General features: G+C 37.4%; 4 protein-coding genes across 9 annotated transcripts; 2 read left to right on the plus strand and 2 right to left on the minus strand.

Moving 5' to 3' along the window:
• The first annotated feature begins 7,691 nt into the window (after positions 1-7,691).
• Positions 7,692-11,053, plus strand: LOC107817516 (uncharacterized). Its single transcript, XM_016643364.2, has 3 exons — positions 7,692-8,310; positions 8,846-8,971; positions 9,250-11,053. Exons 1-3 carry the CDS (start codon positions 7,912-7,914, stop codon positions 10,735-10,737), a joined length of 2,013 nt encoding a protein of 670 aa, XP_016498850.2. The 5' UTR covers positions 7,692-7,911; the 3' UTR covers positions 10,738-11,053.
• Positions 11,054-12,830: 1,777 nt separating this feature from the next.
• On the plus strand, positions 12,831-19,332 carry LOC107828450 (OVARIAN TUMOR DOMAIN-containing deubiquitinating enzyme 2). Of its 2 annotated transcripts, none has more exons than XM_075223144.1 (10): positions 12,831-12,970; positions 13,060-13,138; positions 13,233-13,312; positions 13,424-13,469; positions 13,927-14,035; positions 14,355-14,446; positions 14,538-14,600; positions 15,316-15,434; positions 18,853-18,928; positions 19,029-19,332. In XM_075223144.1, the coding sequence occupies exons 3-10, from the start codon at positions 13,248-13,250 to the stop codon at positions 19,083-19,085; spliced, it is 627 nt and encodes a 208-aa protein (XP_075079245.1). In that variant the 5' UTR covers positions 12,831-12,970; positions 13,060-13,138; positions 13,233-13,247; the 3' UTR covers positions 19,086-19,332. The 2 variants fall into 2 exon arrangements, with proteins under 2 accessions (XP_075079245.1, XP_075079246.1); XM_075223145.1 differs by having other exon boundaries at positions 12,850-12,970; positions 13,078-13,138.
• Positions 19,333-19,733: 401 nt separating this feature from the next.
• Positions 19,734-31,523, minus strand: LOC107828449 (uncharacterized). 2 transcript variants are annotated; one of them, XM_016655757.2, is made up of 7 exons: positions 31,076-31,523; positions 30,890-30,958; positions 30,287-30,316; positions 23,623-23,655; positions 21,599-21,681; positions 20,191-20,275; positions 19,734-20,073 (listed from the first exon to the last, which is right to left on the minus strand). In XM_016655757.2, the coding sequence occupies exons 1-7, from the start codon at positions 31,154-31,156 to the stop codon at positions 19,972-19,974; spliced, it is 483 nt and encodes a 160-aa protein (XP_016511243.1). In that variant the 5' UTR covers positions 31,157-31,523; the 3' UTR covers positions 19,734-19,971. The 2 variants fall into 2 exon arrangements, with proteins under 2 accessions (XP_016511243.1, XP_016511245.1); XM_016655759.2 differs by lacking the exon at positions 30,890-30,958 and having other exon boundaries at positions 31,076-31,437.
• Positions 31,524-35,370: 3,847 nt separating this feature from the next.
• Positions 35,371-40,587, minus strand: LOC107828448 (uncharacterized). Of its 4 annotated transcripts, XM_016655753.2 has the most exons (10): positions 40,162-40,331; positions 40,007-40,057; positions 39,471-39,837; positions 38,301-38,662; positions 37,905-38,154; positions 37,404-37,569; positions 36,975-37,077; positions 36,528-36,656; positions 36,025-36,237; positions 35,371-35,948 (listed from the first exon to the last, which is right to left on the minus strand). In XM_016655753.2, exons 3-10 carry the CDS (start codon positions 39,727-39,729, stop codon positions 35,670-35,672), a joined length of 1,761 nt encoding a protein of 586 aa, XP_016511239.1. In that variant the 5' UTR covers positions 39,730-39,837; positions 40,007-40,057; positions 40,162-40,331; the 3' UTR covers positions 35,371-35,669. The 4 variants fall into 4 exon arrangements, with proteins under 4 accessions (XP_016511239.1, XP_016511242.1, XP_016511240.1 ...); XM_016655756.2 differs by lacking the exons at positions 40,007-40,057; positions 40,162-40,331 and adding an exon at positions 40,516-40,587; XM_016655754.2 differs by lacking the exons at positions 40,007-40,057; positions 40,162-40,331 and adding an exon at positions 40,417-40,505.
• Between the last annotated feature and the right edge of the window lie 31,502 nt (positions 40,588-72,089).

Consider the following 72,089-nt stretch of genomic DNA (forward strand, 5'->3'; position numbering starts at 1 on the left):
CTACTAGCTCAGAATTTGACCAAATTCGCAATTTGTGATTTCTACTAGTATTATATCCCAATTTGTAATTGTAGTGTTTAGACTAACATGTAGGCACCTGACCAATGGATCAGGAATTCGTTACGTTACTCTACCATAAATATTTACTGCCTCTGTCCACTTAGATTTTGATACACGAGATAAAAAATCATCTAGTGACTTCTTTTTTTTTTTGCCTCTATCAGAATTTGAAGTCCGTGATGGACCTATGTATAACATTGAGATTTTGTAGGATTCCTTTAACTTCGAAAGAAATCTTGTGTGTATGTGTGTATATTTTAAATATAAGTATATAAATAACTTGATACCCCAAACATTAAAAACCTTTAGGGGCATCAATTAAGCAGAATAATGATGTCCGTCGCGTGAAAATTTTGGATCAACGTCTGATTCTACCTTCCTTGGATGCTTCGAGCTATAACATCTTAATCATTATTTTCTCTATAACTATATCCCAGTGATTAACGAACAATAACATTTCATCATTAAAACAAGTCAATAATCAAGATAAAAGATATTAAATGCAATGACAAGAGTACATATCTTTTAGCTTGTTAGGTCGAGTTTCTAAAATCAACTTATTTTGAGAAATACTTTTTTTCAAAAGTACTTTTAATGAGAAATAATTTCTGTTTGGTTAATTAATTTGAAAAACACTTCTGAGTAGCAATTAATATTTGGCCAAACTTTTAAAAATATTTGTAAGTGTATTTTTTTTCAAAAGTGCATTTAAAAAAGTACTTTTGGGGAAAAACTACTTTTTCTACTTCTGTATCTCCTCAAAAATATTTTTTTCTTCCAAAAGCTTAAACACTTCAACTTTTGAAAAAAAAAATATTTAAAAAAAAATTAAAATACTTATAGGTTTGGAGAAGCTTGGCCAAATAGGCTATTAGTGACCTCTATAATACTACTCCCTCCGGTCCACAATAAGTGACCAATTTGTTTTTTTATTTTAGTCCAAAATAAGTGTCCATTTATATAACCAAGAAAGAATTCAATTTATTTTTACAAAATTACCTTTATGTACATATTCCTAAAAAGTTTTCTTACTCCTCACATTAAATATTTAATTAAGGATAGTTTGGTCATATTAGGTATTTTTGTATAGAATTTATAATTGACGTATTAAAAGTAAATTGATCACTTATTGTGGATCGGAGGGAGTATCGAACAATTAGATCTTTTTTCCTATACAATTGAAAAGGCAAAAAAAGGGATATATTTAGGAGTGGTAGAGCACCCCAAGAGGGAACATGGAGTGCACGTGCTAATTCCCTCGGATACCTTTTTCCCCTGCAACTAAATAATGCAACCAATCTTTGGAAGTGTACTACGCACCCACATTCGCGGGCCGTCATGCCCTCACCCTCCTGTTAGACTCAAAATCCATTAATTAGTAAGCTCCCTTTTTAGCAGCGCATCACGGCGCGTAATCTGAACCTGCTGCAAGACCTCTATTTAGGGTCCATACACAAATAGTCAATCTCATTTTTTTATTTATGTATTTTAGCCAACTAGTTTTAGTGTATCACGTTAATCAATATAAAATGTATACAAATTATTAAAAAATAGCAATGGAGTTAAAACTAAACGCAATATATATTTAAATGATGAAAAAGATATTACCACATTGATAATATATATAGCTGAATTCAACATTTTTCGAGTGAAGTTAGTGTAATAAATTCTATAGTATTTATAGCTATAAATATTTTTTTATATTAGATACAAATATGCTATGTTGTTATATCTCATCCAACATCTCTTTGTAAACGTTACGTTCATAATGTCGTTATACAAAAAAATAGTTCTTCATTCAAAGTTAATCAAAATTATAGCCAAATGAACCTCTTCTTGTGTAAAAAAAAGTTGCCTGGATTCTTATTGATTTAAGTCTAAATTTACTTCATGCAATAGTAAATACCATCCTAAACTCACTCCGGATGTACTCTGCTAATAATAATTTTGAAATTTCAAGAGTTCACAATGTTGAGGTCAATTTTTCAAAATTATCAAAGGGTGAGGGGATGACAAATTTATAGTTATTTCAAGAGTTCCAAATACATTAATTTAACTTAGGTTTAAAATATTAACTATAGTTGCACATTCACATAGTATGGTGGTAGCTTAATTTATTTCTAAATTAACACCATATTAGTTCAGACTTCTAGAAATTTAAAGTTAAGATTAATCAAAACTCTTAAAAATTTAACAGGAAAAAGCCAATATACATTGCTGATGGATGTTCCATATTTTAGGCAATCAATTATTGGCAATTTGAAGGAAACAAATACTATTATATACCATGGAGGCTAAGAATTAAAAACTTTAATGGTCACGTACTAAACTCCAAAAGAATATTTATAAAAACTAGTCAAATAAGGAAAAATAATAATAAAGTAAATTTTAATTCAATTTGAAGACCTAATATTAAGATCTTCTTAAATAAATTTTTAGTTGATTTTGAAGTCCTAAATATTCGAAAAATAATTAAATGACTATTTTGTCTGATGTGAAATTAAATTTTAAAGGATAAAAAAAGGCGAACGATATTTCGGTAGGGACTTTATAGTATAGATATAGATGAATTTAGGCTTGTATAATTTTTTTTATTCTTAAATATGATATTGAATAATTATTTTGGGTGCTTAATTGAACATGAATTAATTACTTTATATGATTAAATAAGAATACTTAAAATACATATTTAATTATTCTACATTGAAATAATTTTACTTAGAAGTTACTGTATTAAATAATTTTAATTTAATGTATGTTATTTATGTCTCCATTTTTTAATTTTGAATTAGTAATTAATTGAAGTCTCCATCATTCTCATCTTGATTTTATACGTATTGCACAAAGGATGTATTGTCTATTAGTACAATTTACATAAGGTAAAATATTTATTGATTTTAAATTCCTAAATATTAGTACTTCCTACCTATTTTAATATGAAAAGATTTAATATAAAAAATTTAGTTGATTTCAAAATCCTAAACATTAGGAAACTAACCAAAGTTACAAATTTGTCCATTGTAAAAGTTATTTTTTAAGGGTAGAAGATGAACGACATTTACTATTTTATGGCCGTGCAATATAATAGAAATAAATTTTATATATATTTTATCTAAGAGAAATAATTTGGTACATGGTTTTTTTTCTTTTTCCGATTCACACCCTCGTCCTCCCTTTCTTTTAGCCAAACGTATATTACAAAAAACTCATAAGTAAAAGGATTGAATGTAATGGATTACAGTCAAACCTCTCCATAATAGCCTCATTTGTTCCGAAATTTTTTGGCTGCTATAGTGAAGTGCCGTTATAGAGAACATATATTATAACATAATATAATATTCGGTTCCGAGAATAACTCAGCTTTTATAGTGAATGACTATTATATAAGGATGATGTTAGAGAGAAGTCTGACTGTATGACCTAAAATATATATGAATACTTATATATATATATATATATATATATATATATATATATATATATATTCATATATAATATATATGAATACTTAACGAAACTTTTGCCTAAAATATTTATAGAAAATTTAATTGGTTAATGTTTAAAAAAAAAACTCCTATTGCTAAAAGGATTCCAAAGTGCTCATACTTTTCCTAATATAACTTTAGGAATTGAAAGTATTCCATCAAAGGTTTTTACATGCACACGAAGCGTACAAAACATTGTGTTTTTCCGAAGCTATTTTTTTTTTACATATATGTTATATTATATAGCTCAAATAAGGAAGGATTTGGTACACAATCTTTAATTTTTTTTTTTTTACATACATGTTATATTATATAGCTCAAATATGGAAGGATTTGGTACACAATCTTTAATTGATTTTGGAGTCCTAAATATTAGGGAATGAATTAAAACTATTCCTAAATATTAAAAAAATAATTAAATTACTATTTTGTCCAGTGTAAAACTAAATTTTTAAGGGTAAAAAAGGTGAACGATATTTCGCTAAGGGCCTTCGTGCTTTTAATATAGTATAGATATAGATAAATATAAATTATATATTGACGGATATATACATATTTATTTGAATCATTGAATAATTATTGGTGTGAATTCGGACATAATTTATTTACGGGTTTTTAAATAAAAATTGCATAAAAATACTATAAATCACAATTCAAAATATTCAAAAAAACTATTTGCAAAAATATGGTAAAAAGTATTATTTAATTCTTCAGATAGTAATAAGTTTAGGCTTTTTGAAACGAAGAAATATTATATATGATTTATACATATAATATACATTCGTCAGTTTAAAGAATTATCTTCCCGTTTATTTATAAACTAACTTGTAAGAGAGTTCTAATATCACTTTACCAAAAGAGCATAAACATGAAGAAAGCTAACACAACTACTAATATACAGTTCAAAGAAGATACAACTAACACAACTAAAAGCTTTAAATTTCTTTTATGCATATCTAAAATTTGATCGGAGCGATCACAATGATCATTTAATTACTTGAGTAGATCCACCCATGCTTACGAAACTACGCTTATATTACACCAACTGATAAGATTAGCTACTTAACTTTTACTTGAAGTTAATTAAGCTAGGGAGAATTATACGCATTATCACTTGGCCCAATATTCCATCAGAAAATGGTCCACATTTGAAACCCTTATTTGATGTGGCTCACATTGTATATAACCCGAAAATTACATAAAAATAACACCAGATACTCATTCTAAAGGGCCGGTATTTAGGAATTAGCTAGTGCGTTCTGAATTTCAGCTTTTCATGACAAAAGTTCCTGAATTCTCGTGAAGTTGAAAATTTTAGTTTAAAATTCAAGACAAAATCAATACTGACTAATCTCTATATAACATCCCTGAGAATGGCTATCTGTTCACTTCCCCCAAACTTTTCACCCGTTAGCCCACCCCTTTTAATTGTTCTTTTTCTTTCTTCGTTCGTTTTCTCCCCTTGTCATGATTTTGCACCCATAAATTTCTCTACCATTATTATTCTCCTTCCATGTTCAAAGCTGATAGCCACTACTTGGATGAAGAAAAAAAAACAATATGTAAAAGATTTAGTTTTTTTGAGTCATATGAAGATTACTTCCTTCATTGGAATAGAGAGAACTGCGTGTTTATTGTCATGCACTAAAGAAGTTCACTTGATAGTTTGTTGGATCATTAACTTAGAAAGAAGGTGTTGGCATTGTCTTAGTCTTATCCTCGTTTCAAATATAATTAATCCCAATGGTTGATTAAAAACTTGAAAAATAAAAGTCTAGGTTGTTCGAAGCTTCAATTTCAACAATTGAATTTTTCGATTTGTTAGTTGTTTGGATTTGGTATAGTCTCAATTGAGTGAGATCATCAAGAGGAGTTCAAAACTTAAGTTTGAAGTGATTTAGAGTAGAATTACGTTAGATTTGAGTTAAATTTCAGAAGATGCTCAAGGAAGAAGAAGAAACTGTGAAGCTCCATTGATAGGATTCATTTGTATAATAGTATATGTATTACATATATAGTGTATAAACATCTCTTATACACTATTGCATGCAAGGTTGATATATTATGTACATGTATTTTGTGAATTTCTTGTATTTTGTTCTTATGCACCTATATACATAATGTATCACGAATATTTTTACTATTGTGTTTATACATCTTTATACACTTTTATTCAACAATATACATAATGTACCTATTTGTACAAGAGTGTATAACATTATATAAAAGTGTATAAGTATATTTGACGAATTTTTTGTACGATTTTATCACTTGCAATGCTTATTCAAATTAGTCCAAATCTCCATCAAATAACCTTCAAACTTTGTATACAACGTACTTAGATCATTTCTAATAAGTTCAAACAATACTCACTCCAAATTTCTCACAAATCATATTCGAATTTTAATAGAATTAGCATTAAAGAATATGAGATTTTAGGTTTCTCGCATTTGTTTTTGCATTTTGTAGTTGGGATAGTTATGCATAAACTTGAGGAAAAAGGAAAATGGATTCTCCTAAAGATCTAGAGTATCAAAAAAATGATTTTTTTTCCCGAATATGAGCTTATTGATATTTGGCTACATATTTATACATTTGTGACTAAGTAAAATACTGCAAGGTTCATTAAGGCCTCATTTGTTTTTTTAAGATTAAGACGTTTGAATCTGAATACACATCTGAATATCAAGATGTGCATTAAGATTAAGACATCTGAATCTGAATACACATCTAAATATATTAAGATGTGTATTAAGATCTGAATAGAAATAATTAAGACTATTTAATTTTTAACATCTGAATGTATAAAATTTATCTTTATTTGAAAATTAATAAACATAAAATTCAAATGAAATACTAACTAATCTAATATTCTATCAATAAAATATATAGTTTTTTAAAATATGATAGTTGTTGGTGGTGATGGCTAATGGGTGAATGCCGACTAGAGGCGATGGTTAGTGGTAGTTTTGGTTGATGACGGTGGTTCATGCTAGTAGGTAGTAGTGATTGGTAGTGGTGGCGATAATGATTGAGGATGGTGGTGGTGGGTGGTGATAGTTAATAATGGCGGGTGGTGATAGTAGTTGTGACTAAGGAAGGTGGTGGGTGGGTGGTGGTATGTTATAATGATGAGCAGTGCCGACTGTGGTTGTTGATGGTGATGGGGTGGTCAGTTGTGGTAGTTCAGGTGGATGAGCGTTGATTGTGGGTGAAAATGATATATGGTGGTCGGAGTCGTGGGGATAGTGGGTGGTGATTATCGATAATGGTGGCGACTATGATTGAGGATGATGGTGGCACGGTGGTGGTGGTGGTGGTTGAGTATGATGGTGGTGGCATGGTGGTAGTTGATAGGTAGGCGATGTCGGCATCTAATAATGAATATGTGATAGCATCTCAATGAAATTAAGTCTCTATTATAGATTTTAATCATACAGACCTATTCAAATGCATTAAGTGGTTATGAATTAAAAAAGAAACAAACACACTTAATGATTAATATCTGAATAATTAAGATTCAGACTTTAAAAACAAACACACTTAATATCTGAGATTTGGATAATTAAGATGCAGACCTCTATTAAGTGCAAACATAAGCTAAGATTGCTAAACCGTGTGAGAATATCATTAACACTTCAACTTAATAAAATAGGAAAAGAAAATTGCAGCGGCAAAGTCATAACGCGCTCCCGCTGGAGAGGGCCGTGGGACCATGCCTAACGGCAGCCTGGCACTCCAGTCTAACTATACTATTTTTTAACTGCCTCCTTCCAGTTAAGAACCAACGGACGCCGTTTTTGGCCAAAACTACTACATACACCCCTGTAATATAAGTTAACCTTTCACTGTGCGCTTTATGGCAATCCAAGATTTATTAATTACCACTAAATATTATACTGGGATAAATATGAGTTTTCTATCATTAATTAGAGCTCATCAATTTTGGAACTTGAAAATGAAAATGTTCTAGTAAGAAGTACATTTTCTTGAATGGATCTTACCTGCACGAATTTTGGACTAATGGAGACTTTAATGTGAGTATCTAATGCGATTACCAGACATAATGGAAGAAAAAAAGAAAGATTTATTGTTAATGAGAAACGTTGACCGTACAAATAATCTACTTATACGTATAAATCACACACACACACACACTGCACTCTGCTTTTCTCTCTTCCTTCGCCTCAAAACCAAAAGAGATCACAGAACACCCACCCCCTCCTCAAACCTCACCACCCGGGCCCCCCATATTACGAGTCCCCTAGCCCCCTCAACTCTAATACTCAACCCATCTATGTCACTAACTCCCAGAAAAGGCAATAAACCAAAAGAGCTGAGTAATGGCTAAATCTGTGCATCAAAGATGAAGGTCACTGCTAACAAAGATGAGCTTCCAGCAATTACATCATCCAAATTAGTGAACCCTTTACCTGATTCAGATCTTTTACACAAACCCTTTTGCTCTCGTAAACCGCCTCGCCGGAAAACCAAGAACTCCGGCACCGGAGTGAGGTTAAAAAGAGATATTGCTGGTGGGAAAAAGAGCAGACCTGAGACCCCTTTACTACGTTGGAAATATAACGAGGATGTAAATGACAATGCTCCTTGTACCTGGGACGCCGACGAGTCCACGGTGGAGCTTGGTAGGAAATCTGGCCGGAAAGTTAAAACCTTGGTTTCTGCTAGGAAGTTAGCTGCTGGATTATGGAGGCTTCAGTTGCAAGAAGTTCCCAATATCCCACCTCAAAAGTTAGCATTTCAGGTAGTTCATTTTCTTTAGGGTTTTTCTTTTCCTCTCTAGTTTTGGTCATTTGTATGTTAAATGTCAAAGTGAATTTGGAATTGAAATGATTCTAATGCTTTTTGAATAGAGCTGAATTGATATTATATAGAGGATTCATGTAGCTGACCTCAACTAGTTTGAGATCACTTGGTTACTTGCTTTAATTACATTGACTTTGGCATTTCCTTAAAAAGATTTTGGCAAAGCAATTATGAATGCATGATTAGAAACTTTAGGATTGAAGTTTAAGTTTCATCTCTATAATCTATTTTAATCTTCCCAGTTGAGATTGTTTTCTGGTCCCATTGGTATAATTATGAGCAGCTTCACTTCTGCTTGCTTTTACTTCTTCATTTTCTTATGTTGGTAGTTTAATTTTGTCAGGCCCTGTGATTTTAGGATGTTCATACTTTTATGACCTTAGAGCGAAGGGCAACTTCGACTAGTGCTGTATTATTCTAGATCCTAAGTTAAGCAACTTTTTTCAACTTCAATTTTCCTTTCCTTCCTCCAGGCTGGTCATGTTGATGTGCCCTTTTACGGTCATCATCATCACAGTGAACAGAATGATTCTCACATTAATGATACAGTGCAGAGTCCTCGATCTGTCTCCGGTCCAAGAAATGGTTTTTTTCACAAGGTATGTAGGTGCTTTCTCAATGTTTTCTTAACTATCTAAGCTCCTTTATGTAAGTCCTAAAGTTGGTGTAATAGTCCTAAACAATGTAATAGGCGCAGGAAAAGCGACTTCCCTTGTATTAGGGAAATCCTAGAGTTATCGGAAGTTAATGAATGTTTTTCTTTTTGAGTATTAAAGACTCTTATTATTTAGTTTATTCATGGTACTATTTTACCATTGCTGTCTCATTGTTTCCGTACTTGCTCGTCTAACAAAAGGGTTACCTCTATATTCTGTAGCTAGAACCGTCATTTCAATATTCAAACTCAGCTATGGAGGGGGCAACAAAGTGGGATCCAATTGGCTGGCAAATAGCTGAGGAAATAAAGGAGATTTACGGCCATCAGAAGGTTCCTGATAAACAGTCGAAGAATGCTGCAATGATTTCTAAGCTTGAGGGTGAATTAGAGCAGGCTCGCTCCCGAATTTATCAGCTTGAGATGGAGCGGCGGTCATCAAAAAAGAAACTCGAGCAGTTTCTGAGAAAACTTAGCGAAGAGAAGACAGCATGGCGAAGCCGAGAACACGAAAAAATTCGTGCAATTATCGATGATATGAAAGCTGACTTGTCAAGAGAGAGGAAAAACCGACAGAGGCTGGAAATAGTTAACTCCAAGTTAGTTAATGAGTTGGCTGATACCAAGTTATCAGCAAAGCGCTACTTGCAAGATTACGAAAAAGAAAGGAAAGGTAGAGAGTTGATAGAGGAAGTGTGTGAAGAATTAGCCAAGGAAATTGGAGAAGACAAGGCTGAAGTCGAGGTATTGAAGAGAGAATCTCAGACACTAAGAGAGGAAGTAGATGAAGAAAGAAAGATGTTGCAGATGGCTGAGGTTTGGCGTGAGGAACGGGTTCAGATGAAGCTAGTTGATGCTAAGGTGACACTAGAAGAGAAGTATTCCCAGATGAATAGACTAATTGCAGAGCTAGAGTCTTTTCTAAGTTCTAGAGGTATGAACCCCGACGAGGAAGTGATCAAAAGAGCTGAGCAGCTTCAACATGCAGCTGCTTCAGTGGATATTCGTGATATCACGGAATTCACTTATGAACCTCCAAACCCAGATGATGCTATGTTTGAGGATGTTAATTTTATTGAAAATAATGACAGGGAGATTGAGCCGTGTCCTGCATACAGTCCTGATGGTGGTGTATACAATAAAGACAACTTCCACAGACATTCTCACGCATATGTCAATCAAACCGATGATTTAGAGGAAGAGGGAAGTGAATGGGAAACAGCGAGCCATCTCGATGAACAAGGCTCTAGTTATTCCCCTGAAGGAAGCATCTCTTCTACCAACAGGAAGTATAGCAATGTCTCAAGAGGTGATGGTACACCAATTACAGAGATAAGTGAAGTATGTTCAGGGCCAGGTCGGCAGCTTAAGAAGGTGTCATCTATATCTAGGCTTTGGAAATCGAATGGAGACAATTACAAAAAGATATCAGTAGAAGGAATGAATGGGAGACTATCAAATGGGAGGCTATCAAATTGCGCTGTTCTTTCTCCAGATCATGGTTCGAGTAAAAGTGGATTTAGCCCCTCAGACCTTGCTGGACAATGGAGCTCACCCAGCTCAACCAATCCACAAATAACACGAGGGATGAAGGGGTGCATTGAATGGCCGCGGAATTCTCACAAGCACAGTTTAAAATCAAAGCTGTTGGAGGCAAGAATGGAGAGCCAGAAGGTCCAGTTGCGCCATGTCTTGAAGCAGAAGATTTAGAGACTACAAGTTTTGAATGCCCAAATCATCCGTCTCAGCTGGTATATCGATAAAACTAAAACTTAAGTCCACATTCTCCCGAGACTTGTATCTCCTCATTTTATGCTTACTGAAACTTCTTGCATCGTCTTTGTATCAATCAGAAATGTTTTGTTGGAGCTATGGAGTTGTTATCTTGTAATTTGGAAGATGCATTATTGGCTACTGATTATGTCTTTATAATGTATTGTTTGGTGGCCAATTATACATCATCCACAGAAGTTTCAGTAAGAGGAAAGAAGAACTTAATTTGCATAATTGAATTCATTTTCCTTCCTTTGTTTCTGTCTGAAATAATTGTCCTTCTTTCTTTGCCTTCATTTATTAAAGTTGATTGTTGAAAAATGATCAAAAAGTTTAAAGAAGGAAAATAAAGTCATTGATAAAATCATGACCCCCTCCCCCCCACCTCCCCCAAGAGGAAATTGCTTCTAATTGATATTGACCATTCTTGTAATGAATTATATTTATATTTTTAAAAATCATGTACCATATACGTGTATGTATTGTCCACAATATATAAGCGATGTCTCAAAAGTTTGACATATTAGTCACATTCCAGCAAAGAACTAATCCTTTTGAGATCTCATGATACCATAAAGAAATCCATATATGGTCATAGAGAACTTATCATTTTTTTCTCCTTTTATCACGTAATAATTTTGAGAAATAAAAAGCAACTTCTTTTTTCTGGAGCATTACAATGACTTTAGAGAGGTATCACTGTTTGATTTATGGATTAATGAACAGCAATGGTAAATGCAAGAATAATATTTTGGAGGTATCAAACGGTCAGAGGTCAGAAAAGATGGGGAAAGTTTTGCACTTTTCTAAAACACAATGACTCAAATTGACCCATGGGCTTAGTTTTGTCTCTTTCAATCTTAAGAATTAAAAGAAAAGGTCTAATGGTTCCATCTCAATTCATAAAAAGGACCATTGATGACCAAATAAAAGAGACCAGAAGAAAGAGCTTTTATTTTTTATTTTTTTTTACATACAGATTAAGTAGGCGTTTGGACATAAGATTTTGTAAAATTCGAAAAAATGGTGAGAAACTTTTCAAGTGAAAATGGTATTTGAAATTTAGAGTTGTTTTTGGACATAAATTTCAAATTGGGTTATTTTTGAAGTTTGTGAGTGATTTGAGTGAAAATTTTGAAAAAAAAAACTTTTTGTAGTTTTTCAAATTTTAGAAAATTTCCAAAATGCATTTTAAAGTGAAAATTAAAAATTTTATGATCTAATTTTAAAAAAAATGAATTTTTTCTGGAAAAATCTTCCATCAAAAGTTTATGTCCAAACGGGCACTAAGATGTGAGTAAAAAGGGTATTTTCTAATGGGTCGTGTAATAATAGAGAAGATATTTTTCCAAAGCTACATGTCAATATTATATCTGCACAGACAAATAGATTAGAACATCTTTTAATAGTCAGAGATATATTATTATTAAAATAAACAGAGATTTATAGAATCCGATGCATTGGACCAGGCCGCGGCATCTGCCCAATTACCTGTTTTTGACCGTTATTCCTTTCTGGACCACCTTAACGTTACGTACAGCGCGCTACAGGGATCAGGTATTTTTATTTTTTACAAAATATTCCTAATTAATTTTACCTGGGATTACAATAGCAACCAAACACTACTCCTCCCTCTTATGGCACATTAAATTTTTTTAAATTTTATGTCAAATTTATCCAAAAATTTATTTTCTATATAAAAGATCTAAAAATAAAATATACCAAATTTTGCAGGCATTATATTGAACCATTTCCTTCTAAAAATATTTATATTAAAATTAAAAAAATATCTTTTTAAATCTGTATGTGTAAACAATAAATCTCTAAAGTCATATGTAAGGAAAAAAAATAAAACTAAAAATAAGTTTGCAAAGACTCGACATTTGACCCCTAATGACTTGGCACGAAATTTAAAAAAAAAAAAATTAAAGTTAAATATATAACTATAGAAATGTATTTTCTTTTTACATGTTAAAATGAAACAGTCACGGAGGAAATGACTTGGTAATTATTTCTCTTATCCACGATATTAAAACTTAAAAAAATAGAAAGTAGTGGTGTTTTCTTCAGATTCGTAACTTGTCTTCTCATTTTCAGCTGTCGTCAAGTTAAAGCGATTCTCGGTTTACTATAAACCAATTAAAGAAGAAGAGCAATTCCGTATTTATCGGTATATAGATCTGGAACTATCGTCTTCCTTCATTATCTGTGTATCCTTTCCATTTACGAATTTTGAATTTTTTTTTCGTTATCTGACAGATATTTCGTGTAATTTAGCTGATTTTTTTCACCAAAAAATTCGGTTCCATTTCTCAAGACGCTGTTCATCCAGATAAAGGTTTGTCCTTTTTAACCGCTTTTTGCATTTAATTATTGCAGGTAATAGCCTATTGTGTACAAATTCAGCAACTTCATTTTTTTTTTTTTTGTAGGTGCATAGTTTGTAGATGGAAGGTGCTATAGTTCGAAGGGTTATTCCTTCTGATAACAGTTGTCTCTTCAATGCTGTTGGGTAAACTTTATTTCCATTTTACTTTCTGCTGATTTTCACCTTTTTTTTCTTCCATTGAAGTGGAGACGGGATGGATTTGAATCAATGTCTCGTTCTTCTTTGTTTATGCAGTTATGTGATGGACCATGACAAAAATAAAGCCCCCGAGCTTAGACAGGTTCCGATTTTGCCTTCAAAATCACTTACTTTTCAATAAAAAGATGATTTTTTTCTTATGGATCTTTGTTGCTTACCAATGTCGAGAGGTGATCGAAGATTATTTTTAATTTCAATGTCATGCCTAGGGAATTTGAAAGACATTCCTCAGGGTTGGGTACGAAATACCTCTTTAGACATCAATAGTGGACAGGAAATCTGCGTTTATAATAGTTTTGAAATAATTTGTTTGCCACAGGGAAAATTCAATTCAGGAAGATCACTTGATGTCAAAACAGCCAGTTTGTGATTTCCTGTTTATTAGTTCTATTAGTGAAAAATGACTTAAATCAGTATATATATATATAAGAAAGACTTGAATCAATAGGTTGATATGGTTTGATGCCTGGTGTATTGCTTATAAGTAAAGCTAATCAGTCCTCCTCATCCATGACTCTTTGCACATTTTAAATTTGAAGGTTATAGCTGCAACAGTGGCAAGTGACCCGACAAAATATTCTGATGCCTTTCTTGGGAAGTCCAACAAAGAGTACTGTGATTGGATTCTTAACCCAGAGAAATGGGGAGGTATGATATACTTGATGTCTGTTTTAAATTATCATATTCCTGCATTATCTCAACCTCTGAAGTCCTGTTGGGGTAAAACAATAAGTTCACTAGTCAATACTCTCCTTTTCGGTCCCTCCACAGATAGTTTTACAGTAGAACTGGGTGATAAAATCTTGCAATTAGTTGTCTGTCTAGTTACGATTATGTTTAGCTGGATGAACTCTAGTTTCTTGCTGCTTAGGAACAGCCCTTTCATATTTACTCGTTGTAGTTCTTGTTATTTGTATTGTGTTTTCTCATCGACGTTTCTGACCTTTGAAACACTTATTTTCTTAAGGTGCCATAGAGCTTTCAATATTGACTGACTACTATGGACGAGAAATCGCAGCCTATGATATTCAAACCACACGCTGTGATCTGTATGGGCAGGTTAGTATTTAAGTAGTAGGATGTGTTCTACATGAGTAATTTTCAATTCCAAGTCTTCTTAACCACCTTTATATGGCTGAACGTTAAACAGGGAAAGAACTATCAGGAAAGAGTAATGCTGATTTATGATGGGCTCCATTATGATGCTTTGGCTGTATGGTGTTTCTCTCTCCCTCTCCCTCTCTCTCTCTCTCTACACACACACACACACACGCACCTTCTGGATCTTTCCGTTTCTACACTGGAAGAACAAGGAGAGAAAAAATGTGTTTATAGATCCTATAAATCGATGGACTATAGGCAAAGTTAAGGTCCCAAGTTGGACTTTGTCTGGACTCCTATCAAATCAATGAGATAGGATTAGTGATCTGAATCCGATATAACAATTGTTGAAAAAAGCACAGATAAATGATATGCTGGGTTAGTCTGTTGGGTTTAACGTGCTTTGGGTCATTTTGGCTCAAATTTTATTGTTATTTAATTTTTGTTGGGTTATTTTGTCCGGACCGCGCATAGCAGGAGCTTAGTGCACAAGGCTGCCCTTTTTTTTAATTTTGTTTTATAATAGCATATTTGTAACGGGTAGGAGCTCCTTATATCTTTGTTCTTGTGCTCGTTTAATTGGGTTTGTGCCCATCGCTAGTGCCATTCCTAATGAAATTTTGCATTTACCCATCATAAAAAATGTGAAATTACCCATCATAAGAAATGTGAAATTATTAGCTGCCAGTTAGTAGAGTATGAGATCATCAAGCTAACATTTGTATGAAGATTTTGCTATCGTTTGACAAAGCTGCGCGGAGTTTGATTTCCTTTTTTTAAGTTTATACTATCCCACTTACCCCTTGTTTCATGTGTTCAATCAATAGATGTCGCCTGCTGAAGGAGCTCCAGAGGAGTTTGATCAGACAATCTTTACTGTGCAGAGAGATGGGACTGTAGGACCAGCTGAGAGGCTTGCTCTTAATCTGGTTAAGGAGCAACAAAGGTAAGCATCAGAAAATTCCTTTGAAGCTTATGTCTTGACACACATTCCTCAAGAAATAAAGAAATCAGCAAGAGTTAGAGTTGGGGAAGTTTTGTATGGCCAGATGATAATGGGCTCAGATTTGATACATCTACCTGGTTCCTTAAGTTTCTTTGTTAAAATGCTTTTCCGCGCTATTAGTATAGGAACTAGTCTTTTGTGGTTAGTGTGCTGGAGATCTCAACTTTCTTTACTTCAGATTGATTTGTTATTTTTCCTGGGAATAATGCTTTTATTCTCTTCTGGGTGCTGAACGAGTTGGTATCTGATCTAACTTTTGTTACAAAGCGATATTTTGCCTAATTATGTTAATTGGAAGCTAGCAAGGGAGTTAACCAAAAGTTGGAACTATGAATAAACACAAAGAGTCAGTTCTAGAATAAGTAGAAGTGAGACGGATTGTGGTGCCTAAATGCGGACAACTCATATTTTTTGGTTCAATCTTCCAAGAGAATGGCATGATTGGTGAAAATGACGTAGAATTAAGATATGATGTTTGAATTTAAGGAGTACCACAAAAGTGTTATGCGATATGGAGAAACGTAATAAAATGAGATGCAAGTTTTATTGAACAATTGTGAGACTAACATGGAGTGAATGTTGAGTCTGTATGGTCTAACATATCCTATACAATGTATGTAGTAGAAATTCAGATGTTAAGATTCGACAAGGTTAGAAATGATCTCATCAGATATAGCACAAATAGAGGATAAATAAAGAGAAAGCTGCTTGAGATAGTTTACTCAAGTGCTACAAGAACCTCCATATACACCGATTGGTAGGTGCAACACTGTTGTGGTTGAAGGTGATAAAAGGAGACGAGGTAGATGTCACATCACAAAAGAGAAGTTGTCTATGAAGACCGACAATATAGTGGAATCAAATCAGACTCGACTAGGAGTAGAACATAATGGAAGCAAAGAATCCATATCGGCATCGCCGACTAATTGGGATTGAGGTATAGTTGTTGTTAAGACTTACATTAGGTCTGGTATTTGTTTGGAGTAATGATAAGCGTACGATCTAGTGAACTCTAGTTCTAGAAAGCCCATCATTTGCCTTAAAAGATAAATTATTTAGATTGGAATTGGAATGATACTCTGGTTCAAGCGGAATTGATACAAAATATTCATAAACCTAACACTAATTGGTTTGAGATTGAGGCATAGGTGATTGGTTTATATATATTGCTTAATCGATTTGGTGCTTTATACCTATTTCCGGACAGCTCCCAGTGAGAAGTCTTTTCTCTAGTTTTGATCCATCTCTATTTCTCTCTATATTTATGACGTTGAGTTTTTCGTTTCCTTGTATTGTTTCACATGCATCAGCTCTTCTTTTTATCATGATAATTCTGAGTACCTCTTTTTGGTTGCTTCTCCTATTAAACATTATTTACCTGGATTGATTAAAAATTGTCGATTGCTGAATTAATATTTAGGGGCAGATCGTACTCTTCCGCTTGCTTACAGGAAAGTTAAATGATAACACAGTTGACTATACTTACGCAGTTAAATGTATACTAAAAAGCTTAGTATACAATATACTAAGCTTTTTAGTATACAATGGATAATGATGTGCGAAGCCAATACTGGATGAAGCTGTTCAATCAGTGCCATTTAGGACATGGCTGTTGTTGCCTCTGGCTTTATGGATCATGATTTCAAGCCATCAATGGGATTTGGAATCCTAGCTATTTAAATATCCTTGGTTACAATCTTGTGATATTTGATCTCCTTTTTTCGGATACAAGAGCTCAATCAAGGATTTCTTTATTCAATTAGAAAACGACATATCAAGGGTTTAGCATTTTATACCCTCGACACTCCCCAGAAAATGATATCCACGCTCTGGGAGCATCCGTGCATCCTGCAGCTCTTTAGAATCTTGTCAGCTAATCGCAATAACTCCTTCACTAATCCTGGTGTATGTAGGCAATCTGCAGCACCGTATGGTAAATCCCAGTTTTTCTTTTACTTGTCTCTTCCCTCATTTTAAACACTCAGTACTCTTGAATCATCCAACTTAAATAAGTTTTGGCATAAGTAAACTCCAGAATCAATTTTGAACAACCATATCTAAGTTAAAGCTGTCAAATTCATGCAGTGTTGGCAGCTAAAATAATAGCTATATAGCATGGGGAATTTTACTTTGGCTTGTCCAGAAGGCTAAGGTGCCCAAAAGCTCAAGGAGCTATTGGTAAACAGTCTGTTCTGTGTGTGTAAATATTCTGTACTAAAAAGGCTGCTAGTAGCCGTGACTTCTCAACTGGCTGTGCATCATCTGTTCAGCCATAACAACAACAAACCCAGTGTAATCCCACAAAGTGGGGTCTGGGGAAAAAAAGGACGTCTGTCAGCCATCTTATCGTTTATTCGAAGTCCATTCGATACCAGCTAACAGATCTGCAAGGTTGGGAATTGCATTTCAAGCCCACATTGTAGGGGTCGAATACAGTCTAGAAATACAGATTAGGGTTGTGATTTTGCTTCCCTTATGTTGCATGCCTAAAATAAATAATTTAATGATAGTGTTCCCCTTTAATAGCTTAAGGCCATTCAAACAATTCAACTATTTGACAGAAGTCATGAGTTCGAAGCTGTCTCATAAAGGAAAAAAAAGTTTCCACGTGTGGCCTAAGAATAAAAAATCAAGTCCAGGGCCATGCTTGCAGCGTGCGAGGAGGCGCGTGTTTGAATAGAAGACCTCTCTTTCCAATAGTTTAAACTTTTAGGTTATGCTTTTCATACAATTCGATTCCTTTGTAGCGCATTTACTAGTCTAAATATGAAGCTTTGAATAATAGAAGAGATTCATCACTCATACAGTTGGAGAGCATTTGTTTGTTCTGAAGAAGAACATACTACTATGATCATTTTCCTTGTGGGTCAAATCTACCCATAGTTCTCTTTGCTGAGTTTGTGGTGTAGTTGCTCGCATGGACAACAATGATAAGATGTCCTAACATGATAAAACTTAAGGATCTCTTAATAGACATTGGGCAGTTATACTCATGCATTTTGTTAGTTGGTGCGTTCTTGTCACTTAAAGTCCTCGTTCTTATGCTGCTTTGCGTTTATGGTTGGGTAAAATTGGTAAGATCTGAAGTTACAGAATTTTGAGAGGAATGGCATGATAAGAATTAGAGGATTTGCGGATAAGAGTTCTATAGATTATTTGCATTTTGAGGTTATTGGCATGATAAGAATGTGGTTGTGAGGACTTATTTTACTTTATGCCTTGATGTTTTTATTTTTTATGTGTGTGTGTGTGTTCTAATTCTGAGCTGCTGTTCTTTTTTATCTGATCTTATTTTGCTTCTAGGATATGAATAGAAACTACTTAAATCTACTAATCACCATGCTGTTGCACATAGCAGAAAGAGGAGCTACACTGATACAGCCAACTTCACGTTGCGTTGTGGAGTTTGCCAAATCGGGGTCGTGGGCCAAAAGGTTTGACCAGCACAGCTTATATCATGGCTTGCTTCTTGTTATTATTCTGCCTACTTTCTTAAACTTGTGCTTTTTGCTAAAAATTGCATTTGATATACAGGAAGCTGTTGAGCATGCACAAGCAACTGGACATGTGAACTTCCAGGAGTTCAAATGAATGAAACCCAAAGGACAAGAAACCAAGCAAAATATATTGATTTCATTTCTTTATACAAGTGGAAACCAATTCCATGAAGGTGTCTTCTTATGACTAGAAAGTTTTTCAAATTTCATAGGAAGGTGTATGGTCTACTCGATAAATAAAGTTATGATGATGTAGAAGTTAAAGTATGAAAGCACCCTGTTTATTTTGGTGATGCAGTTGTTGTGCAATAGAAAATTGTCTTGCATTTTAGACAGAGAAACATTATTGAGTTCTTATAAAATTTCTAGTCTACATTCAGTAACAGAAGAGTTAAACATTGTAAAAGGAACAGGAAAATGCTAGCATATCACGAGTTCAAATGATCTAAGATTAAAAAATAAATAACTGCGATGGTAATATCACAAATTTCTAGCCCGAGCCCGAACACTACGATTACATGAATGAAATCATTAGCCTTGATAGCTTGAGAATATGGTCCCACTGCAGCTGGACCCTTCTCAGTATTAATTAATAGACTACTTTTTACGAGTACCTAATATCAACCAAATGCATCATAACCTTGGGGTGCCAACAGTAATTTTGGAAAATATGTACATAATATACTATATCAATTTTGGAAAATATGTACATAAAATATCTAATTTACGGAGAGACCATAGGTTCACATGTACCGTAATTACACCTATAAATTCGCCCCTGATCACAAGTAATAGTACAACTTTAGACAAAATAACAATATCAATGAGAAGTTACTCCTATACATTCGTTACTATTGTATATATTTGTAGCAAAAGGAGTACATTTAATTCATCTAGGACAGGTGCATAAACTTTTTCTTTAACTGAAGTAAGTGCAGTGGACGTGCATTCACGGCTTATATGTTGAATCACAGCCTGAATCAAAGTAAACTTCGAGTTCTGTCTTCATTATCCGTACTATCATGCCTTTCTTTCTTCAGGGCTTCAAGAAGAGAAGTGACGGCACGTTTCTGTTCTTCTGCCTAACAAATCATTTTAGGATGTCAACCAATCAGTCAAGGAAATTTTAGTTTTAAATAAGAAAAAAGATGCATTAGCTCTTCAATTACAAAAGAGTGTAAGAAAATAACTGAGACCACCTTCTCTAACATAGCCATCAAGTAACTGATCTCGTCCTTTTTGACTTCAGATAGGTAGTGCCTCATGACTTCTTCAGTATTGCTCCTGCAAAATGACTAGCTATTACTAGAAGTTCTCTATATTTTCACTGGCATATAAGACTCCATGAAGCATTAGGACCGAAAGTAAATATACTAACACTTAAAAAGATAGAAGCCTCAACAACCATCAACATTCTCTCATTTAAAGAACCATGAAGAAGTTTGCTTAATAGACAGATATAAACTAATTGTATGTTTTAGTTTTACTAATTAAAAATTCAGTATCTGGATAGGCGGTATCCACCATGACCGTAGAATTACATATCTATACCTATTGGTAGTGAAATGAGAATGCTTTTTCCTGCTCTTTTCTCCTTTTCCGGAGCTTGTAGTCCATGTTTTTCAGTTGACCATCCAGACCACACAATATCTAGCATGCACTAGACATTTACGACCTTAAGAGTTGTCCCAAGGATATGTATTATATTCAGAGATACTTTAAAAATCTATACATAACCATAGGCCTTCGTGATACACATGTAGTCCAACAAATGTACAAGTCCATCTATTGAATCACATGGAAATTCACAAAAGAAATCCAGTTCCAATTTCAAGAAACCAAGAATAGCCTGTGGAAGATAACTATTGTGCTAATAGTGCATCGGTACATTGACCATCAACAAATAGCTTCTACACTATAGAAAATCAATGCTACATTTTTCGTTATTTTCTCACGTTTAAAGAGTTATAATAAGTTATGATTCAACTTCTACGTTAAAGTTCTCTTTCAGGTCAAATCCTTTGAGAAATTGGAAAATCAGTAGTCAATAAATCTTTTGACTCTGTCATGGTGGTGTGCAAACTGTAAAGTTATTAAGGTATTAAAGCTGCACAAGTGGATTGTACTGCACTTGGCAAAGTATAAAAGCTAACAAGACAGTTCAGAGGTAGCATGGGAAGAATAAGATGAGAAGAATAACCAAAACCAGAGAAGCAGAAGTATAAACTATAAAGTATCTAGACAATTTTGATGCAAATTATAGTGTACAAATGTCTGTTCTTCAGATACACCTACAGCACAAATCCTTTCCTAGAAGGTCATTTTTCTTGTTACACCACAGGATATATGCATGGGTTTGAGGACTCAAAAACTTAGTACTCTATGTCACTTGTAACAAGAAAGACTGCTATAGCACTAAGGATGTTCGTCACAGTTTTTTAGCACATATGCGCAGGTCCAGTTATCATCTAGAGTGGATTTCCTTCACGTGGTGTGACCAAAACAGAAAAATAGAATTCCAGAAAGCTTTTTCTAAAACAATAGTGGGTAAAAAGAAAACCATTCTAATCCTGCTTATGCAATTTTGCAGAATGGGAGTAAGCATACCTCTCCAGAAACAAGGGGTTCAAGCTTTCTTCCAAGTGTTGTTCTTCCACAAGCTCCTCCACCATGTTTAGAGTTGTTCCTGCCTACAAGTAGAAAACACGATCCCAAGGAAAACCATATCACACACATTATTCCAACTTAACAACCAAAACTCACATAAGCATTCCAGGTTAACATCATATCAAAAGAAATGGTATTGGAAAATGCTTTTTTCTTAATAAAAGAATTCAGTCAGCTGAAATGTGGACATAATCAACTTGTTGGAATCTGTCTTCTACAATATCGATTTGCATGCGCAATAAGTTACATAATCAAATGAATACATGAGGGAGCCAAAGAATTTTTAAGGAAATTTAGGGCCCCTTCATTAAAAATTCTCATACAGTTAATTTCCTTCTCTCTTATGAATCTCTTCTCCAATGGCATAACTAGGTTTTACAAGGCAGAGCTTTCCCAAACAGTTTCCAATACATGGAACCTTTGTTCTCATCAGGCATAATAGAATAAATGATCACAGTTAATGAAATTCTAACTGGAGGTCAGCTTACACTAAAACAATAGTGGGTGCTTTATCTAAAATTCTCAACATTACAATGAGAGAGACTTCTAGGAAAGCACATTTGATAATCTAGACGTAAATTGGTAGATATTTTCCAAGAACTTCTCTTCTACAATATACAACCCGCCCCGCCCCGCATAGAACTTTCACCCGCGTCCACCCGCCCCGCACCTACACCCGCATCCACCCGCCCCGCCCCGCTTAAGTTTTTTTTTCTTCTTTTCATTTTATTAGTTTTATCTCTTTTTAATCCTTTGGCTAGAATTTTCATTTTGGTAAGGATTTAAGCTTGGTCTGAAATTGTTGATGTGATTTTTCTCATTTCACCATGGTATATACTATAAATAAAATATTTTAAACTATCACACTCTGAGTTTGTAATAGAAACCAAAAACCATAAGAAACTGACTGGAAATATTGTTTCTAGTTTGGTTCCATTTAGTTAAGAACTTGCAAGATGTCACGTTTGCAGAAGAACCTGGAGTGCTACAAGATGTTCCAATTAAACTAGGTCAGTTCTTCATCACGATAAGAATTCAGAAATCTAAAATAATTAAGGACATAAAAGTAATATCTCTTGAATTTAAATAATAATAGATTATATCACTTTGATTTAATATCGGCAGTGCAATCTAGTCAAAAACTTTATATTAAACTGTAAGGGTAGCTTCAGTCTTCATAAGATAGATAACCGAGAGAGGAAGGTGAAAGCCGAAGAAATTAGCATAGGCGGAAAAGTCGAAATTCTGTAAAAAAATTAATCTGAACCCACACCCGCACCGCACTCGCATAGAATTAAAAAAAAAAATTATTTCGACCCGCCCCACCCCGCACCCGCGTATGCCTAAACCCACCCCGCCCCGCATGTGTCTAAACCCGCCCCACCCCATTGCCATCCCTAAATCTAGACGTAAATTAACAGATATTTTCCAAGAACTTCTCTTTTCAACAATATACAATCCTCAGCAATGCTCTATTATCTTCAGATTTTGTCCAAAAGAGGAACAAGTCCAAGAAGAACTTATATCTCGGTCGAAAAGTACACATCCTGAAAAGTTAGTAGTGCAGTGGTCAACTGAAGACCAGTTGGCACTTGGCAGTCCTCATAGACTGGGGGTGTAACTTTTGCAAATCTTTATTCTTTTATTCACCTTACAATATGGACGCCAGGAGAATCTAGTTTAGCTGTCAGCCAAGCGGATAAGTACGCTCTTGAAGGACAGAAAATGAAATTTCACGTTTAAACTTAATCATGATTTTTTACTTTCAAAACCATATTTTATTAGAAGTGGAGAGATGTTTTAGTAGAAAAGAGAAGGTAGAGTAGATCTTGCAGAATGCTTAGTTTTGAAGCAGCAAAGGGAATATTTATTATGTAAGGTTTATTCAATTTTTACTTCTCCAGAAATAGGATGCATATTTTCTCAGAATAACTTTAATTAACTAAGAAGCATATGATATGTACCTGTGTCTCCTCGCATAGAGACTCAAATTCATCCTGCAACATTTGAAACAGACAATTCAACATTGCCTTCCAATTAAAGGAGAGAATAACAAAATCTAACAACTAGTATATTTGATATAGTCAACTCATATCTGTTCAATTCAAAATGAGAAGCTCGTCAAAATTCTATAAGTTCACTAGTAAACATGGAATAATACTTTGGAATAGCACTATAACTACAACCAAAATAAACCCAATAACAGGGTCATTAAACAAAACAAAAATGGAGAGACACTCTATATGTATTCTCTTTCCACAAATAAGAACTATTATCCAAATGACCCGTACTCACATTGAGAAGGAATGAAGATTTAATAAGAAGTTTCAAAGAAACGCACGTGCATTTAACTATAATATCTTAAACACAAACTAAAGATTCATTTCATGTATCAATTTTCCTTTTCTCCCTTTTAGTGGAAGGGGGGGACAAGCAATTTGAGGATATGAAGTAAAATAGACTTCTTTAAGTTCCTTTGACGGAGAAGAGATAACACATGAAACATGAAGAAAGCAATAGTAAGCAGGTATGCGTAATATTCCAAGTTCCAACTGATAATGAATCATCATGTTATAGAGTAGAACATCTAAACACTAGTATTCTTCAAAGCTCTCTCTAAGCAAGAAGCATCATGTTTAGGGATTAAACCTAAACATCAGTTGAGCTTATTGTGAAATAGAAATACCTGACACAAACCATGTATTTGACAGGCTATTAATCAATAGTAACAGTTAGCAAGAGAATCAATTGAATAAGTATTCAATCACAAGTAAAGATTATGCTTGTAGTGTTTTAAAACGTATACATCAATTGAATAAGTATTCATACATCAAACAGACCAAGCCCTAGCACTAATGGAACAAAATCAAAGATGCTTGAGATTAGGAAGGTTCATCAAAACTGCCGATTAAACAAGCACAGCAATTATTACTAAACAAACCGAGATGATTGATAGCAATAAGTTGTACACATCTTTATATTCTTCTATTAATTAATTTATTTATGAAGAAGGTGTTTAGGCTAGCTTGCGGGCACCTCCATTATTCCATTAGGTATCTGCTACCTCCCATCAGCCCAGGCGTCGCGTAACTCTGTCCCCCAAGGATTACGCAGAAGGCTAACTTTTCACCCTAACACATAACCTTCATTCTTTGTAATAACAATAAACATAATTCTGTGCATTAAATTTCACCAAGGGAAAAAAAGGCCATTAAATTGTATTCACGCTAAAGCCAAACCTCAAGAAACTCAAAAGAATATATCTACAGATTCACAAAAAGATGATCAGAGCCAAACAACCACAACTACATCCATATCTGATCAAGTTGAGTCTAGCAAGCAAAACAGTGTAAGCACAGAACAAGGAAAGAACATTCTGAATAAGAATAAGGAATCTCCTAAACAAAATGATCCTTCTGTTCAAGAGAGAGTTGACAGGAAAAAGAAAAAAGGAGGGAGAGAACTGCTATCCAGAGAATCATTAGCAACGAAAAAACACAGAAAAAAGAGATTCAACAGCATTTGGTGGAAGATGAAATTGTCTCAACTGAAACTGATGCTAATAGAGAGTGCTTAGCTAAAACTAATGAGTTAGTGGAAGTTATTTCTAAGCAACCCAGATCAAATGTTAACGAAGAATGTCAGCCTACAAATATTCAGTCAGTGGAAGGTGTTTCTAATCAACTTGGAAATGTTGATAAATTAGATGACAATGGGAACAACTCTACTATGCAACAAAGGAATGGTGATGCTGAAGAAATATGTACTACCATTGAAACTGAAGCTATAGAGGGTGAAACTCATTGTTCAGGAGTTGAAGTGAATAAGGATAACAATCAGATAAGGAGAGAGAAAAATTTTGGAGCCAACAAGATGATGGTACAAAGAAGAGTGGTAGTGGTTACTGGATCAGAAGAAAAACAATCTTTGTGTGTCCCGACAAATCATCCAATCACCACGAACAACTCTTTTCAAAATCTTGATGAGGTTACTAATGAAGAGCAGGTTGATCCACATGAAAGCAGCCTTGAAAACCATAAGAATGCTACTACAATAAGCAATGTCCAGCATATAAACAATGAGAAAAACAATGGAAAACTTATATATATTCCTCTGGAAGACAAAAACAATGAAGGAAGGGCCAATAATTTTGTCCCTAGAGCAGGCAATCTAATTAACATAGACTCCCCTATCTCTGATCTGGAGTTACATGACATAGTCGTGCAACAAATTACTGAAGTCATCGACAAAGGAGGAATATCACCAAGAGGCACCAAGACACAAAACAAAATTACAAAGAAAACTGCAAATGTTCCTTTAACAAGAGGCAGAGGAAAAAAAAAATCAAAAACCCCCAATAATTGTTTTTTAATGAATAGTTCTATCAGTTGTAACATTAGAGGGGTTAAGTCTAAGGGTGCTTTCACTAGACTCAACAACTTGGTAAAGAAACATAGAGCTTCTTTCATAGCTTTGCAGGAGCCCTTTGTAGACAACAGAAAATTGAAATACTACAGGAGGAACACTGGTTTTCCAAATGCAGTTGCTAACTGTAATGGAAAATATGGGTTTTTGGGGATGGGAATTACAACTGCAGTGTTGTTAGTAACAAAAAGCAGCAGATTACTCTGGATTACTATGGTCTATGCCAGCACCAATTCAAGGAGGAGGATAAGACTATGGAATACCTTTCTAATATTAACAATCAGATTGATGGCCCTTGGACCATCATGGGTGACTTGAATGTTATTATGAAAGCCAGTGAAAAGAAGGGTGGAAAACTTCACAGGCTTAATTGTATGGATGAGTGTGGGATGACAGATGCAGGATATTCTGGTACTAATATTACTTGGACTAATGGAAGAAAAAGAAAAAAAAAGGATCTTGCAGAGGCGGGATAGAATTCTGTATAATGGTTCTTGGTCTACCATGTTTCCAATATCAACTGTTTATCATCTACCAAGGACTGGTTCAGATCATAGTGTTTTGATGTTTAAGTGCACAGGAACAGTTATCCCTCCTATCAAATACTTCAAGTTTTTGAATTTTTGGGCTGAACAACCAGATTTCATGAAGGTAGTCAAAGATAGTTGGGATGAGCAAGTTCAAGGAAATGCCACGTATTCTCTTCATCGATAGCTTAAAAGACTATCTCATTGTCTTAGTAAATGGTCTAGGGAGAGTATTGGTAATGTTTTTGATAAAGTGGATGAATTAGAAAATAAATGGCTGATATGTGAGCAAGATGACAATGATACCAACAGGATCAAACTAAATTGGCTCTATGCAGAAAAAATCAAATGGATGAATATGCAAACATCCATTCTTAGACAGAAAGCTAAGATAAACTGGGAAGAGGAAGGTGACAGCAATGGGAAATATTTTCATAATGTTATAAGGCAAAGAAGGAAGAAAGCTTACATTCACAGAATCAAGAATGAGGATAATTGGATCTATGGCAATGATAAAACTGCTGATGCAGCAGTTGCATATTATACCAGCCTATTCTCTCAACCTCATCAGGACTATGATCTGGATTTTATAGAGAATTGATAGAATCATTACAGAGGAGGATAACACCATGCTCCAGAAGTTTCCTACTAATGAAGAGATTAAAGCGGCTGTCTTATCCATTAGCTCTGATAGTGTAGCTGGACCAGGCAGATTTAACGAAATCTGTTGGCATATCATTTCTGAAGATGTTTGTAATATGATCAAGGATTTTTTTGAAGGAGGAAAGCTCACTAATTTTTTACTCATACCTGTCTGATTTTAATTCCTATAGTGGACTCTCCTACCAACTTTTCCCAGATGCGACCTATTAATTTGAGTAATTTCTCAAACAAAATCATCTCTAAAATCCTCTCTAACAGGCTGACTGACTTGTGAGCTAAATTAGTATCTGAAAATCAAACTGGTTTTGTTAAGGGCTATCCTTTTGACTCAGGAGATAGCTCAAGATATCAATAAGAAGAATAAAGGTGGAAATGTTATGATCAATTTAGACATGGCTAAAGCATATGATAAAGTCTCCTGGCACTTGCTCGTGGCTGTTCTGAAAAGAATGGGTTTTGCAGAATTCTTCATGGACATGGTATACAGGTTACTATCTAATGTGTGGTATTCTGTGCTTATTAACGGCATTAGATATGGCTTTTTTCAGTCTACTAGAGGATTATAGCAAGGAGACCCTCTATCCCCCTAACTTGTTTATTCTAGCAGCAGAGGCAGTATCTAAGGCTTTAAATTATCTCCATGAAAAGGACAGGTTTGTTGGATATACTATGAATAACAGGGGTCCTAAGATCATCTTGCATATGCAGATGATTTAGTTATCTTCTCGTCAGGGGAAAAGCATTCCCTGAAACAAGTTATGATGATCCTTCACAAGTAAGAAAATACTTATGGTCAAGACAATAGTAAAGACGAGTTTCTACTTAACCTCCAACTACATTTCTGATCATCCGTCATCGTAAAAATATGATCAGAAAGATCACAGGTTAGAAGTATAATCCTTTCCCTTTAAATATTTGGGTTGTCCTATTTACTCTGGTAGAAAGAAATTTTGTTATTTTGCAGACATGTGAAAGGAAGTCATAAATAAGACTGGTAGCTGGCAAGGTAAGTTAATATCCCCGGTGGTAGAGCTATCTTAATCAAGAATGTCCTTCAATCTAAATCTATTCATACTTTAGCTGTTGTTTCCCCTCCTAAAACTATCATTAACCAAATTGAGAAACATTTCTCAAACTTCTGGGGAACAGATGAGAACAAAAGCAGATACCACTGGAGCTCATGGGTCAACCTTTGCTTTCCGGAGAATGAGGGAGGTGCTGGCTTTAAGAATCTGGTATGTAAGACATTTGCAGCCAAAAGATGGTGGAGATTTAGGGTCAATAATAACCTTTGGTCTTGGTTCATCAAGGCCAAATATTGTCCCAGGAGTCGCCCAGCGGCAAAATCCTTAAGAGTCGAAACACTCTGCAGCCTGGAAAGAGCTTATGATCATTAAAAAGGAAATTGAACCCTACATTCTTTGGAAAGTAAATGAAGGAAATATCTCACTTTGATGGGATAATTGGGCCGGGATTGGTCTTTTGGGGTCCTATATTCAGAGGGATAAAAAACCTGGCAACATGAAACTTATGAAATCTATTAGGGACAATATCTGGGATGAAGCTGCTCTTTCCAGATTGGTCCCTCTTAATTTGTTGGATCATATCCGGAAAATTCCCATTGGTGATAGACTATTAAGGGATATCCCTATCTGGATACCTACCTCCACTTGTGTTTTCTCTTTTCCTCTGCTTTTAACTACTTAAGAAAGAAAAAAGAGATTCTTCCTCTTTGGAAAGATATATGGAAAGTAAATGAAGGAAATATCTCACTTTTAAGATGTCTTTTATTTTGTGGAGGGCAGTCAAAGGAAAACTACCAGTTGATGAGACTATAGGAAAATTTAGAAAGAACATGGTGTCCAAATGCTTGTGTTGTAGGAATCCAAAGAATGAAACCATCTCACAAATTTTTCTGACAAGTGACATTGCATTTCTAACTTGGAATTTTTTAGGTATCCAGTCCAATGCTTATTCTATGCACATACCCTTCAAGACTGGAGGAACAACAATAACAAAAACCCAATGATGAGAATTATGATCCAGGAAGCAGCCATATTTCCGGGAACTTCGGAAATGCTGGTGTTCAATTAAATATGGGAACAACAGGATTTCAGTCTCAAGAGTGAGACAGGAAGTTCTATTCCATCTAAAAATCTATATGAGAAGAAAGGGAGTCTTTATGGATATGTCTTGGTCCTGGCTTCAGCTTTGTAACCAAAACAGAGAGATACAGACCTACTATCAGTGGCAGAGCAGTCATATGGGATAAACCTCCAGATGGATGGCGGAAAATTAACACAGATGGTAGCAGTCAAATCCATACCAAGATTGCAAGGATAGGAGGAATTGTTAGGAACAAAAATGGAGAGCTCATCATGGCATTTGCTAAGAATCTCCAGTTTTGCAGTAACAACCAACCTGAAGTCCAAGCAGCCTAATATGCCTTGAATTGGTGTCTCTACAATAATATCCAAAATGTTATTCTAGAAATGGACTCCTCACTGGGGATAAACATGCTGAAGGATATTTTCAAACCTCCATGGAAACTAACAGATGATATCAACAACATGAAGCAGATCATCTTCTCTCAAAGGGTAGTAGTGCAACATTGCTTTAGAGAGGGGAATGAAACTGTGGATGCTCTAGCGAAGTATGGTGCTAAACTCAGTTTCCATGCTTTTAGAATCAAACAAGTTAGGAAAAATTCAAATGTTTAAAATGTATAGTAGTGTAGCTATCTTGTACATCCTAGTTTGTATATCATAGTCTACACAGGAAGATGATTCTGCATTGCTAATTGTAACTAACCAGGCTACTGCCTAGGAACAACTCTTTTTTTGTAAGCTTTACTTTCTTGGAGAGGTTAGGCAATATGTCCCCCTTCTCCATGTCTTCACCTACTGGATTTTGATATATAAAGGTTAGGGGTCATGCCTTAACCCCTACACCACAATGGTGGCTTTTGCTGAAAAATAAAAAATAAAAAATAAAAATTGTATTCATGACATACCTCTATACTCTTGGTCAAACCAGTAATCACCTGAAACGGAACAAAACATTCATAGGAGAAGAAAATAATTAAGCTAGTGAAAAATATGAAAATAACTAGAATAAGCTAAAAACAGGGATTTAAATTATATACACTGACATTGAAAAAAAAATTATTGAGTACAGCAAGCTATTACTCTATTTTATAGGTTACTATAAGGTTTGCTATGAAGATTTACCTATTGTTGTAAGTCAATTTAACCTATCATGCAAAACATTTATCACCGATAGTGTGTAAAACTTAAACTCAAAAGGATTTCAGTTATACCCGCTGACAATGTAAATAACGTTTACACCACATGTCAATTTCTATACAGATGAACTTAAACTCAAAAAGGATTTAAGTTATAGGCTTATAGCATAATCTAAGAATGCCACATGAATGTAAATAAGTTTACACGGAACTTAAACTCAGAAACAAATCGCGATATCTCCAAACTCCAGTGATGAATTTTAACTTACTTAATGAATAAGTCCAATTTCCAACTAGATATTCTAAATTTCTCAAATTCTGAAGCCTTTAGAAAATATGTTAAAAACGAATAGAATAAGAACAAAAGCTAACCTCAAAATATAACCGATGAAGTCTTTCAACTTCTGCTGGAGTGAAATTGGGGAAAGTTTCACCAAATTTCTTCAATTCATTCATTAAAAAAGAAGACAATAATTAAAGTAGTGGTTTTAGGGCATTTCTCAAATTAATGGTATATTCACGAGAGGGAAAAAAAAAAGAAAAGTTTTTTTATTGTACCTTTCTAGAGCAAGAATTTAACAAGCTGCGTATTCCAATCACAAAAGATTTTTTCAACTTTGAGTAACTTGTGTTCTCCATTTTCAGCAATGACGGGAGACGGGAGACTGAAAATGAGGTGAGGTCAGAATTTTGATTTTTAGCTTTATATCCGTTTGGTATATTAGGTCAGAATTATTGGATTTGCAGGTTTGGACCAGTTTTTGACACCCTTTCAAACGTAATTAATTAAGGAAATATTTCAAAGAAGTAGGAGGAGAGAGGACGGCCGGAAAGAGTAGGGGGAGAAAGGCGGCGCCGGCAGTGAGAGGGGAAGAAGAACAAGACGGGAAAGAAAGATGAGGGATGTGAGAGATCGGTTGTTCAGTAGCCGTTAGGGCTGTCAGGTGGGTCGCAGATAGAGAGAAAAGTTTCGAAGAATCCATTCAATTAACCGCGTGAATTGCACAAATAGCCTTTTTGGGGCCACTCTTTAATATTTGTTTCTTTTTAAAAAAAAAAAAAAAGTTTTGCAAATGCTTTCCCCATTGAGTTCAATTCTACAAAGAACTTTCCCCATAAAGCTTCAGGCATGAGCAACTATTTCATGCACTAAAAACGGAGAAGGCAATGATCTCTATCATAACTGCAAAGATTCAACATCAATTTTTGCTAGTTCAAAATATTCAAACATTTTATACCAGAAATCAAATGATGTATATATAAATAATACTTAATTTATAGCAAGGTTAATTTCCTTTATCCCTTAAACAAAACGATCCCTTAGATCGTTTAATTTGATCTACACACAAAGCTCACCATTAATGTTCACATCACCATAACCAGGCCCCAATTGGCCTCTATTAGCGTAGGCTAAGTTAATGCAGACTTTCCCTTTGACCGATTAATAACTGAACTCCATGAACTTTTAGGGCGATTTTGACAAATATTCCAATTTCGTAAAGGGGTTTTGACACAGTTACCCACAAAAATAAAACTATTTATCCTTGTCTACCCATTTGTTTTCCTACCCATAAATTAATTACATTTCTTAGCCATAGTAGGTTTTGTGGGGAGTTCTTGGAGGGAAGGATGTTGGAGGGTCTATTTGGAAACAGTCTCTCTACCCTAGGGTAGGGGTAAGGTCTGCGTACACACTACCCTCCCCAGACCCCACCAAGTGGGATTATACTGGATTGTTGTTATTGTTGTTGTTGTTGTAGGTTTTGTGGGGAGTTTTTTCTTTATTCTCCAACTCTTTTTTATTTCTATGCTTCTTTTTTTTTTTTTTCTTTTCTCCTTTTCTTTTTTCTCGTTTTCTTCTTATTTTTTTCTTTTTTCCTTTTCTAATTTCATTTAACTTCTTTTTTTATATATTCTTTTTCTCTTCATAATCTAATTTCATTTACTGTTTTCACTATTTTTTATATATATTATTACTAAAGAACAATCAAATTGTGTACCAATTAAATGTTTAATACAATCAAAAAAATATTAACTAACATATGATATCAGTATAGTATATGTGTATACCAACAGAGCATATGATTGCTCTAGAATATTGCTACAACTACCTGCAACTATACTACTGTACCAAAACATTAAAGGACGCAATAAAAGTATGAGAAAATTACATACTCATGTTGCAAGCTAAATATTCGCAAAACAACTTGCTTACTCCATATACTAACATGGTATATAGTTGTATGGGGTCGTTCCAACAATTGCCTATAATTATAAAACTATTACATAATATACATAATTTATGTCCATCGTCATACAAAAATTCCAGCACTGCAAATCATGTTCATATAAATAATTTCATAATAGAATTCACTTAAAATGCAGCTAAAACAATCAAAACAAACTACCATATGATACCAATATGACATATAACTATACCAACATGGTATACATCTTTACTGGTTAATTTCCGGCAACTATTACTATTACATAACACACATGCATACAAAGAAAAATAAAAAAATAGTGTACCACATATTAATATAATAAAGTATTTCAAGAAATTGTACTATATTATTATTATTAAAAGAAAATCAAATATTGTATCAATTAAATGCAGCTAATACAACAAAAAATGATTCAACTAGCATATGATACCAATATAGTATATAATTATACTAATAGGGTATATAGTTGGAATGAATTGTATACCAAAATGGTATATTTGTATACTATTTGGGTATACAATACAAATTCGTCATCTTCTCTAGTTCAACTATATTTCAACCCAAATTTGTAAAATCTACTACAAAATCTCCATCAAATTGACTAAAACTTTAGCTACAACCTTCAATCAACTTTCCAAACAAACTCATCTAGGATCGGATCAAAACAATTAAAAACTCAAACAAACCAAGTTATAAGTTTCAAGTTTCAAGATCCTTCAATGATGGATTTAATTTTCTCACAATAAAATCTTTGAAAATTAGCATTAACATCATAATCAAAGAACAATACCCATTAAATTCCATCACCAAATACTTCAACACACATGAAAATTCAAATTTTAGTTAGATAGTACTTTTTTTTTAAAACTTTTAGAAGATAAAATAAACTATGGAGCACAAAAAAAAGGGGGTGATGATAGGAGAAAAAAGTACAATACTAACAACACTGTCCACTATTGAGAAAAGTTAAATATTCTTTGGCTTCTTTTTTGGATTCACACTTTTGCTGCTTAAAATTAGATATGTCCATCGCACGCTAGAATTGGGTTGGGCGGGTAATTAGTTGTAATAGAATAGGTATTGATGTAATTACTTTTAAAATGGGTAATTACAGATAATTACTTTTGATTAGGTAGGTATATAGGGTAGTTTTCCCTTTCGTAAATATAACACAAGCTAACCACTTTTCGGACAGGTCATTCAAAAGTAGCCCGCATTTATAAAGTTATTAAAAAATAGTCATTATTTTGCTATAACACGGAAAGTTCCAGCATAATATACTGGAGATCGGTGCACCTATATATGAACTTCCAGCATATGTTGGAACTCCAACACGCCGAAAGTTCCAGTATAATATATTGGAGATTGGAGTACCGGTGCTCCATTCTCAAGTATATCATGTTGGAATGATATATTATACTGAAACTCCAATATATTATACTGGATATACTGGAGTTCCAACATAAGTATACTGGAGTATTTTTCTAGATTTTGAACATCATTTTCGTTCAGATTTATCTTTACATGAAAAGTGACTAAATTTCGATTACTTTTGAAACTGTGACTATTTTTGAATGACCACTTGTAAATCTCGCTATTTTTGAATTTCTCCCTCCAATTTCAATTGGGTCCATATTTTTTATACAAATACCAAAGAGAAGTGTTCATGTACAGAAACAAAAAGTTACAGTTGTGTACTGCCAAACCTAATTTCAGACCCAAATATTTGAAGTTCGAACTGGATTCCAACGCTCTGCTTTTGTTAATTATTTCATACAAATCTAGATAGACTGTTCTTACGTTTTGCTAATATTCTTCATCCACCAGTACTATCATTTTGTCATTTACGTAATTATTTTTCTTAATAAATCTAAATAAAATGTTTCCCCCTCGCAGCTAGCCTCGTGATTTTACTATATTTCCTATAAATCTAAATAAAGTGTCATGGCGGAGTTGGACTTGTTATTTGCATGCAGCTGACTATGTAAGTTTCTAGGAAATTCATTTTCCTTAAGGGTTGGATTTTTGCTAATAAGCTCAACTATTGTGGCATGAAAGAAGGTTAATTCGTTGGAAAATGACAGGTAAAGTCTAACACCTAAGACTTTACATAGAATTCCACATCGGTAAAACACAAGAGGGATGCTTGGTATATAAGTTAACAAGCCTTAACATCCTTGCTGGGTGGACAATATCACTAGCGGGCTGAGCTGGGCTGTTACAAATGATATCAGAGTCACTCTTGTGTTAATCCCGAATACAAGAGGGAGGCCGGGTATATAAGTTAAAGCAAGTAGAGAATTGTCCGCAAGGAATTTCATTATCACCTTACTTAATTTGTTGTCTAGTTCCACACTTCATAATTACTACATATTAATGGAATTAATAGAGCTGGGTCATCATTGTTTAGCTAATTTCCCCACATCCTTATTTTTTTTCCAGTTGATTATTAAGAGCAACAAATTGTTACATAATTTCTTTCCATCTATTTAAACTTTAGTAGGTAGAATTGCTTGATTACTGTTCTGTACTACTAATATGTAGACACTCAAATGAAATATCCAGATATTTACAAGCTGGTTCTATCACCACAATACTGGGGAAAAAAATTAACTGAGCCACAACTTTAAGAAATGAGTAGTAGGATTATCAAGAGACAAAAGTGATGCAAAGTTTATTTTACAACAAATAATTTACAGGTAAGATGCTGCTCCCTGTCTGCTCATAATCAGAACTCATCTGGTAGCATCCGAGTATTTTTTCTTAGGCATCAGCTCTTCATCTAGACTATCAACACGATCTCAGCTAAGAAAGCCGGGAGCATTTTGAACCAAAATCTTTTGGCTTAAGAGTTAAAGGTGATGTTTCCAGGTTTATCTGAGATCTTGTCCCCGGAATAATTGCTTAGAAGCTTCACTGTGTAGCTACCAAAATCGATCCTTGTTAACACTCAAGTATCCGGACATGACTTTTCCTCCGGTATTCCTCATACCGTCTATGAGAAAACACCACGTGGAACCCAATGCTCCAATGAAGAAATCGGCTTCAGTTGCCAACAAAAAATTAACAAGAGGATAATTCGTACTCGTCTCCCTGCCAAGACTGGCTTCATAATTTGCCATTGTCATGTTACCCATTTGGCGTGTCACATTTGTGTAGTAAAACTTCCAATGGGGGTACTGTCTCGATTGATCGACAACTTCCTGTTATGTTGGAAGAAGTGTTTTAATGAAAAATCAGGGAGAAAAAAACAATTGAAGTATGAGAAAAGTGTCATACCTGCATTTCTGTTGAAAGCCAGATGCTCTTAAGATTAGGGAAGTGCTCTCTTATGCGCTCAGCAAGATGCATGTATTCTTTGAACCCTACAACCTTCATCTCACATGCCTTGTCGCCCATCCGGACATGCATGCTCAGCATTGGCCTAGGAATCCAAGGTTTATGACTTGACCATACAAATTTTGCAATGTCATGTCCTGTCTTTTCTACTCCCTGAAGAAAGGAAATGACAGGGAAAAAATCTTCTTTTTAATCATATAGATTCATATTGAAGCATGACAAATATTTTCTGTTACACTACTGGAACAAATCCGAGGAGGATATCACTTTTCCACGTGATCAGAATAAAGGAAATTTATATTAGATGTGATCGATGACCGAAGATGAGAGCGCAATGAGATGCATGATACTATAAACTGTATCACAATATTCACAATTAGATGAAAAGGTAGAACCCTGAAGAATTAGCTTCTAGTCAAGAAGAGATGAATAGAGTTCAGTACCTCTGAAAAATCTTTAAGTGGGCTTTCAAGAACCATTTTCGCTGCTTCCAAGCCAAATGCTGCATGTCGTGCATGGTTTAGCAAGTCGCATGTGTACTCAGCCTGAAACCGCATTAGGTAGCGCACTGCCTGGAGAAGAAAGATATAAAAGTCATGACAAGTACATATGCTTATCGCCTTGCACATCGCTGATAAAGCTATTTATTGAATGCACAGGGAAAAACAACAGGTAAAAAAGCTTTTGAATTGCAGCTGGAAAAGGGCAGATTGATGAGAACATTAGCATCCATTTTGTTATATACTAAGGGTACCAACTGAAAGAGCAACGATTACAATTTTGCACTGTTTTATTTGTCTTTCAAAAGAGTCGATATAATTACACACAAGGAGCATGCGAACATCCAAAATTATATGATGTTCTAAGTTAAGTAGGCCTACTGACTCTACCTGAGCTCGCCACCACCTCCTATCCATTTTGCGATGATAAGCAATTAGAGTTCCATTTATATCTGTTGTTGGCTGCAAATAACTCCAAGGTTTGCCCCATGACCTGAAATCAAGATACTTTGAGTTTCATGAACTATATAATAATAATATCTCCATCCCAAAACAAATGACCGGGTTCAGAGTTATATTCTGCTGATTTATGGTATGATTTTGGACGACATTCCTTTGACGTTCCTGAAAACTAAATTTGCATGTATAGAAGCTACATAAAAGCACTAACAAGTGTAAATCACAGTTATATTAAGACGGAAATCCAAAACGAAAAGTTATTTTGACTTCCTAATTAGTAACAGTTATAAAGTGGACAGACAATGTACTTGATATTGCAGAGTTATTTATTTTCACAGATGGCATATGTTACAGCTTTACCTTGGAGTGTGTCCAGACCATATTTCCTTAGAAGTATAGTTTTCTTTTATCGTTACGATCCCTCTTTCCCATGCTTCTTTTTGTTTCATAAGCTCAAAAGCACGATATCTGCATTCCTGGGATGTTTCTGGAAAGAAGTAGCAAGACCAACTGGAGCGTGACGAACCTATGAAGGCAACAGTGATAGAATTTCATGCCAATAGCCATACTATCATGTCTCAACTTCAAATGCATTCAGGAAGGAACTCCATAGTTTTAACTGATGTCTTAACTTTTCTAAGTTTTTGGTGGGATCCTGGAATAATGCATATAAAGTTAATGGAGATTTGAAATAGGTTTGACAAACTAAAGGGGACGTAATGTAGAACCAAAATAAGAGGAAAGTCATCAGTTTTTTATGTTCTCCTGTGGTTTCTAGAACTGTTTTTGCCCCTAATGGTCAAATGTTGATGATCCAAAGGGGTAAAAGTGTAAAGAACAAGCGGCGACAATTAGAGCTACCTTTACAACCATCATGATCAGCACGATTATAATAGCTCGTAACAAGGACCCTTTTCTCATTGATTGCTATTGCAAGAAGACCACACATTCCGGCTATCTGGGCACCAATACCAAACCCAGGTATTCTCTCCCAGTCAGCTATCAGAAATTTCACATTTCCATCACTGCAGTTCAAAGGATGCTGATGGAGCCATATATCACGTTGCACCTTCCTTGTTAAGGGGTAGTTCTCTTCATCTGACCCCTTGATCTGCAATTGCTTCTTATGTTTGAGATGCTTTTTGGTATTGAAATATGAAAGTGAATATCCTATATTTTATAGTGTTTGATAAAATAAATGATTTAAGTTATGCCTAGAACTTCTTAGAATAGACGTACTGCCCGACAATAACATACCCAGGGAGGATAAGCTCCTTCAGATACTATTTGATGCCTATGATACCGCAGATTCTCGTCTTCTGCTGTCAAAAGGAAGTTATCTAATTGTCCCTTCCATATAGTCCATGGAGGGAAACTGTCATTTCGAACTCGGGTATCAAGTCGTTTATTTGTTTCTGCACTCAGCTTGCAGTCCTCAAAGTGAGGTGCTTTTGGTAACTTGGATTTACCCAAACGATTGTCTTCATTTGCTGATTGAGTCAGTAAATTACTCCAAGATGAGTACAATAATGACACCCTCTCATCTACCCCCGCTGCAAGTTTTTCCTGGGGAAAAAACAACCTTTCCGAGTTCTTTTGTTTAACATTGCAGTCTCCACCTGTAACATATCCAAAACAAGGTTAGTTGCTCATAAGATTTCCGCAACAACAGGAAGATGTATATGTTTTTCGGTGGAAACAAATAATTAAGAAATTGATATTATTGACGAAGACAAACACTCTTCTTCTCCACTCCTTTTCTATAGTGGGAGTGGAGTATATTTAGAGTCACACAAGACATCAATAAACATCAGCTTAAGTAGTGCTTTCCATTGCAGTAGCTGTGCCATAACATAAGTTATAGATTCCAACGGGTACCAGATTGCTTAGGCAAAGTAGTTTATCCCATGTTTGATCTAATTTCACCTTATGTGTCAGCGCCTTTTTGTCACAAATCATGTCGCTACTAGTCAAATATTCTTTATCTACGAGATCTGTTTCCACTTATCAATTATACAAAGGATAAATAGAAAAGTGCCACACCAGTCAAAATAGACTTAAAGTTGAAGTCAGCTAACATAGAGCAGTTATACAAAATTATTAGATAAATCATACACAAGCTTTATTCAAACCAGTTATATTTCAACCTTAGGTTGCTTGCTTCAAAATCACTCTTGGAACACATTTAATGATTCTTTCTATAAAAGAAATATTAAATCTGGTTTGTAATGCTGAGACAATTGACAGGTATCCCAAAAATCAACTGTTTTCATGACCTACAATATCGTCTAATATAATAATCAAGAGCTGGCCTATCAAAAAACAAAATAAAACAGTGTTATCTATCATAGGAAGAAAAAAAACATTCTATCTTTCAAACAAATGCCCAAGTGAAAATTCGTGAGGTCGGAAATGAATTCGACTTACTTATTATGCTTGGGGAAGTAGAATTGGATGTTGAAATACCAGATGAAAAAGCTGAAAAGGAAAGGCCACCACCAAACTGAAAGGCACCAAATGAAGTAAGAGCAGCAAGAAATAAAGAGGTGAGGCAAACACCACAGAGAAATCCAACCACACAAATTCGACATGGAAATGAGCTTCCCATTTGCATAGCCCTTTGTGAAACAACTCTTTCAAGAGAACTCTGATTCAAAGCTTCCATCTTTTCCCCACAAATGACCATTTCACTCTTTCAAAAGGAGTATATAGTCATGTGCTTTGCTTCCCAACCTACTTTTTAACTGTCCATCACATGAAATCCTTTCCTTCTCCTGTTATACTTTTCTTCCAACTGTAAAATTACAAAAAGAAATAGCCCCTCAGTTTTAATATACACAAATAAATAGTCTTCGAAAGGGAGAAATGGAGTAATAAACACTGAACTAATGCATCCCTTTCACAACACGCCACACTCCCACAATAATAATAAATTAATTAAAGAGAGGAACAAAAGTGGAAACCTCAAAAGCGAAAACTGTTGTCTCACGGCGTGTAACTTTTTAATAGAACAGCTGAAATTTATGAAAAGAAATTACTGAATTGGAAAGGAACTTTTGAAGAGACTGAAAATGGAGTAGTAATAAATAAACCAAATACATGCTTGAAGCTTTTTCACCTATTATAAAGATGTATGTTGGGAAATGAATCATTTTAAGACAAAGCTGGCTTCTAATTATAAGTAAAATTTGCCTAGGATGAAGAGGAATTTCTCAGTAATTGGACTAATAATTCAGTGCCGCGAGTGATAGATAGAAGACGATACAAGCACATACCCAATGTGTAATCAAGAAGACCATGCAATGAAAGACAATTAGCAGAGAAGAAAGGCACCCAAAAAAAAAGGAAAAAGAAAGAAAATAATTGCTCTCACCAAAGAAACAAAAAAGCTATAATAATTCCAGAAATGAACAGCATTTTCAGCTGAAGTAAAGGAAAAGAAGAGGCACGGATGAAGACATGGGAATCTTACCCAAGAAAAAGACAACATCCAGCTGTACTGAAGTACCAGTTACTCCAGTGTCATTTAGCGGCTAGCTACATTATGGGATTAATATAGCTCAGAATTTTTGTTTTGTTAGTCCTTCAACCATGTGACACCTTAAATTACACAACTGGATCTGGATTATTAGGTCCCACTTCATTAACTTAAGTACTCTATTAAATTTATTTTGTATTTTTAAAATTTTAATTTGTTATCCAATTGTTATTTTTATTTATCTAGTAAAACTTTAATTTAATGGTCCTATCTATAGTTTGAGCTTTTTACCGTAATTTTAATATAATCTTAAGTTCAAATCATCTTTCTCTTCTATTTCTACTATTAAATATTTTTGAATTTTAGATTATTACTATTACGTTACTTAATAAATATTATTTCATATTTTCATGTGGCCTTGTTTAACTTTCCACTTTATTTAATATCATTATCCATTTATATCCTTTAATATAATATAGATCAATGTTTGATTTGATTTTAGCAAAATTCACATCTCTCCTCTCATTATCTTCATATCCCGGGTAAATCTTACATCCGCAAAATAACAAAAAAATATTGGGTATATAAATAAAAAAGTTTTCAACTTTAGTGATGCATTTTAAAATTATATAGGCTTAGACTCAAAGAGGACAATATCACTAATAAATTGCGTTGTTACATTACATACCCTCTCTCATTCAAACAGAAGTGATGGGTGTAAGAGTTTATGGACTTGCACATATATTTTGTATTAAGAATAATTGTATGTTGGTTGCTATCGTTAAAAGGTTGACCCAAATTAAAAGTGATCTGCTAAGGTTTAAAGTTAAATGGGTCTATAAGACACCTCCTAAAGTATGAGGTCTTATGTGTAGATACTCGGATGTAACTTCTAATTTAATGATGGGCTAAATTATAATTATACAAATATGTGCAACTATAAATGGATTATGGTCCCCAAATCAGACGTAGGGTTTTCTTTTCTGATATCCCGTCGTTGGAAAAGTTGAGAGCCACCCACATCTTGGTTTGGGAGCCACCCACGTCTTGGTTTTCTTTTCAGGTACGCATCCGCTTTAGTTTTTAATTCTCGATGATTTGATATGATAGGTCTTGGGTAAAAGATGACGGTATTCATCTTTAAAGTAATTTGGTTCTAACAATAGGTTCTTTATTTCATTTTCTTCCTTTTCCTCCTCCTCGTCCCATCGCCCCATCTCCTCAGTCTCCTCAATACCCTCATGACCAAGGGCAAAACTAGATTATTAATTAGGGGTTTGGATAAACCTAATAATTTTTGCTCAAGTTATATATTTGTGCTAAAGATTTTTACTTAATATATAATTTCGAACCCAGTAAATTATCATGTCTTATAACTTATAGCTCATAAACTTAAAATTATGGCTCCATACTATCCCATCCTACATGCATTCGTCAATCATCACCTAATTTTTTTCACCTGACCGAACCCATAAAATTTCATTTTCCTCCCCACCCAATGGATAACCTGCATCAGATGCTCCAACGTAACGGCTATTACTCCACTAAAAAAAGATACTAACATTTTAAAATTAAAATGCAAATTATGATTCTTTTGAATGGTAATAGAAAAAGGGAATCCCCATTAGGTGGTCAGAAAATGGAGAGGTTTGCTATACGCTGTAAAAAATGATTTGTGTGCTAATGAAAATTAAAGGCAATGACAGTGAGAGGAAGAAGATAATGAGAGGAGATGTGAATTTGCTTAAATTAATGAAGTAGTGTCTCTTGTTGCCTCTTTGAGCCGAGGGTCTCCTGGAAACAGCCTCTCTGCCCCCTCGGGGTAGAAATAAGGTCTGCGTACATATTACCCTCCCCAGACCTCACTTGTGGGATTACACTGGGTTGTTGTTATTGTAATGAAGTGGGTCCTAATATTCTACTTGTCAAATTTTTTAAGGTCTCACCTGAATTGTGTTGGTTGTGTGACACACACGAAAAAGTTCTCATGTTTTGCAATTTGCATTATTAACGTGTACGTGCTTACTATTTACAATAACTTTACTTTCCAATTTCTTTTTAAATTCCCAAATGATAAGATTGGTTTAGTTGTTGTAATTACACGTGAATTAATATGATTGGTGTCATTATTTAGAGAAGAATAAATAATATAACTTATCACTTTTGTAGATGAGGATGAGCCTTGTCTCATTGGTTTTGCTGAGTCTTTACTCTTGAGACGAGGAGATTTTTGATTCAATTCTACTTTGACTTACAAATTTTTCACCAAAGAGGATTGCTTCAGATATTTGCCAAAAAAATGTTTAAGGCGAGATTTCAAACCTCTCACCTTTGTAAGCAACATCAGCCACTTATAGTCTGTTTGGCCAAGCTTCTCAAGAGACCAAAAGTGTTTTTCCCCCAAAAGCACTTTTTATTCCTAACTTGAGGTGTTTTGGCCAAGCTTATTTGGGGAAAAAAGTGCTTTTGGGAAGAAGTAGAAGTAGTTTCAGAGAAACAGAAAAAGTAGCTTCTTTCCAAAAGCAGAAGCATTTTTGGCTTTTCTTCTTACCTAAAATACCCTTAACAAAATATAGTATATACCAAAATAACCCTTAAACCTAATACTTAGGATATTAATTTATAAATATTTCTTCTTATTTTTAGGAAAACTTTCTAATATATAGTGACTTCAGGAGTGAATGTTTTTATATTTGTTGAAGGAATTTTAATATATTTAACTTATATTGAAAGAATTAAGTACTTTTTAATTTTATTTTCATATTTTACTTAAATAAAATAATTTTTTTAATTATTATGTGTAATAATAAAATTTTGAGATTATTTATTTACTTATAATATTAATTATTAAGTAAATCTATTCATGTCTGTATTCGTAATTTGACACTTAAAAACACTTTCTAAAAGCTTGGCCAAATACAAATTATTTCTCAAAAGTACTTTTCAGACTGATTAGCCAAACACAAATTGATTCTCTCCAAAAGTACTTTGGTGGTAGTGTATTATTATCATTATTATGTAAAGAGCATTCATAGTTACTTAATCAATACATTATATTTTAAGATGGAATTTTTACTTGAAGGTTTATTCAGAGTTAACCAATTAATTTCATATTTTATTTGTCTTGGAATTAAACATCAATATCCAATTATCACTATATAGGAATGACAAATGGGGCGGGGCGGGTTTGGAAAAATCCACAAAAATCTCAACCCGCCCCGCCCTGTCTCGCTTGGACCCGCCCCGTCGCACTTAATTTTTTTTTTTAATTTTTTTCTAAAATAAACTAGTTTGACATTTTATTATTTTATAAAATGGAGAGTTTAATAGAATCACATAAACATTTACAATGAACATCTTGCACAGTATCACATAAATATTTACAGTAAACATGTTGCACATTTACAATGTAATTAATATATGGTTCTCGCAGTGGCGGATCTAAGAATTTATGTTCGTGGGTGCTTAGCTTTTCTGACATAAAGTTATTAGCAATCACATTACATAAATGCATAACTATTGAAACACGATGATGAAAAAAGTTAACGAGAAAACTCATAGTATTAATATTATGGACGCCGTAAAATTGTGATGGATAACATAACTGACAAGAAAAGAGATTGATGGTTTTGTCCCTTAGGGGGGAATTGCTCTGTCTTCAGAAGGGTCGAACTTTGGAATCCTTTTTCTTTTTCTTTCTTTATAGTGAATTACATTTTGTAAAATAAGAAGAGATAAAAGAAAGTCAGTAGAAAGAAATTCTAAAAAGTAGTACTCCCCCCGGTCCATAATAAGTGATTTTTTGGCCTTTTTTGTGGTCCAAAATAAGTGATTTTTTCAGATTTCAAGAATAAATTGATTATTTTTTTCCTACATTATCCTTGGAGTAAATAATGTTAGAGTATGTGTGAGAAGTGTTTATGTGAAGAGATAGTAAGGATTAATATAGTCAATTTCATTGCTAATAAATGTTAAAATGTGAATCCCTTAATATGTGTGAAAACAACTAAAAAATTACTTATTTTGGACCGGAGGAAGTATTGGGTAAAAAAAAAGCGGCGCGTGAAAACTGGAAAGAATGAAAAAAGAGAAAGTAGCTTGATAATATGAGGAGAGAAAAAGGGAATAATTTGTTTGTTTTAAAAGGCTTTTCGGGAGAAAGATTTGAACCCTCACTCATTCAATTTTTGTAAACTTCCAGCCCCCTTCCTTAACTAAAGAATCTACTAGACTTTTTGTCTCCTGGGTGCTTTCTGTTTTCTTATATTTATTTTCTCAAATTTTCTACACAATTACATATACTCGGAGTCGAAATTAATGGGTGCTCGAGCACCCAAATTCAATGAGTAGATCCGCCCTTGGGTTCTCGTCAAAGTTTGGAGGATATTTCATTCTTGGTGATCAAAGGAGTTAAATATGTCTCGTCAAACTATATGTCATGATTTTGACCAACATGTTAGCTATATATTCAAAGATAAATACCTGTCTTTGTTGAATTTGTAAAACTCTTTTTGTAAATGGTTATAAAACAGATAGCAATGAGGGACTAAACACTATGAGTACATATCCAGAAAGGTTAAATTGGAGGTATTATACCAATATAGCAAACTAGCAGCAACGTATTAAGATGCACATCTTATTTATTGTATGTAGACTTCTAAATCTTCATATGAAAAAAAAAATTATGAAGGCATCAATAATGATATCTTAACTTATGTAATATCAATTTGATGAGACTTATGCAAATTAATTAATTATAAATTAAAATAGTATTCGTGTTAGTGAAGAAGAATGTGAAATTGTAGTTGAAATGATTGCTTTGTTTCAAAAAAAAACAATTCAAAGTTGCCCCGCATTAAACCCGCCCCACCCGCCCCGGCCCGCTTTAAAAATTTTAAAAATTGATCAACCTGCCATGTACCCGCATAAGAGTAAATCCGTCCCGTCCCATTGCCATCCCTATCACTATATAAACTCCAAATAGTTAAGCTATTGTACGCGAGTCTTGGTAAACTTAAATTATTGTCCCGATCCGGATTTCTCACCCTCGGGAGTCGTGATGGCGCCTACTAGTGAAAGCTAGGCAAGCCAATTATTCCAATTATTTTACCCTTTTCCTTTTTAATCCATTAATAATTGTGAGCTAACATTTTATATACAACGGAAATAATAAAGCGAAAGAATAAGATGTAATAATTTAACATAATACCGATACAAATCCATAAACACAAAACATCCAAAACTGGTGTCACAATCTCACAGACTATCTAAGAATACTACAAATAGGGTCCGGACAAAATAGATACATGTGTGTCTCTGAAATAGTAAAGAACAGAAGAATAACTAGATAAAAAGGGGACGCCAAGGCCTACGGACGCCTGCAGGACTACCTCGGATCTCCTGATGGACTGAAGGCAGCAACCTCACTGTGGTCCAAAAGCTGCAGCATCGGGATCTGCACACAGTGCAGAGTGTAGTATCAGTACAACCGACCCCATGTGCTGGTAAGTGCCTAGCCTAACCTCGGCGAAGTAGTGACGAGTCTAGGACAAGACTACCAAATAAATATGTGCAGTTAAATCATATACAACGTAAAAATAAAGGCAGAAATTCACACTTAAAGATACGAGGGGGGGGGAACATGCTGCGGGGAATATCAGGTAACAACAAAAAACCAATATAGGAATGTAAAGAAAGCCATAATTCAATTATCAGCAAGAATCAAGAACTCAATAACACGTGCACGACATCACCCTTCGTGCTTTTATTCTCATCCTCACCATAAAAATTAATAAAAACGGTACGGCATCACCCTTCATGCTTTTACCTCACATAATCATGGCACAGAATTATCCTTCGTGCATTATCACTCATATCATGGCACGACATTGTACATCGTGCGGCACGACATCACCCTTCGTGCATTAACACTCTCAAAATCATGCACGACATTACCCTTCGTGCTTTACACTCTTCCTCACCCAAGCAACAATCACAAGCAATTTGGTCAAGGGAATCAATAATATCACAATAAAATCCCGGTAGGGAACAATAGCATAACAACAATATCCCGGCAAGGGAGATAATATCAAAAGCAATAACATCCTGGCAAGGGAGACAATGTCATAAACCTATTCTCTTTTCCATAATTACTTCCCGACTCAATTCTCAACTTGAGCCAACGCTATACAATGTTCAATTACCAATAATACTTCCACAAGCCTTGTTCAACAATAGAAATCATCATATAAAACATGAACAAAATGAAATGGAGTCACATCAATCATAGTATAAGACTCACGGGCATGCTTGACATCGATGTATAGATACTCGTCACCACACCTATACGTCGTATTCAACAGTTAACACATAGAAAATAAGACACAACTCCTAATCCCTCAAGCTAAGTGTCACACCTCCTTTTTCCGCACCCGCGGGGGTGCAAGGGAGTTTTTTCCAATTAAAGGACAATCGAAACGGGATTTGTTTATTTATTTCAGAGTCGCCACTTGGGAGGTTTAGGGTGTCCCAAGTCACCAGTTTTGATCCCGAATCGAGGAAATGAATGACTCCATATTACAGTCTGCGTACCAGAAATCCGGATAAGGAATTCTGTTAACCCGGGAGAAGGTGTTAGGCATTCCCGAGTTCCGTGGTTCTAGCACGGTCGCTCAACTGTTATATTCGGCTTGATTATCTGATTTTATACAAATATGAACTTATGTGCCAATTTTATCTTTTAACTGCTTTCATAATTATTATTATTTTTTACAGGGAATTGCAACGTCGTGAAAACATACCTCGAATCACGTTACATCAATGTACACGTGATTGTTGACATATCTCGACTTGGTTGAGATTTGGATTTGGGTCACATAAATGTGCACCCGAGTTAAGGAAAATAAATTATTAAAGGCGCGCTTAAAGCAACTAGCGTATTGTTATTTTGGGGAAAAGCCATGAAATTCGCTAAACGGCATGTCCCGAATTCTAAGTATTTTTATATATATACATTTAGAGAGCCCCGCACTTTGTACATCTTTGTTTGTCGAGGCTCGTCTCATTCCTTATGAAAAGAATTTGCAACGTCATGGAAATGCATCTCAGACCACGCCACAATCAATGTACCCGTGGTTAGAGACACATTTCGATTCCGTTGAGATTTGGATTTGGGTCACATAAATGTGCACCCGAGTTTAAGAAGATAACATTATTAAGTACGCGCTTAAAGAGACTATCGCGTTATTATTCTGGGAGGGCCGTGAGATTTGCTAAACGACCCGTCCTGGAAACTGAATGCTTCGATAATATACATTTAACGAGGGCCCCGCAGCTTGTGCGTTTTTTATTTGTCGAGGCTCATCTCGTCTTTTATTTTAAAAGGATATCCTGTAGCAACTACGTTTCTTGTCGCATGTGTCTCTATTAATTGAAAGCGGAGATAGTCCTAGTTAATTATATGCTTGCAGGTCTTTTATAGCAGGATTCAGAATGCTTAAAAAAATTCAGAAACGAGGCTGCGTGCACAGTCAGCCGAGCAAATAATCGCGGGCCCAAATCCAGCCCATGCGTGAGGGGCCAGACCTGGGCCACTGCTTGTTCGATGCGGGCCTGCTTGGCCTGTTTTGACCTGGGCTCGACCTTCATGAGGTTGAGATTGCAAGTTTTGTGTTCTTTGTCTTAACATGTGGTTTACTAGTTATATGAGACCATTAATCAGAAGAGGAAGCACTTAGCCAATGATGTACAGTTTTCATGCTTGGCATACATTACAGCACATATTACAAAGTAAAACTAAGTCTGAGATGCAACCTATTTCATTGAGAATATTTTCACCTATCAGCATACATATGTAAACTACCATTTAGCTAATCTATATTGATATACACTGGGCATACAGGCTGCTTCTATTGTCAACACAGGAATGGAAATTATCATACAGTACATGATATCTAATATAACAATCTATGTATGAAAATCAACTTCAGGTCTTTTCTTTTTGCATTCATGCTCAATGTTCCAATTACATTTGATAGTGCATTGGTTGTGTACCTGGTATAGAGGACAAAGAAGAAAGGAATGATCAGTTGAGCAGTATGCAGTAAACACAGCAACAGCAGATACACAGCAACAACACAGCAACAAACCAACAATAACAAGTGTTTTCCACAGTCCATAGACAACCAGCAACAATTTCCAGAACAAAGAAAACCAGCAGATGGTCGAGCACCAAACAAGTAATCCCAGAAAGAGTAATGAAACAAACAGAAGTAACAGAGTGTTCTATGCAGCAACACCAGCAGTCCAACAATCACAAGCAGCTCAATCAGTGCAAACAACAGAACTTGGCCAAGACAGCTTGACCAATACGAACCCTTATGTAGCTTTCAGACAGTGTTTGATTACAGTACTTACTAGAAATTTCCTTATGTTTTCAGTTTTCTTTAAACTCACAAGACCTCTCTTAAGACTCAAATTTCCAGCCCCTCTTTAAGTTCTGAAATGGCCTATTTATAAGCCAAACGACCCAGTGCAGCTAAGCTGCCTGGATCCTCCCACTTGCAGACTGCCCATACTCTTTAAACCCATGCTTAAGCATCTTTTGATGCCAGCCATTTTGTTCCCCACGCCTGGCTTTTTCTTTAATCAAAGGTTATGGGTTTATTTAAGTATTCTTTTTAAACCCCATACTCTTGTGTCTTGTTCCCCATTGGTATTAGTTTAATCCCAAATTAGTACCCTACTTGTCAGCTCATTTAAACTAAGCCCTTTTTTTTCTTTTCAAACCCCAGACTACCCCTGTTAAACCCTGCTTATTACTGCCCTGCCCATTGCATCATCAGGGCATTCTGAACTCATGAAAGTTCAAATTCAGGACTGCCCTGGACTGAACCTTTTCAGTCATTTTTGCAATGCAAACAAACTTATTTCAGACGATGTCGGGCATTCAGTCAGTGACAAGGTTCAATTAGTCATGTGAAATTATTAGCTCATTTGATCCATTAGTTATAGAAAACTAATCGACGAGGTTTATCGAGTCGACTATACTAAATACAACAGGTAATAATCAATCGTTCACATAAACAATACGTACAGGGACCCAAAGGGCATCAGACAACTTTTGTTCAATTATTGGGAACCTATATGAATTATTTATGCGACGACTAATCTAATCGAACATGTATATTACAGAATACATTCAAAACATACACAGAAGACAATCGACCAAATAAAAGGTCTTTACAAGGACGGAAGAAATTAAGAAAAGTATCAGAAAATACCGAACAAACACAACAGAACATGCTAACAGACTCATCCATACAAAAACAGAAAAGGAAAACTTACTAGAAAATGTTCAAAGCAGGCCGACCCCAGTCCGAATTAGATTTGACCATTTGAGGCCAAAGAAACTCTAACCAGGGTGTTCTCAACCGAGAACACCTTGGTTAAGGTCTATTAGACCTCAAACCCTCTATGAAGCAGGTCGGATTCCTCAGGCTCTTGTGTTCTAAGGTTCAGATTCTCAGATTTGAGTTTTTGGGAGTTGTGGGTAGATTCGGACCAAACCAAACTTGGTTTGGTCACGAGGAGGGTCAGGGGAGTGTCTGGTACGAAGATGGGGTGGTTTGGTATAGGTCAGAGTTCGACTCAAATCTTCAAATGAAGATTCGAGACGACGGAAGGTGATTCGAGGCAAATGGATAGCAGATCCATGTTTAGGACAGTGAGGTGGTCCTAGGGTGTTCAGGAGGTGGTCACCGGCGTTCATGCCGCCGGCTTTAATGGCGAGGGAGACTAGGGCGGCTGCTAGGGTTTGGAGGGGTTTCAGTGCTTTGGTGAAGACGATGAGTGGAGGGGGGTTCGAATAGGGGGCGTGGGGTACGATAGAAAGCTTATATACGATCTAGGGGTTTAGATCCTGGCCGTTGGATCAAATGAGATCTATGGCCAGGATCTATTCACTTAGGGAAGACGGTGTCGTTTTGGGTTTGATAGTGGGTGAGATCGGGTGAGGCTGGATCGGGTCAGAGTTTGACGGGTTTAAGGGAAATGGCCTAGGTCCGTTGGATCAAGGGGTTGGACGGCTTAGATTAATCTGCCTGAAACGACGTCGTCGAAGTGAAGTGATCAACTTGATCAGGACCGTTTGTTTGAGTCAGATCAACGGTTCTGATAAGGGAGCTGATACGGCGTCGTTTGAATCAGCGTTTGGGCAGGCCTGACTTGGGCTGGGTCATTGTGCCGGTTTTGGGCCTATTTTTATCTTATCTCTTGAGCCCAAATCACTCTTTTCTTTGTTCTCTTATTTTAAAACAAAAAATGAAATAACAAAATAAATAATAAAACAAATGAAATTAAAACAAACGACCATGTGACACTTCAACACAATTATCACACCAAATTAAAATATTTAAGTAAATTAAAACACAACCTAGAACGAGCGATACATATATATTTTTTTTTTGAATTTTCGTTCTTTTTAATGACCGAATTATGGTTTTAATTACCCTGACATACATGCTTTGTATTTTGATCGGTAAGATTAGATGCAAAATGGACAGACCCACAAATGACTAACAACGCATGTCACGGAAAACTCGAAACATTGTATAGCGAAGTCATTTGTCACTATTTTCATTTTCTTTTGGAGCGATTGTCCGTGAAGCAAAAACCCCGTGCTTACAGCTGCCCCTCTTTGCACGAAGACACGAAGGGTTTTCGCGCAAAGATAAAAGCGGGCGATTTTTGCTCGTCCGAGTACTCCGTGTGAAGCATTTTTGAAAAAGAGATTTGACCAAACCTTTGCTTCAGAGGTTTCCTACATATCCTGGGCTGAACAGGAATCAGGTCAATGTAGTTCGGGAAACTTTGGTAGCTGGGATTACCGTGTGACTGTAATGCTTGCTGTTGTTGTGCTCTGTTGCATGCTGCTGTAGGACGCTACTGCTCGCTGATCTCCTTGTTACATTGTTCTTGAAAGGAAAAACAAGAAGCTAAGTTAGAGTATGAGATCTCATCTATCTTCAACTTGTTCTTGTTGCCTTGCTTTCTTGTCGGCTAACGCTTTCCTCTGATGCCCTTATTTTGTGAACTTGGGAGATGATGCTGGTCCTTCGCCTTTTCTGTATGTCAGTTTTCATCACTCTGCTTGATCTGATGGGAACATGGCCCGCTTCTTTAAACCTTCCAATGGTTTCTTCAATGGTATCACAGTTTGTTATGTTGGGCGTGCTACAACGTTCCCAAACTGCTTCTTTTGAGACGCGTTCCTTCTTCCTTTTGAATTGCGCGCTTGCCTTTGCAGCTTTCTGCTTCTTGGTGCTGGGGATTTTATTGTATACCGCTTGGGGGACCTCTGTTGCAACCTTCCGTCTTCAGGTGGGGTTACTGATTCCAAAATCTAGAGCTGAAATGTATTCCCGCATTTTACTGGTGGGCGACCTAGAACTTAAATGTATTCCCGCATTATACTGGTGGGCGACCTAGAACTTAAATGTATTCCCGCATTATACTGGTGGGCGACCTAGAACTTAAAAGTATTCCCGCATTATACTGGTGGGCGACCTAGAACTTAAATGTATTCCCGCATTATACTGGTGGGCGACCTAGAACTTAAATGTATTCCCGCATTATACTGGTGGGCGACCTAGAACTTAAATGTATTCCCGCATTATACTGGTGGGCGACCAAGAACTTAAATGTATTCCCGCATTATACTGGTGGGCGACCTAGAACTTAAATGTATTCCCGCATTATACTGGTGGGCGACCTAGAACTTAAATGTATTCCCGCATTATACTGGTGGGCGACCTAGAACTTAAATGTATTCCTGCATTATACTGGTGGGCGACCTAGAACTTAAATGTATTCCCGCATTATACTGGTGGGCGACCTAGAACTTAAATGTATTCCCGCATTATACTGGTGGGCGACCTAGAACTTAAATGTATTCCCGCATTATACTGGTGGGCGACCTAGAACTCAAATGTATTCCCGCATTATACTGGTGGGCGACCTAGAACTCAAATGTATTCCCGCATTATACTGGTGGGCGACCTAGAACTCAAATGTATTCCCGCATTATACTGGTGGGCGACCTAGAACTTAAATGTATTCCCGCATTATACTGGTGGGCGACCTAGAACTCAAATGTATTCCCGCATTATACTGGTGGGCGACCTAGAACTTAAATGTATTCCCGCATTATACTGGTGGGCGACCTAGAACTTAAATGTATTCCCGCATTATACTGGTGGGCGACCTAGAACTTAAATGTATTCCCGCATTATACTGGTGGGCGACCTAGAACTTAAATGTATTCCCGCATTATACTGGTGGGCGACCAAGAACTTAAATGTATTCCCGCATTATACTGGTGGGCGACCTAGAACTTAAATGTATTCCCGCATTATACTGGTGGGCGACCTAGAACTTAAATGTATTCCCGCATTATACTGGTGGGCGACCTAGAACTTAAATGTATTCCCGCATTATACTGGTGGGCGACCTAGAACTTAAATGTATTCCCGCATTATACTGGTGGGCGACCTAGAACTCAAATGTATTCCCGCATTATACTGGTGGGCGACCTAGAACTTAAATGTATTCCCGCATTATACTGGTGGGCGACCTAGAACTTAAATGTATTCCCGCATTATACTGGTGGGCGACCTAGAACTTAAATGTATTCCCGCATTATACTGGTGGGCGACCTAGAACTTAAATGTATTCCCGCATTATACTAGTGGGCGACCTAGAACTTAAATGTATTCCCGCATTATACTGGTGGGCGACCTAGAACTTAAATGTATTCCCGCATTATACTGGTGGGCGACCTAGAACTTAAATGTATTCCCGCATTATACTGGTGGGCGACCTAGAACTTAAATGTATTCCCGCATTATACTGGTGGGCGACCTAGAACTCAAATGTATTCCCGCATTATACTGGTGGGCGACCTAGAACTCAAATGTATTCCCGCATTATACTGGTGGGCGACCTAGAACTCAAATGTATTCCCGCATTATACTGGTGGGCGACCTAGAACTTAAATGTATTCCCGCATTATATGGAATGAACAGACAAAATGTATTCCCGCATTATACTGGTGGGCGACCTAGAACTTAAATGTATTCCCGCATTATACTGGTGGGCGACCTAGAACTTAAATGTATTCCCGCATTATACTGGTGGGCGACCTAGAACTTAAATGTATTCCCGCATTATACTGGTGGGCGACCTAGAACTTAAATGTATTCCCGCATTATACTGGTGGGCGACCTAGAACTTAAATGTATTCCCGCATTATACTGGTGGGCGACCTAGAACTCAAATGTATTCCCGCATTATACTGGTGGGCGACCTAGAACTCAAATGTATTCCCGCATTATACTGGTGGGCGACCTAGAACTCAAATGTATTCCCGCATTATACTGGTGGGCGACCTAGAACTCAAATGTATTCCCGCATTATACTGGTGGGCGACCTAGAACTTAAATGTATTCCCGCATTATACTGGTGGGCGACCTAGAACTTAAATGTATTCCCGCATTATACTGGTGGGCGACCTAGAACTCAAATGTATTGAAATTGTTTCCCCCGTTTCTCCGAGAAAATTTTTGACAATTGGCAGAAAATTTTCTGCCCCGGTTTTTGGTGACTTTCCTGGCGTTGCATCTTGCTGCCATCATCAATCCTTTGTTTTCCTGCAGCAGACAAGAGGATTTAATTAGTTTTAATCGTGGTGGTAGAGGGTGCCCTTCCGGCGGATGATTTTTCCTCTCTTCCCTTTTCCTTGCTCTATATCCCCATAATTGGGGAGTGGACAAAATTGCCTGCTGGGGGTCTCTAGCCTGCTGGGGCTGGTTTTCAATTTGTTCCCTTTTCTGCTTTCTCTTTAAGCACATGCTGTGGGAATCTGCTTTTACTCCCGAAACCATTCCCTTTGGAGCTTACTTCCTCCAAAACTGCGAGGCACGATTATTGCATTGCCTAGGGCCGGCTTTTAAGACTGTTTGTGTTATTCTGCATTGGATGAACTCCCCTTCGGTCTCTGGTAGTAAGCTTTGAAAAATCCTTTTCAAGACAAATTTTTAGGAAGAGAAAAATAAAAAAAAGGAAAGGAGAAAATCTTTCTTGGCCAATATTTGGTGGGAGAAGAAACTCAGAAGAACTTATCTGGGGGACATGACTGGTCCCCGTGATCATGACGTGCACCATAGATTCCCGACCCAGTCTATTTGTATCAATCGATTTGCCCGATGGTCTGACTTGCTGGGGATGATAAATGACTGTCCATTTCGTTGCGAATGTGGTCGCTTTTTGTTGATCTGTCTTGTCGCCTCATAGTGCCCTTCGAGGGGTTTTCACCAATGAGACTCTCTCTTTTCTCTCATCTCCCGGTGCCTTATGGGGCCTGTGAAGGTTTTCACCAATACGACTCTCTCATTTCATATCTCTCATCTTACGTCGCCTTTCGGTGCCTGTGAAGGTTTTCACCGATAAGACTCTCTCATTTTATTTCTTAATTGAAGAATCGGGGTGTTGTCGATACGACCCTCTCTTCTGGAGATCCCTTTGACCATCAATTCAATCCCAGTCTTATGATCCTCTTCTTTGCTGGGGATCGGTGTATTATTCTCGGCCTTATTTGCCTGACTTGGCATCTCTTGGATATTGATCGGGGGGTCTTTTGGACGTTGATGTTGGTTTTAGTGTGGGGTTAAATAAAGGCTATAAACATGAAAATAATTGGATGGGTGATGTGCTACAACTTTGGAATCAAACCTTTGTTGGAACTTGAAACATACCCTCTGCCCCAGTTTTCTTGCTTGGGGAATTTATTTTTTACCCTTATGTCGCGCTATGTGCGTTACGCACACTGTGCCTATTATGCACACTATGTACATTATGCATCCTATATTCACTATGATGCATACTATGACCGAGCCGTGAGGCGCCTACGTATCCTCTTTGAGGAATCAGGTCAAACGTAGTTCCCACGGTTTTGTATTTCTTATGATTTTATCTTCCTTTTTTTTTCTTTTCCTTCTTTTCATTTTCTTTTTTTTTCATGTCTTTTCCATTAGTGATTCCAAAAGAGGGGTATGAAAGAATAACTTAAGGCTCAAAGGGGGAAGCAAGGGTTAAAAAGTGTTTGGATAGAAGAAAGAATTGCCTCCGTCATCTCATTATCCAATAAATGCCAAATACAAACAAATAAACCAACAATTGCCATAATTAAAGAAATTACGCATAATATCTCTTGACTGCATCTGAATTGATAGCCATGTCGACGCATCTACCTTCGACATCTGTCAAACACAAAGCACCGTTGGACAATACTCTGGTCACGATATACGGCCCTTGCCAATTTGGTGCGAATTTGCCTTTTGCCTCGACCTGATGTGGGAGGATCTTCTTCAATACTTGCTGCCCTACTTCAAACTTCCTGGGGCGCACCTTCTTATTATATGTTCTTGCCATTCTCTTTTGGTATAGCTGACCATGGCACACTGCTGCCAATCTTTTCTCATCTATCAAGCTCAACTGTTCCAATCGAGCTTTGACCCATTCATCATCATTAATCTCGGCTTCAGCGACAACCCGTAGGGACGGAATTTTGACTTCCGCTGGTATTACGGCCTCAGTTCCGTACACCAACAAATAAGGAGTTGTGCCTATGGAAGTTCGGACGGTAGTGCGGTAACCCAACAAAGCAAAGGGTAATCTCTCGTGCCATTGTCTGGACCCTTCCACCATCTTTCGCAGTATCTTCTTGATATTCTTATTGGCTGCTTCGACCGCTCCATTCGCCTTGGGACGATATGGGGTGGAATTGCGGTGTGTAATCTTGAATTGTTGGCATACCTCTCTCATCAGGCTGCTATTAAGATTCGCACCATTATCCGTGATGATCACTTTTGGGATCCCAAATCTGCAGATGATATGGGAATGCACAAAATCCACCACTGCCTTTTTAGTTACTGACTTGAAGGTTTTAGCCTCAACCCATTTGGTGAAGTAATCAATGGTCACTAGAATGAATCTATGGCTGTTGGATGCTGCTGGTTCGATAGGTCCAATGACATCCATGCCCCATGCTACAAACGGCCAGGGTGCTGACATCGTATGTAACTCTGTTGGCGGAGAATGAATCAGATCTCCATGTATCTGGCACTGATGGCATTTCCTCACGAAAGTGATACAGTCGTGTTCCATGGTGAGCCAATAACACCCTGTTCGAAGGATCTTTCTTGCCAATACATATCCGCTCATGTGTGGCCCACAAACTCCAGCATGTACCTCTGCCATAACCGTCGTTGCTTGACTGGCATCTATGCATCTCAACAATCCCAAATCCGGGGTTCTTTTGTACAATACTCCTCCGCTGAAGAAGAAACCATTCGACAAACGCCGAAGGGCTCTTTTTGGTCTCCAGAGGCATGTTCTGGATATATCCCCATTCTGAGGTATTCCTTGATATCATGAAACCAGGGTTCGCCATCTGCTTCTTCTTCTATGGCATTGCAGTAGGCGTGCTGATCACGGACCTGGATGTGCAGAGGATCAACATACATTTTGTCAGGGTGGTGCAGCATTGATGCTAAGGTGGCTAAGGCATCCGCAACCTCATTGTGAACTCTCGGGATGTGTTTGAACTTCACCGATCGAAATTGCTTGCTCAGATCATGCAAGCATTGTCGGTATGGTATGAGTTTTAGATCTCGCGTTTCCCATTCACCCTGAATCTGGTGTACCAAGAGGTCCGAGTCTCCCAAGACCAAGACGTCTTGGACATCCATGTCGGCAGCCAAGCGCAGACCCAGAATGCAAGCCTCATACTCGGCCATATTATTGGTGCAATAGAAGCGTAGTTGAGCCGTAACAGGATAATGGCGTCCTGTTTCAGAAATGAGTACTGCTCCTATTCCAACCCCTTTTGCGTTTGCAGCTCCATCGAAGAAAAGCTTCCAACCCGGTTCCTCAAGTAATTCCAACTCATTTGTATGCATTACCTCTTCGTCAGGAAAATACGTTCTTAAGGGCTCGTATTTTTCATCAACGGGATTCTCCGCCAAATGGTCTGCCAGCGCCTGGGCTTTCATGGCCGTCCTCGTCACATAGACGATATCAAACTTTGTGAGCAGAATTTGCCATTTTGCCAACCTTCCCGTGGGCATAGGTTTCTGAAAGATATACTTCAATGGGTCCAAACGGGATATGAGATAAGTAGTATACGAAGACAGGTAGTGCTTCAACTTTTGAGCTACCCAAGTCAGGGCACAACATGTTTTCTCGAGTTGAGTGTACTTGACCTCATGTACTGTGAATTTCTTGCTAAGATAGTAGATGGCCTGCTCCTTCCTTCCTGTGTCATCATGTTGCCCCAATACACAACCAAATGAATTTTTCAAGACCGTTAGGTAAAGAATTAAGGGCTTCCCAGGCTTCGGCGGGACCAACACGGGTGGATTAGACAGATACCCTTTGATTTGGTCGAAGGCCTCCTGACACTCTGCCGTCCAACCTACCGCAGCATCCTTTCTCAGCAACCGAAATATGGGCTCACAAGTTGCTGTGAGTTGGGCGATGAACCTGCTGATGTAATTGAGTCTACCCAGCAAACTCATTACCTCTGTTTTGTTCCTTGGCAGTGGCAAATCTCGGATGGATTCAATTTTGGATGGGTCTAACTCAATCCCCCGTCGACTGACGATGAATCCTAGCAGCTTTCCTGATGGAACCCCGAATGCGCATTTGGCCGGGTTGAGCTTGATATCATACCTTCGGAGTCTTTGGAAAAATCTCCTTAGGTCTGTTACATGGTCTTCCTGACGCCAAGATTTGATGATCACATCATCGACGTACACCTCGATTTCTTTGTGTATCATGTCATGAAACACAGCAGTCATTGCTCGCATGTATGTTGCCCCGGCGTTCTTCAGTCCGAATGGCATTACCCGATAGCAGTAAGTTCCCTATGGCGTAATAAACGCTGTTTTTTCCGCATCTTCCTCGTCCATTAGGATCTGATGATAACCCGCATAGCAATCTACAAAGGATCCGATCTCACGCCCCGCGCAATTATCGATCAAGATATGGATGTTGGGCAATGGAAAATTGTCCTTGGGACTTGCTTTGTTGAGGTTGCGGTAGTCGACGCACACCCTGATTTTTCCATCCTTCTTTGGGACTGGTACCACATTGGCCAACCACTCGGGATATCGAGTGACCCGAATGACCTTCGCTTGCAACTGCTTAATCACTTCTTCTTTGATCTTTACACTCATTTCTGTTTTAAATTTCCTTAGTTTTTGCTTGACCGGAGGGTATGCCGGGTCAGTGGGCAATTTGTGAACCACTAAATTGGTGCTTAATCCAGGCATATCGTCATATGACCATGCAAAAACATCTTTGAATTCCATGAGGGTTTTGATCAATTCTTCTCTGACATTCGGCTCAATGTGGATGCTAATTTTGGTCTCTTGGACGTTATCAGCGTCTCCTAGATTCACAGCCTCAGTGTCATTTAGGTTAGGCTTGGGTTTCTCTTCAAATTGGCACAGTTCTCGGTTTATCTCTTCGAAGGCTTCACCTTCGTCACATTCAGATTCATCATCACAAACGACCTCTTGCATCATTGAGTCGGATTCAGATTGATTTATTAGACTAGGTCGAAGATCCGCTGTGCATGCCATGTCATTAGAACCAGTAAAAAGAGAACTGTTCAGAAAGAAAAGAACAAAACAAAATTAAAATGGGACAAAAGAACTTTATTAAACTTGCGGGATAAAAGGGTTCACACTTTTACAAAAACGAAAGTAAAATTTGGATTACACCCTTGAATAATCTGGACAAAACAAAACACACAAAACATAAATCAAAGCCTACTACCAAGACTCCCCTCGGAGAGGAAGAGGAGTAACCGTCCAATTGTTGGTCTTGGCCTCAGGCCCCACAAACTGTATCTCTACTCTGCTGGAACCTTCTCCAGCTTCCACCATACTGACATCCGCGAATAGCTTCTCAAAACTCTGATTCAGGTCTTCATTTATACCGATCAAAGGTCCTAGAATCTTTGGGACCGGCGACCCCTTGGCACTTGCTTTGACAAAAGACCTTGAGAGACGTGGCACTGGTTTAGGCAGAAACCAGACCCTCTTCTTCATTTTTCGCGCTTGCTTCCTATCTGCTGCGGTTGGTTTGAACCCCAATCCGAAAGTTTCCAGATTTTTAGGAAGGGAGACAGGTTGGACAATCCCTTGAAGCTCGACTCCCAGGCTTTTTCCCGGCACAAATCCATTACCCAGCATTTCTGAGACCATCATGACTGTTGCGGCAGCTACCCTAGGGTGCGGGATGATATCTCCTTCAGAAATTTTGTTGGCCGACCCTGTATCGAAAATCTGGTAGACCCAAGGACCTTTGTCATCATAGGTCTCTATGAAAGGTACAATGGTTCCGCCCATGGTGCACGTTGTATCCTCGCCGTGTAACACGACCTCTTGTCTTTCCCACTCGAACTTCACCATTTGATGTAGGGTGGAAGGCACCGCTTTGGCTGCATGAATCCAGGGTCGTCCCAACAGCAGGTTATAAGATACTGTGGCGTCCAACACCTGGAATTCCATGGTAAACAGGACCGGACCAATGGTCAGTTCAAGTACAACATCCCCCACAGTGGCCGTTCCATTTCTGTCAAACCCTCGGACACAGATACTGTTCTTGTGGATCCTTCCGTGGTCGATCTTTAACTGGTTCAAGGTAGATAGTGGGCAAATATTGGCGCTTGAGCCGTTATCCACCAATACTCGAGTTACCATCGTGTCTTCACATTTGACAGCTAGGTATAGAGCTTTATTATGCTCCGTACCTTCCACCGGCAGGTCATCATCTGAGAATGTTACCCTATTCACCTCGAAAATCTTGCTGGCAATGGTTTCCAGGTGGTTTACAGAAATCTCACTGGGTACATGAGCTTCGTTCAATATCTTCAATAGGGCCCGACGATGCTCCTCAGAATGGATCAGTAACGACAATAGTGAGATCTGGGCCGGTGTTTTTCTCAGCTGTTCGACCACAGAATAGTCTTGTACTTTTATCTTCCTCAGGAACTCTTCAGCCTCTTCTTCGGACACAGGTTTCTTGGTTGCAACTGGGTTGGTTCTTCTTAGCTCCGCCGGAGCAAAACATCGACCTGATCGAGTTAACCCTTGCGCTTCACAACTGACTTCTTCCACCTGTTTTCCTTTGTACATCACCACTGCCTTTTCATATTTCCAAGGCACAGCCCTGCTGTCAATCATCGGCAGCTGGACCACAGGTTTTATGGTCACCAGTTCTCTACATACCCCTTTCAACACGACCGCCGGTGTGGGCGAGATCCCTGGTATTACCAACTTGCTTGGCTCGGGTTTGCTTGTTATGGCGGACGGGCTCTTTCCCAATATCACTACCGGCTTGACGCCTTCTCCCTGCGACTGTACACTCGTTCCTCCACTGGTTGAGACTTCTTTCGGGGCGGCTTGGATCATCATCACTGTTTGTGAGGGTTTTCTCAATTCTCCTCCCTCACACACCAACTCAATCATGTGAGTTTCGTGGTGCGCTGGCAGTGGGTTTTGGTTGATGTTAGGAGCCTCCGGTGTCTGGACCTCGATCTTATTGGTGTCAATAAGATCCTGTATGGCATGCCTTAATTTCCAGCACTTCTCGGTATCATGCCCGAGCATCCCTGAACAGTATTCACAACTGATTGATCGATCCAAATTCTGAGGTGGGGGATTTGGTTCTCGAGTCTGGACAGGACTAACCAAACCCAATTGCCTCAGCTTGTGGAACAAAGCGGTGTAGGTTTCTCCCAGCTCCGTGAAAGTTCTCTGCTTCCGCAACCTGTCATTCCTAGCATCTGGATTTCCCCGAAAACCTGCCCCTGAAGGGTTTCTATACGCCCTTGGTGGAGGGTAGGTGTTTTGTGGTGGTGCATATATATTCTGGGGAGCCGGTGCGCGCCATTGTGGGCGAACCGGAGGCTGAGTGTATGCCTGGGCTTGGTGTACGGAACAATGTGGTTCTCGAGGTGGATAGAAATTTTGTGGTGGGTTGTATGGGTATTCTGACCTGTGAGGTCTGGGTTGGTTGTAGTGCGGCCTGCCAGCCCTGGACCAACTGCCTGCCTCGATCGTGGCAACCTCTTCTTTCTTTCTTCTCAGTGCACCTCCCGTGCCGCTTTGAATAGCCTGGGTTGTGGCTTTGAGTGCCGAATAGTTCAAGATTTTGTCAGACCTCAGACCCTCTTCTATCATGACCCCTATCTTGACCACCTCGTTGAAAGATTTTCCAACCGTTGTCACCAAGTGACCAAAGTAGGTTGGATCCAATGTCTGCAAAAAATAGTCCACCATCTCTCCCTCTCTCATGGGAGGATCGACTCTAGCTGCTTGTTCTCTCCAGTGGAACCCGAACTCGCGAAAACTTTCCCCGGGTTTCTTCCCAGTTCTCAATAATGTGAGACGGTCAGGGACTATCTCGAGATTGTACTGGAAATGACCTGCAAAAGCCTGCGCCAGATCATCCCACGTGTACCACCTGCTGGAATCCTGCCTGGTATACCATTCTAGTGCAGATCCGCTCAGACTTTGGCCGAAATAAGCTATCAACAGCTCATCCTTGCCGCCTGCCCCTCTCATTTTGCTACAGAATCCCCGCAAATGTGCCATGGGATCACCGTGCCCTTCATATAAATCAAACTTAGGCATCTTGAACCCAGCCGGGAGTTAGACGTCTGGGAAAGGGCACAGATCTTTGTATGCCACGCTGACTTGATTGCCCAGCCCGTGCAAGTTCCTGAAGGACTGCTCCAGGCTTTTGAACTTTCTCAATACTTCATCCTGTTCAGGGGCCTTAGCCGGCTTCTCAATCTCTGCCGGCGCTTCCAAATGTGGATTGTAAGCATGTGGTTCGGGGGCATGAAACGTAGGCTCGGGGGGGGGGGTAGTATTGTGTATCGTGAGCCTGAAACAATGGCTCACTGGTCGTTCTTTGCAAAGGGGCTGATGTTGGTCCTACAAAAATGGGAATATTGGGTGTTGGGAGAGGTTGATGGGGTGGTGGAGCTTGGGAATCATGAGGGCTTCTTTCTTGATGATAAAGGGGATTCGGGCGGCTTGTGGAAGGGCCGGAGTGAGGGTACTCCGGCATGTGCCCCAGTGGTTCAGGGTTCTTTTGGGCTTTGGCTAGGGCAAGCTGCATTGCATTCATCTCTAGTCCCATCCTTTCGATCTTTTCCATTGCTTCTTTTAACAACTGGCTCATTGGCCTTTCTTCCTCATTACTATTCTCTGAAGTAGTCATGCTTGTTGCTACCGGTCCTTTGGATCTGGTTTGGTATGAGTGTGTTGCCAGAGTTCTTTAACAACTAACTTGTCTGGATCAGACAACAACAAACTTTGTTAGCGTTAGAGTTTAACAGATTTGATCATAACACATAGATGATGCAATGCACCTGGGCAGTTAACCGTTTCTACATGCTTTGCTTCAAACAACATGCGTCATCCCGGTTTGCTCATTCGTCCCTTTAAAGTATTTTGGGAAACCCTGCGTTTTATTTTATTTGTATTTTCTTTTCTTTATTTATTAAAAGCGGTCGAATCTTATGGGGATTGCCTACGTATCACGTCCCCGCGTGAATCAGACCAGGCGTAGTTCTGCCATGAGGCTAACATTTATAAAAAGAAGATGAACAAACATTACATTTGAAAACTTTGTAAAAACAATGTCTTGAAATACACACATTCAAATTGAAATAAAAAGATACAATTCTTAACATCTCATAACGTGCCCCACTTTCCACTTGTGTTGTAAATTATTAGATCATTTGCTCAAGGCGGGGCTTGACCCGGATGACCTCCCAATGTTCGATACATCCTTTCCAACTCCACTGCTAGATGACGGGCAAAGGTGGGTGCATGCTCTGTAAATCTTTCATAATCCATTCCTTGGCAGTTTACATAACTTTGAGAGGTGTAGACCGCCAGGTCGTGGATCTGTGCCCTGAAATCTTGGAGATGTTGGCCTTGATTCTGCAACTGCTGCTGGCAAGTGGTGGCTATATCTCGGATACGGCCTTCACGATCTAGGGCTGACTCTAATAGAGCTCGGAGTCTGGCCTACTCTAATCTCATCTGCGCTCTTTCTCTATCAGTGTCCGCTTGTTGATGCTCTCTGTACCTTCTTGCCTCTTCTAGTTGTGCACGAAGTTGGTCTTCTGATCGTATCCAATGGTCTTTTTCCTTCTTGAATTGTGCCCTGTCTTTCTCGGATTGCCTATCTTGGCATTCCTTATCAGATCTGGCTTCTTCGTTTAATTGTTGGATCCTTTCTTTTGCTTTGCTCAACGCCATTTCTTTTGCAGCAAGAACGGAATCATAATCTTGCATTCTTTCAAAAAGACTGGCGATGGTTTTTTGATCCTTCCAATTCCTTATTGGCGTTTCAGAAGCCTTTTTCATTCTCAGAAATCGAGCATGAAGACTTTCATTCTCACAGGCTAGACTCTTCTTCTCGCCTTCAGCTTCTTGTGCTTGCAAATCCTTCTCCAGACTGAGGTTCCTTAGATTTTCCTTTAGGGCATGGATAGTTGCTTTGTACCCCTTCTCTTTTTCTCCCCAGATCAACCGCTCTTGGATTTTATCATTAAAGTTTTGAATATGGGGTCTTTTAGTTGGCCTTCTCAGCTCAGGTTCTGGTACATCATCCACGCGAGACCGTTTCTCGAACCACCTTGCATATCCAGGATTTATCTCACCTTTTGTAGTGTCTGGGACTTGAGTATCGCTTTTTAAGTATCGACATCCATTCCACATCTGCTGAAGTAACGCCTCAGGAATAGTGGCCTCTGGGTGTAATTCGATTTCTTGCGTACTCAAATCTTCATCATCAGGAACTACTTGATATCTTCCTAGTTGTCTTAGGACTCTCAATGGCGCATACGGCTGGATGCTTCTCAATCCCAATAGTAGCAGATAACTATTTGAGTTTGACATATGTATCACTTCCCTCATCGGTAGCCATCCCAGAGTCCATTCAATTTGATTTGCCGTTAGAGCCCTTAGCCGAGATACCCATGCTTCTATCCCTTCTGGAACTTGATAATTTTTCACTCTTTCCTCATAACCCTCGATGTAATTATCGTTGCTTGGCCCATACTGTATGATCTTGGGCTGTTGTTGGAGATGTTCAATCAGCCACATTTGTAACAAAATTTTGCATCCTTCGAAGACTTTCGCTCCTGCTTTACATAAAGTCAACGCCCGATAAATGTCTGAGAGAATGATGGGGACAAGGGTGTGGTTTTCCTTGGTGGTGAGGATTTGCACAACTTTTGCGGTGCGAATATCGATTGTTCATTCTTTGTTCGGGAAGTCCATGATTCCTAGAAAAGTCACCATGAAGGCGAAGCGACGGTGAACCTGCCATGCGTCTTTGTCTTGTTTGTTAGTAAGGCCTTTCTCATGAATTTCGAACCCATCTGACTTTCAGAACCTTGAATACAAAAAGTTGAAAGAACAACATCCGTTGACGACATTGCTTTTCCTGATTTGACTGCTGATGTTCAGAAGACCGAAGAATCGATGTACCGAGGGAGCCTTCATGAATATCAAGCTTTGACTCCTTAAACTTCCGTCAAAACCAACATATCCAGCTACCTCCTCTAATGTAGGAGTGAGCTCGAAGTCAGAGAAACGAAAGACATTGTGAACAGGGTCCCAAAAAGTTACTAATGCCGCAATCAGATCATCACGGGGTTTAACTTTCATAATATCCGGGAGATTTCCCAAATGCTTGATGACCCACTTTTGACCATCTTCGCCTAATTCACACCACCACATTTGAAGCTGGAATAGAAACTCTTCTGTATTTGCGGATGAGGGGTTTTGTGTGGTGCTCATTTTGTATCTGAAATTTAATTTAATAAAGTCAAGACTCATTTTGAAAACATACTCTAATCATTTTCAGTCAAAACTATTTTCAAGATTTAAAACTATGTTTTGGGAATTTTTCAAACTATTTTCAAGATTAAATACCTTTCAAGATTAAAAACCTTTATTTCAAGATTTGAAAACTATATTTTACCTTTTTATTTTTAATTTTTTTTTTATTATTATTTTTTTTTTTGAAAAAAACCCATTTTATTCCTCAGCTCTTACCATGATTTCATTTAAGCCGGTCAGCAAGCATGTTCGAGGCAAATGAATGCACATATAGCAAGTATGATGCATCAGGATGGTCTTTTTATTTCGGGTTCACCTGTCTTAGACAGACCCAACTTCTGTGTTGAGTCCCCTAAGTCAAATGCACGTGATGCAAATGAACGTTCCTACTAGGGATCCGGTACATGGCTGAGTTATTCTAAGTGTAAAACGTGAGGTTGATTGTTCTAAACCTGGCTACCCAAACAGACAGTTTGAGCCGAAGCGGGGGCAACGTACCAGGAGCACGAAAGTCTGCCCGGCCTAGTTACTTGTCCCAACTCCGTCTTATTTGGTATGACTTTAACATAAAGGTGGGTCACGCGCACGTGTACACCATAAATTCAGAAGACTCAGAAAGAAGGGGGTTTCGTAACAGTTGTATATATTCACAATTCAAATAATATTAAAGCGGTAAAAGCATCATTTAGCACATTAGGCATATATCATGTAAAAATCAGATAATAAATAAAGCCAACTATAACAATTATTCTAAGCTCGAATTCTTAACCCTGAACCAACGGTTCTGGGTGTAAGTCCCCAGCAGAGTCGCCAGAGCTGTCACACCTCCTTTTTCCGCAACCGCGGGGGTGCAAGGGAGTTTTTTCCAATTAAAGGACAATCGAAACGGGATTTGTTTATTTATTTCAGAGTCGCCACTTGGGAGGTTTAGGGTGTCCCAAGTCACCAGTTTTGATCCCGAATCGAGGAAATGAATGACTCCATATTACAGTCTGCGTACCAGAAATCCGGATAAGGAATTCTGTTAACCCGGGAGAAGGTGTTAGGCATTCCCGAGTTCCGTGGTTCTAGCACGGTCGCTCAACTGTTATATTCGGCTTGATTATCTGATTTTATACAAATATGAACTTATGTGCCAATTTTATCTTTTAACTGCTTTCATAATTATTATTATTTTTTACAGGGAATTGCAACGTCGTGAAAACATACCTCGAATCACGTTACATCAATGTACACGTGATTGTTGACATATCTCGACTTGGTTGAGATTTGGATTTGGGTCACATAAATGTGCACCCGAGTTAAGGAAAATAAATTATTAAAGGCACGCTTAAAGCAACTAGCGTATTGTTATTTTGGGGAAAAGCCATGAAATTCGCTAAACGACATGTCCCGAATTCTAAGTATTTTTATATATATACATTTAGAGAGCCCCGCACTTTGTACATCTTTGTTTGTCGAGGCTCGTCTCATTCCTTATGAAAAGAATTTGCAACGTCATGGAAATGCATCTCAGACCACGCCACAATCAATGTACCCGTGGTTAGAGACACATTTCGATTCCGTTGAGATTTGGATTTGGGTCACATAAATGTGCACCCGAGTTTAAGAAGATAACATTATTAAGTACGCGCTTAAAGAGACTATCGCGTTATTATTCTGGGAGGGCCGTGAGATTTGCTAAACGACCCGTCCTGGAAACTGAATGCTTCGATAATATACATTTAACGAGGGCCCCGCAGCTTGTGCGTTTTTTATTTGTCGAGGCTCATCTCGTCTTTTATTTTAAAAGGATATCCTGTAGCAACTACGTTTCTTGTCGCATGTGTCTCTATTAATTGAAAGCGGAGATAGTCCTAGTTAATTATATGCTTGCAGGTCTTTTATAGCAGGATTCAGAATGCTTAAAAAAATTCAGAAACGAGGCTGCGTGCACAGTCAGCCGAGAAAATAATCGCGGGCCCAAATCCAGCCCATGCGTGAGGGGCCAGACCTGGGCCACTGCTTGTTCGATGCGGGCCTGCTTGGCCTGTTTTGACCTGGGCTCGACCTTCATGAGGTTGAGATTGCAAGTTTTGTGTTCTTTGTCTTAACATGTGGTTTACTAGTTATATGAGACCATTAATCAGAAGAGGAAGCACTTAGCCAATGATGTACAGTTTTCATGCTTGGCATACATTACAGCACATATTACAAAGTAAAACTAAGTCTGAGATGCAACCTATTTCATTGAGAATATTTTCACCTATCAGCATACATATGTAAACTACCATTTAGCTAATCTATATTGATATACACTGGGCATACAGGCTGCTTCTATTGTCAACACAGGAATGGAAATTATCATACAGTACATGATATCTAATATAACAATCTATGTATGAAAATCAACTTCAGGTCTTTTCTTTTTGCATTCATGCTCAATGTTCCAATTACATTTGATAGTGCATTGGTTGTGTACCTGGTATAGAGGACAAAGAAGAAAGGAATGATCAGCTGGGCAGTATGCAGTAAACACAGCAACAGCAGATACACAGCAACAACACAGCAACAAACCAACAATCACAAGTGTTTTCCACAGTCCACAGACAACCAGCAACAATTTCCAGAACAAAGAAAACCAGCAGATGGTCGAGCACCAAACAAGTAATCCTAGAAAGAGTAATGAAACAAACAGAAGTAACAGAATGTTCTATGCAGCAACACCAGCAGTCCAACAATCACAAGCAGCTCAATTAGTGCAAACAACAGAACTTGGCCAAGACAGCTTGACCAATACGAACCCTTATGTAGCTTTCCGACAGTGTTTGATTACAGTACTTACTAGAAATTTCCTTATATTTTCAGTTTTCTTTAAACTCACAAGACCTCTCTTAAGACTCAAATTTCCAGCCCCTCTTTAAGTTCTGAAACGGCCTATTTATAAGCCAAACGACCCAGTGCAGCTAAGCTGCCTGGATCCTCCCACTTGCAGACTGCCCATACTCTTTAAACCCATGCTTAAGCATCTTTTGATGCCAGCCATTTTGTTCCCCACACCTGGCTTTTTCTTTAATCAAAGGTTATGGGTTTATTTAAGTATTCTTTTTAAACCCCATACTCTTGTGTCTTGTTCCCCATTGGTATTAGTTTAATCCCAAATTAGTACCCTACTTGTCAGCTCATTTAAACTAAGCCCTTTTTTTTCTTTTCAAACCCCAGACTACCCCTGTTAAACCCTGCTTATTACTGCCCTGCCCATTGCATCATCAGGGCATTCTGAACTCATGAAAGTTCAAATTCAGGACTGCCCTGGACTGAACCTTTTCAGTCATTTTTGCAATGCAAACAAACTTATTTCAGACGATGCCGGGCATTCAGTCAATGACAAGGTTCAATTAGTCATGTGAAATTATTAGCTCATTTGATCCATTAGTTATAGAAAACTAATCGACGAGGTTTATCGAGTCGACTATACTAAATACAACAGGTAATAATCAATCGTTCACATAAACAATACGTACAGGGACCCAAAGGGCATCAGACAACTTTTGTTCAATTATTGGGAACCTATATGAATTATTTATGCGGCGACTAATCTAATCGAACATGTATATCATAGAATACGTTCAAAACATACACAGAAGACAATCGACCAAATAAAAGGTCTTTACAAGGACGGAAGAAATTAAGAAAAGTATCAGAAAATACCGAACAAACACAACAGAACATGCTAACAGACTCATCCATACAAAAACAGAAAAGGAAAACTTACTAGAAAATGTTCAAAGGAGGCCGACCCCAGTCCGAATTAGATTTGACCATTTGAGGCCAAACAAACTCTAACCAGGGTGTTCTCAACCGAGAACACCTTGGTTAAGGTCTATTAGACCTCAAACCCTCTATGAAGCAGGTCGGATTCCTCAGGCTCTTGTGTTCTAAGGTTCAGATTCTCAGATTTGAGTTTTTGGGAGTTGTGGGTAGATTCGGACCAAACCAAACTTGGTTTGGTCACGAGGAGGGTCAGGGGAGTGTCTGGTACAAAGATGGGTTGGTTTGGTATAGGTCAGAGTTCGACTCAAATCTTCAAATGAAGATTCGAGACGACGGAAGGTGATTCGAGGCAAATGGATAGCAGATCCATGTTTAGGACAGTGAGGTGGTCCTAGGGTGTTCAGGAGGTGGTCACCGGCGTTCATGCCGCCGGCTTTAATGGCGAGGGAGACTAGGGCGGCTGCTAGGGTTTGGAGGGGTTTCAGTGCTTTGGTGAAGACGATGAGTGGAGGGGGGTTCGAATAGGGGGCGTGGGGTACGATAGAAAGCTTATATACGATCTAAGGGTTTAGATCCTGGCCGTTGGATCAAATGAGATCTATGGCCAGGATCTATTCACTTAGGGAAGACGGTGTCGTTTTGGGTTTGATAGTGGGTGAGACCGGGTGAGGCTGGATCGGGTTAGAGTTTGACGGGTTTAAGGGAAATGGCCTAGGTCCGTTGGATCAAGGGGTTGGACGGCTTAGATTAATCTGCCTGAAACGACGTCGTCGAAGTGAAGTGATCAACTTGATCAGGACCGTTTGTTTGAGTCAGATCAACGGTTCTGATAAGGGAGCTGATACGGCGTCGTTTGAATCAGCGTTTGGGCAGGCCTGACTTGGGCTGGGTCCTTGTGCCGGTTTTGGGCCTATTTTTATCTTATTTCTTGAGCCCAAATCACTCTTTTCTTTGTTCTCTTATTTTAAAACAAAAAATGAAATATCAAAATAAATAATAAAACAAATGAAATTAAAACAAACGGCCATGTGACACTTCAACACAATTATCACACCAAATTAAAATATTTAAGTAAATTAAAACACAACCTAGAACGAGCGATACATATATATTTTTTTTTTGAATTTTCGTTCTTTTTAATGACCGAATTATGGTTTTAATTACCCTGACATACATGCTTTGTATTTTGATCGGTAAGATTAGATGCAAAATGGACAGACCCACAAATGACTAACAACGCATGTCACGGAAAACTCGAAACATTGTATAGCGAAGTCATTTGTCACTATTTTCATTTTCTTTTGGAGCGATTGTCCGTGAAGCAAAAATCCCGTGCTTACACTAAGGTTAGACCAAACACTTACCTCGATGCCACAAACACAATTCAAGCCTCAACTAGCGCTTTACCTCTTGTTTCCACCACCAATTCGCTTGTATCTACCCACAATTTACTTAACGATATCAATAAATGCTAAATGAATCAATTCTAATGCATGAAAATAGGTTTTCCAATCATTTCCCCCAAAAAGTCAAAAATCGACCCCGGGCCCACATGGTCAAAACCCGAGGTTCGAACCAAAACCCGATTACCTATTTACCCACGAACTCAAATATATAATTTATTTTGAAATCGGACCTCAAATCGAGGTCCAAATCCCCAAAATTTGAAAATCCTAAGTTCTATCCAAAATACCCAATTTTCCCCATGAAAACCCCTAATTTTGGATTGAAATCATGAGAAAAGATGTTATAGATTAAGAAAATGAGTTAGAAATGATTTACAATCGATTTGGAGAATAACTTTTCTTTGGAAAATCGCCCAAGAGAGCTTAGGGTTTGAGGGAGTTTGAAAAATGAAGAATTTTCGTCTAAGTTTGATTTTACAAAGGCGCAAATATCGCATTTGCGATGTCATGTTCGCAAATGCGAACTCGCAATCGCAACCAAATCTTCGCAATTGCGAAGGAAGGTCTGCCTCTGCTTTGTTCGCAAATACGAACAACTGTTCGCAATTGCGGTGCCTGCTAAGGTCGTATTTGCGACATGAGCCTCGCGAATGCAAAGGTATCCGTGTCCCAGCCTATCATCGCAATTGCGAGCTCGCATTTGCAAGCCAGACTTCGCAATTGCGAAGCCTACAGACCTGCAACACAACAACAGTTTTCCTAAGTCCAATTTCACTCCGTAGCCTATCCAAAACTCACCCGAGCCATCAGGACTCCAAACCAAACATGCACGCAAGTCTAAAAACATCATGCGGACTTGCTCGTGCGATCAAATAATCAAAATAACATCAATAACTATGAATTAAACCTCAAATTCATGAAATCACCCATGAAAATCAAAAATTTTAATTTCTCAAATAAAGGTCCGATTTATAATAAACGAACTCCGATTCTTACCAAACTTCACAAATTCAACTTAATTATTATATAAGACCTGTACCGGGCTCCGGAACCAAAATACGGGCAAGATAGCATCAATTTCAAACCTCTTTTCATTTCCAAAACTCTTATAATTTCAGTTAAATAATTTCTTTCAAATATTCATTTCTCGGGCTTGGGACCTCGGAATTCGATTCCGGGCATATGTCTATGTCCCAAATTTTACTACGGGTCCTACGAGACCGTCGGATCACGGGTCCGGATCCGTTTACCAAGAATGTGGAACAAAGTCAACTTTATTCAATTTTAAAAGTCAATTTTTTTATTTTATTTAGTTTTCACATAAAAGCTTTCTGGAAACGCGCCCGGAAATCGAAGTGAAACAAAAAGAAATTTTTAAAACCTCGAAACACAGAATTTAATTTCAAAACGAGTG

Source organism: Nicotiana tabacum, chromosome 10 (genome assembly GCF_000715075.1).
Source record: "Nicotiana tabacum cultivar K326 chromosome 10, ASM71507v2, whole genome shotgun sequence".
In the NCBI taxonomy this organism is placed as follows: domain Eukaryota; kingdom Viridiplantae; phylum Streptophyta; class Magnoliopsida; order Solanales; family Solanaceae; genus Nicotiana; species Nicotiana tabacum.

Bases quoted from the DNA above. Each gene is read 5' to 3' on its own strand.
- LOC107817516 (XM_016643364.2), top strand. From the start codon at position 7,912: ATGAAGGTCACTGCTAACAAAGATGAGCTTCCAGCAATTACATCATCC. The intron at 8,311-8,845 runs GTAGTTCATTTT...TCCTTCCTCCAG, and splicing joins CTCAAAAGTTAGCATTTCAG to GCTGGTCATGTTGATGTGCC. The intron at 8,972-9,249 runs GTATGTAGGTGC...TATATTCTGTAG, and splicing joins GAAATGGTTTTTTTCACAAG to CTAGAACCGTCATTTCAATA.
- LOC107828450 (XM_075223144.1), top strand. From the start codon at position 13,248: ATGGAAGGTGCTATAGTTCGAAGGGTTATTCCTTCTGATAACAGTTGT. The intron at 13,470-13,926 runs GTTCCGATTTTG...TTAAATTTGAAG, and splicing joins AAGCCCCCGAGCTTAGACAG to GTTATAGCTGCAACAGTGGC. The intron at 15,435-18,852 runs GTAAGCATCAGA...TGCACATAGCAG, and splicing joins CTGGTTAAGGAGCAACAAAG to AAAGAGGAGCTACACTGATA.
- LOC107828449 (XM_016655757.2), bottom strand. From the start codon at position 31,156: ATGGAGAACACAAGTTACTCAAAGTTGAAAAAATCTTTTGTGATTGGA. The intron at 21,682-23,622 runs GTACATATCATA...TTCTACTTGTAG, and splicing joins CTCTATGCGAGGAGACACAG to GCAGGAACAACTCTAAACAT. The intron at 20,074-20,190 runs GTGGTCTCAGTT...ATGATTTGTTAG, and splicing joins TGATGGCTATGTTAGAGAAG to GCAGAAGAACAGAAACGTGC.
- LOC107828448 (XM_016655756.2), bottom strand. From the start codon at position 39,729: ATGGTCATTTGTGGGGAAAAGATGGAAGCTTTGAATCAGAGTTCTCTT. The intron at 38,663-39,470 runs GTAAGTCGAATT...GATATGTTACAG, and splicing joins TACTTCCCCAAGCATAATAA to GTGGAGACTGCAATGTTAAA. The intron at 36,238-36,527 runs GTACTGAACTCT...TCCTTTCTTCAG, and splicing joins CACTTAAAGATTTTTCAGAG to GGAGTAGAAAAGACAGGACA.